The sequence below is a fragment of the Bos indicus genome, chromosome 23, assembly GCF_029378745.1.
Source record: "Bos indicus isolate NIAB-ARS_2022 breed Sahiwal x Tharparkar chromosome 23, NIAB-ARS_B.indTharparkar_mat_pri_1.0, whole genome shotgun sequence".
NCBI lineage: Eukaryota > Metazoa > Chordata > Mammalia > Artiodactyla > Bovidae > Bos > Bos indicus.
Genome location: NC_091782.1, coordinates 52,101,859 through 52,172,486, shown reverse-complemented (window position 1 = coordinate 52,172,486; position 70,628 = coordinate 52,101,859). Strand labels below are relative to the sequence as shown.

General features: G+C 46.3%; 2 protein-coding genes across 30 annotated transcripts; one reads left to right on the top strand and one right to left on the bottom strand.

The window, feature by feature from the left end:
* Window positions 1-24,410: 24,410 nt before the first annotated feature.
* Window positions 24,411-51,679, top strand: PRP4K (pre-mRNA processing factor kinase PRP4K). 29 transcript variants are annotated; one of them, XR_011563544.1, is made up of 19 exons: window positions 24,411-24,599; window positions 31,542-32,738; window positions 34,605-34,781; window positions 35,143-35,298; window positions 35,679-35,760; window positions 37,008-37,218; window positions 38,126-38,199; window positions 39,191-39,281; window positions 39,823-39,970; window positions 41,193-41,330; window positions 41,954-42,107; window positions 44,641-44,755; window positions 45,329-45,480; window positions 46,538-46,624; window positions 47,901-48,034; window positions 48,540-48,585; window positions 49,102-49,184; window positions 49,952-49,996; window positions 51,502-51,679. XR_011563544.1 is itself a non-coding variant. In XM_070778471.1 (17 exons), the coding sequence occupies exons 1-15, from the start codon at window positions 24,463-24,465 to the stop codon at window positions 48,030-48,032; spliced, it is 3,051 nt and encodes a 1,016-aa protein (XP_070634572.1). In that variant the 5' UTR covers window positions 24,411-24,462; the 3' UTR covers window positions 48,033-48,034; window positions 48,540-48,585; window positions 49,109-51,679. The 29 variants fall into 29 exon arrangements, 5 of the variants coding, with proteins under 5 accessions (XP_070634572.1, XP_070634571.1, XP_070634570.1 ...); XR_011563543.1 differs by having other exon boundaries at window positions 49,109-49,184; window positions 49,952-51,679; XR_011563542.1 differs by having other exon boundaries at window positions 49,109-49,184; window positions 49,441-51,679.
* Window positions 51,680-54,213: 2,534 nt separating this feature from the next.
* On the bottom strand, window positions 54,214-63,343 carry FAM217A (family with sequence similarity 217 member A). Its single transcript, XM_070778472.1, has 6 exons — window positions 62,595-63,343; window positions 59,715-59,799; window positions 59,538-59,551; window positions 58,256-58,330; window positions 58,097-58,164; window positions 54,214-55,864 (listed from the first exon to the last, which is right to left on the bottom strand). The coding sequence occupies exons 1-6, from the start codon at window positions 62,652-62,654 to the stop codon at window positions 54,652-54,654; spliced, it is 1,515 nt and encodes a 504-aa protein (XP_070634573.1). The 5' UTR covers window positions 62,655-63,343; the 3' UTR covers window positions 54,214-54,651.
* Between the last annotated feature and the right edge of the window lie 7,285 nt (window positions 63,344-70,628).

The window sequence follows — 70,628 nt, the reverse complement described above, 5'->3', positions numbered from 1 at the left end:
TACATATATGTATAACTGCAGAACTGAATCATCTGCTGTACACCTGACGCCAACCATATTGTTATAATCAGCTACGTCCCAACATAAAACAGATTATGTTAAGTATTCTGAAAACAACTGAGGTTTTTGGCTATTCCTCCCACAGGGGAACAAACTCATAAAGGGAGGAAGGCAGTGAGGAAAACAGAAAGGAAAACAGTGAGGTGGCTGAAATAACGGGACCAGTTGGAGGCGCTGGGAACCAGGTCTCTGGAGAGAATGACGATTCGGATTCCCAGCTGGGCTTCTTTTTAAAGCAGCATTCATGCCCCTGTAAACCACAACTGGGATGGCAGCGTCCTTAGCACACTTCTAAGATGCTATTTTAGCAAGCACTCAAAAGGAAGTCTGAAGCCAGGCCATTTCCAGAGACAACTGTAGCTTTTCCCCTTGCCTCCGGGCTTCCCTCGGCGAGGGCTGGTGAAGGTGCAGCTGCCGTGGGCACCTGAGGTGCCCCCACCCTGCCCTGTGCTGCGAATCTCTCTGGCTGGCACGTTCAGCAGTCAGCAGGGTCCTGCCCAAGACCCGTGGCTCAGGAAAGCCTTTGAGGGTGCCAACCACCCTATGGAAGAGGGTGATACAGCTGTGCTGTGACCTCACCTGGGACCCTGTGCTCCCTCCAGGCGCAAGGGAGACGTTCCGGGCTGTCAGGGGAGCGGGCTGAAGCTTTGTAAGCTGACAGCATGGCTGTAAGAATCGATCCGACTCGCCTAGGTCCCCGCCTCTCTGGGCTGGTTTGTGATGTACAGGTGTGTGGCAAACACAGCGCCCATCTGTCCTCACGGAAATCTACATGCACTTCTGTGAACTCGTCCTCCCACTCACAAAGCAGCCTGTGTGCAGACGGGAAGCGACCCTGAGATGTGGAGATATACGCTGGGCCCAGCCCAGGGGAAGGCAGGGGGACCCAGGGACCCTTCGAGGCTGAAAGCAGAGCTGTGTCTGCAGTGCTCAGGTTCTTGTATGTATCTTTGTTTTCTGGTGTTTCCTGCACCAGCCCTGTCGCCTGAGGCTTGGGGAGAAAGCTGAGACTCTGTTTCCTGTTTTCAGGGAAAGAAAAAAAAACCCATCAAGCAAAAGATTCTAGGTTCAATTCCAACTGCAGGATGGGACTCTATGTGCAGCCTCGGGCCTGGGCCTGAGCCTCCTGGGCTACTTATCAACTGAATAGTCTTGTAAATAATAGCCTGGCAGCCAGTCTCTGACACCTGCCACGTCCTGCCGGCTTTGAAAACTGCTTCCAGACACATCAGACTTTGTCTTTTCAGTGTCGTTACAAACCGAGGGTGAGCTGTGTGAGATTGCTGATTGCCAGCACACGTCACACGGAACAGCCACAGGGAGGGGACGCCTTGCTTCACACGTGGCCAGAAGGGGTCCCCTCTGGCCCTCCTCAGCCTGTCACGCGTTCCTGGCTCAAACCACGGTAAAGCAAGCCTCTGCGCCTGCAAGGCTGTCTCTGGTTTGGAGCCTGTGGCCTCTCCGGGCAGCGATGCCTCAGATGGACCAGCAGAAGAGAGCCTGTGACGTCGGGCAGGTGCACTTGCCCAGCGTTCTCATCTGTGCCCAGGAACAGCCCCACTGGTTTTTCTGAGGACTGCCCTGCAGGGAAACAGTGCTTCTTGCTTCTTAATAGCTAAGCAGCTGGAGAAAAACCAGCGATTTCTGCCTTTGCAGCAGTGTGCTTCTCTGGGAAACACAGAGAAACAGAGACATTCTTGCCAACTGTCCCGGAAACCCAATCCTCTGCTGTGCCCTGGTGTCATGCAGATACAGACCCGACTTCCCAAAGTCCAGCTGCCTGGCTCAGATCGCATCTTCCCACCACCACGGGCGACTGGAAGCTGAAAAGTCAACATCTCGATCATTTTTGCAGCAGTGACAGCTGTTTGGAATACCCACGTTTAGCCCACACGAGTTTTACATGTTTCCACAGGACAGCAGGCTCCTCCCTCCTTCCCAGTGTGTTGATGACACATGAGCAGGAAACGCAGAGTCGGAGGCCCTGGCTCCCAGCCTGCCCTCGCCACAGACTCGCTGCAGAGTCTCCTGAGCCATTGCTTCCACGTCTGCAAATTAGGGGTGCAAAGAATATCTCCTTCAGAGAAGTCCAGGAATTTTAAATGAAAAATTTTAAATGAAATTTTATATGAAAAAAAAAATATATGGGAAAGTTCCGGAGAAACTCTGAGACCAAAATATTCTATTATCGAGCTAGGAAACAGGGCCAGTGTAACTTGTCCTCACGATGAAGCGAATAAAACAACTGCGGTGCACTTTACACCCCGAGAATACAGTCTCCGTGAATAATAACTGCTAGCAGGAACGGATGCAGTAGGGATTCAGAACTGCTGATGGACGGGACAGAGAACTGGGGAAAGGAAGAGGTGAATTTTTGTTAACTTATAAAAAAAAGGAAAACATGAAGATATATGAGCTTTAAGACACACGTAAGAGCGTGACAAAAAGAATAAGCACAGCTAGGGTCAGGAGAAGGAGTGAGCAGTGAAGGGCAGAAGGACGTCGCTTCCTGCGTCCTGTCCGGCCTGGAGACCGGGGCCGGTCGCCTGGGCCCACTTTTCCTCTCCGGCTGGACTGCAGGTGCTGGAGGGCAGGAGCTGTCAGGGCGGGGCCCGGGGCCCACGTCCACGGCCGGCGGAGCGGTGACTGCTCTGCAGACGAGCTTGGAGCTTCGGTCCAAGGTCACCCTGCAGGGCAAAGAGGGAAAGCCGGGCAGCCGCCGAGCACGTCCGCAAGGTCCGGTCCACCGAGCTGGGCCGCGGCCGCTAGAGAGAAGGCGCCTCCGGCTCGGCCGACCAGCGGGAAGGCCCGCGCCCCCGCCGCAGCTCTCTCCCCTCCCTCCTCCGCACGCCCCGGGGTCTGCCCCGCCCCTGGGTCCAGCAGGGGGTCTCCCTCGCACAGGAGCCGCGGGAGGAGGAGCACGGCGTGTTTGCCCGCTGCCCTGATGCCTCCTCTGGGTTTCATCACCGCAAACCTCCTCCCGCTCCGGACGCAGGCAGGGAGGAGAGAGCCAGGCCTGCCTTTGCCCCTTAAACATCCCCAGCAACTGCAGCGTCAGACTGCCCTGCTGGCGAGTCACCTGGGGAGGAAGGCGCCCCCTCTCCTGTCCACAGAATCCTGAAACACAGACGCTGCCAAATTCCCCTCTCCCCAGGGCCCAATGCCAGGGAAAAACAGGCTCTATTTTCACTGAGAGGTCTTTAAAAATAGGGAAGGAGAGGGAGGAGGGTGGATTAAGTGACCTCTGGAACTCCAGGCCAGGCGCAGGAAATCCTGACAAACTCAGAAACATAGGTTTAAGGGACCAGCGGGCTTCACACAATGAGGCCCTGTTGAGCATTTAGCTGCTGCAGGCTGGTGAGCTGAATTAATCACTGTTCTTCGCAATCAACTAAGGAAAATGGACTTTCCTTCAAAAAGAAAGAAAGAAACAGCTGTGAGTAATGACTATAAATCGGTTCATTTTATGTGGAAAGATGCCCTGTGACAGTCAGTAAAATGAAGGCTTACTTCGATGTGACTGGAAACAGAATGTTGGAAGTGACAATCTATGAGTGAAAAAAGACGGGGTAACAAACAGCAGGGTCTCAGTCACACTAAAGCAGCATAAAGACGTGCAAGGGGTGAATTTTGGAGCTGACGAGTAAAAACGATAATCCTAACAATGATGCCTAATATTTATTGAATGCTTGTTATATCCTTGGCATTTATTTGCCTTATCTCACCCACCGTTAAAATTAATATATCCAAGCAGGTCTGTTTGCTATTGAGACTTGCCAAGACTTCCTCAAAATCACAGGCCCACATCATGGTCTAAACACACCATAAAAACACAGATTATCAAAGTGGATCAAACTGTATGTTGTCCAGAAGAAACCCACTTTAAAGTCACATACAGATTAAAAGCAAATAGATGGGACTTCCCTGGTGCTCCAGGGGTGAAGAATCTGCCTGCCAGTGCAGAGGACACGGGCTCGATCCCTGGTCCACTAGGCCTGTGCTCCACAAATACCAGTGAAGCCCAAAGCTCTAGAGCCCACGCTCTGCAACAAGAGAAGCCACTGCAGTGAGAAGCCGGCTCCACAAGGAAGAGTTGTCCTCGATTCCCGCGACCAGAGATGGCCCGTGCACAGCAACGAAGACCCAGCACAGCCAAAAATAAATACATTTTTTAAAAAAGAATAAATATACATGTGAAAGGATGAAGAGATAGATAGGGTAGTAGCCATAAAAATGGACAGGACTGGAAAGTCCAGGATTAAATTTGGAGACAAAAGCAACTGGTGAATGTAGAAAGCTACAAGGTGCAGAGCCCCCTGAGCCTGGCGCCCAGCAGGGGGAGGGGCCCCTGGAAACAGGCGTCTCAGTGGGGCTGCCTTCTGGAAGCAGAGACGATGAGTTCGGTTTTGGACATTTTGAGTTAAGTGAGGGGGAGAGCTGTGGCAGAGAACGAGGCTCTCTACAGACAACATCCGTATGAAGAGGTCTCCGAGGAGCACTTATCATCTCCAACTAAAGAACATTCTCTAGTGACTTTTAATGGATAAAACTTTCCTCCGAGCAAATGTAACCTATTAACACGGATCAGGCTGTACCAAACAGGAGAGAGACCATTAACATAACAAGTGAAGCAGCCTTGGTGTCTGTGTGCTCGTCTCCCTTTCCCCAAAGTCAAATGGAAATAAAGCGAATAGAATCAACGCCCAGTGCAACGTCTGGGCGCGCTCTGACTCTGTGCGACCGCAGGGACTGTAGCCCCTCAGGCGCCTCTGTCCGTGGGATTCTCCAGGCAAGAGGACTGGACTGGGTTGCCATTTCCTCCTCCAGGGATCTTCCCGACCCAGGGATTGGAGCCCTGTCTACTGCATCTCCTGAGTCTCCGGCCTTGGCAGGCAGATTCTTCATCACTGAGCCCCCAGGGAAGCCCCAGGTTAATCCTTAGTGGTTATTACACGAAGTGGGCTTTGGTAGGGCTGACTGACTCCTTTGTAATATTTGTGACACTCTCCCCACTCTGCCCCATTAAATAAGGTTGGTGGTGCTTCTTTACGGAGTTTCTGAAGTTAGCCTATAATTCAGGGGAGGAAAAACACTCTCGTTTAACAAATGGCCGTACTAAATCCCAAAGAGGTGAAAGAAAGAGGCCTTAAATCACACAGCCATTAATATTTAGGGGCACAGGCAGGGCTGGATCCTGTCTAACGCCCTGCATTTGCACTCCATGTTCCTCCTAGAAGGTGTTCCCACGTAAATTACCCTGTAAAACATAGGGTTTCGAGCCAGAGAATCTAGGTTCTTAGCCCAGTTTTAACACTTATGCTGTATGATCTTGAGCAAGACCGTTTACCTCCATGAAAATGAGCACTCTTCTTGTTAAATGATTTTAATGATAATGCCTATTTTATTGTTTTTTTAAAAAGATATGACAAATACTATATAGAATAAAGGGCTTCCCGGGTGGAGTTAGTGGCAAAGAACCTGCCTGCCAATGCAGGAGACGTAAGAGATGAGGGTTCAATCACTGGATAGGGAAGATCCTCTGGAGAAGGACATGGCAACCCACTCCAGGATTCTCGCCTGGAGAATCCCATGGACAGAGGAGCCTGGCGGGCTACAGTCCATGGGGTCACACGGAGTCGGACACGACTGAAGTGTAGAATAAAAGCATTGAACAGATTTTTAAAAGATAAACGTTATCAGAAAGGTAATTTGGGACATTTTCCTTTTACATTATTTAAAGATGATTCTCTCTATATAATTTGACTAAAATATAAGAATTTTAAAATTTGCTTATATTTACATCTTTAGCATCCCGCTATTCTAATGTTCAGGGTCATATTACTTGAAATTTACATAATTTAATTTAGAATTAGCACTACTGGGTGAAAGACAATATTCCTAAGTAAATGCTACTACTGATAATAAAATAATAATAAAATATTGTATTTTCTACACAGTATCGACAAAAGGGGCCAGTAAGGTAAAGAAATTTTCAAAAAATTTATAAACACACACCGCAGCAGAGCATGGTACATGAATGTTCAATAGTCTTTATGACGATAATGCTTCTATGTAAAGTAACTTGATGGAGCAGATTACAAGTGAATTTATCCACCACAAACCAAAATCTAGTCACTTATAGCTGCATCTTAAAAATAAAAATTTTTTAAATAAAAGTCTGGGGACTTCCCTGGTGGCGCAGTGGTTTTCCACTTCAGGGGGCATGGGTTCCCTGTTGTGGAAAGAAGAGCCTGCATGCCTCACCTTGCAGCCAAAAAATTATTAAAAATTTATTTTATTTTATTTTTTTTTTTTAAGGTTTCAATATTTTATTCAAGTTTTATTTTAAGTGATGTTAATTACAGCATTTGAAGGGGAGAATCTAATTCCACACAAAATGGAACTCTAAAATGTACCCATTAAACTGCTAAAAAATAAACTTTAGTGGCGAGAATACAACAGAAGTCCAATTTAGATTCTGAAAAAAAAAAAAAAAAATTTATTTTAAAAAATAAAATAAAAATTTGGCATTGCTTAAGCTCTGCATTATACATTCAGAGTTTACTCCGAATGATTATTGGCAATGATCGAATCCAGGATTAGTGGATTAAGATCTATTACCACTGGTGTTTCTTAAGAATCTGCTTAAAGTTCTGAAGGGAATTCTTAAAAAATACCACTACATGTTTCAGAAACTTCGGAATTGTTTTTTTTTTTTAAGTTAATTTTCAGTCGGCATATTTTGAGTACTCATGTGTTGGCCAACGTCTTCCTGAAGCAAAAGGCTCAATCCAGGTGTACAAATGTTACCACATTCATTAAACTTTGGAGCGATAGTTTTAGAAAATGTGACTACAAGTAGATTTAAAGGGCATATGCCTCTCCTCTTTCGGTTCTAAAGCGAAGCCAGCCTGAGGATAGAGGAAGAAGGAAATCGGCCGGGAGTGGCCGAGGCATGCAGGTCAGCAGGATTGCTGGCCTCTGTGCGGCCCAAGTGCGGCCAGGGAGGAAAGCACAGAACGGTTAATCCAGCCGGTTCTCTTTTACAAACTTCCCCTTGATTTTCTGCCAGAGCCGCTGCTGCCATGCTTTGTTGGGTTAAGCCCTGCATAGAGATTCTTTCCTGCCCGTAAAAGAAGTCAGCTATACGAGAACAAAATAACAGGACAGAGGAACTGGAGAAGAGGAAGCAGGAACACAAAAGAAGGGCTTTGTCATTCCCACCAGATGACATCCATGGATGGAGAAGTTAGTTGTGGAGCAAGCTTGTTTCAGCTACATCCAGCTTAGAAGCCTACATTATTTAATAATTTCATCAAGGGATTATTACACACTAGCTTGAACCTGAACACATAAAAATTGGAACATATTCTATAACAGTCATGTTTTCTAAGGTCCCAATAATCTAACTTGGAGGCTGTCTACAAGTGAGAAGCTGAGTGATACATTCCTTTAGCCAATAAATGTATCACTGGTGTCTTTAAAAAAGAAGTGTGTTTTCTTTGCTGATGTGATTCAGATGCAGTGAAACATGTTCTTTGAAGAAATGTCTGTTTAGTTCCTCTGCCCAACTTTTAATCAAATGTTTGTTGTTATTGTTAGCACGTAGGTTGAATTCCCTCTGGAGTTCTCTGAACCCTCTCAAGTGTCCCCATGCCAATGCATGCCTTGATTTTTCCCAACTCTGTGTTCTAACTGTTACTAACATGAATGGTGACTTTAACTGATAGAGTAACTCAGCGACCCTAAATTTCAAATTTTGAGTTGAATTTTCAGCTGCTTCACCCTTAGGGTTAAAATATAGAAGAGGTGGGGTTTGGTTTTTTTTTTTTTTTGGCTTTGTGTGTTTTCATATTTATTTACTTTGCGTGTGTTTTTAAGTTTAAAAAAAAAATTAAAAATGAGCAACCATGACTTGAAGGGTCTAAGTACATAAGAAAGATAAATTGAATGAAAAGGATTGAAGATAATCTTCATTAAGGAATCTTTTTTTAGAGATATAGATCTCTAAAAAATAGAGAATCTTTTAATTAGAGAATTAAGAAGATAATCTTAGAGAATGGTGTGATCATTTTGACAGAAAATCACAATCAACAGACACGATGTTAGAAATAGTAAGAGATTTTATTTTACTTTATTCATTTATTGGCTGCATTGGGTCTTAGTTGAGGCACTCAGAATCTTTCAGTAAGAGATTTTAATGAGGTAGACAAGTATAAGGTTTTTATACAAAGTCAACTGCATTTCTTTATACAAGAAGAGAGAGTACGGACATAGACTCAAATATATAGACCGTTTTGTATATTATAAAACTGAAACCTCAGATCATGAGGGGGAGATTTTTCAACAAAGGTGTTGAGAAAGAGAAAGACAAATACCATTTGATATCACTTACACGTGGCAAATAGATGGGGAAACAATGGAAACAGTGACAGACTTTATTTTCTTGGGCTCCAAAATCACTGTAGATGGTGACTGCAACATGAAATTAAAAGACACTTGCTCCTTGGAAGAAAAGCTATGACCAACCTAGACAGCATGTTAAAAAGCAGAGACGTTACTTTGCCAATAAGGGTCCGTCTAGTCAAAGCTATGGTTTTTGCAGTAGTCATGTATGGATGTGAGAGTTGGACTATAAAGAAAGCTGAGCGCAAAAGAATTGATGCTTTTGAACTGTGGTGCTGGAGAAGACTCTTGAGAGTCCCTTGGACTGCAAGGAGATCAAACCAGTCCCTCCTAAAGGAAATCAGTCCTGAATATTCAGTGGAAGGACTGATGCTGAAGCTGAAGCTGCAATACTTTGGCCACCTGATGCGAAGAACTGACTCGTTGGAAAAGACTCTGACGCTGGAAAGATTGAAGGCAGGAGGAGAAGGGGATGACAGAAGATGAGATGGTTGGATAGCATCACCGACTTGATGAACACGAGTTTGAGCAATCTCTGGGAGTTGGTGAAGAACAGGGAAGCCTGGCGTGCTGCAGTCCATGGGGTCGCAAAGTCAGACACGACTGAGCGGCTGAACTGATATGTGGAATCTTAAATGTTGCTGTGCTTTAGTCTCTGAGTCATGTCCAACTCTTTTGCGATCCCATGGACTGTAGCCCACCAGGCTCCTCGGTCCATGGGATTTCCCAGGCAAGAATACTGAATCATGTTGCCATTTCCTTCTCCAGGGGGTCTTCCTGACCCCGGGATCAAACCCATGTCTCCTGCATTGGCAGGTGGATCTTTACCACTGAGCCACCAGGGAAGCCCAGAATCTAAAATACAACACAAATAAACATATCTAAGAAACAGAAGCAGACTCAGAGACATAGAGAACAGGCTTGTGGTTGCCAAGGGGTAGGGGGTGGGGGAGAGAAGCATTGGGGTTTAGGATTGGCAGACGCTAACTGTTATGTAGGTCCTATATCATACAGCATAGGGGACTGTATTCAGTGTCCTAGGGTAAGCCATAATGAGAAAGAAATGCATATATATGTATAACGGAGAATATATATATAATATACATACGTGTAACTAAGTCACTTTACAACAGAAATTAACACAACATTGTAAACAAACTATACTTCAATAAAATAGAAATTTTAAAGATGTAGGAGTAAAAATCTGCCATTTTTAAAGTCCTTCAGCTTAAAATATTCAACGTGCTAAGATGCCATACACCGGGGGCGTGTCCTGAACCATCAGCTCATATCAGACCGGCAAGTATTTCCTTTAAAAGGATAATGTCCTAAGCCAGTAAGAATGTAGGGAAAAAAATGTCACCATCTTACATTTTATTTGGAGTATAAATTGGTGTACTCTTTAAGGTGATTTCCTGGTGTTTCTTAAATTTAAATCTTTCCACTCATTTGCCCTCACAGCTCCACTTCCGGGAGTTTATCTACTGAAACACTTAAGGAATGTTCATTGGAAGGACTGATGTTGAAGCTGAAGCTCCAATACTTTGGCCACCTGCGAAACACTGACTCACTGGAAAAGACCCTGATGCTGGGAATGATTGAAGGCAGGAGGAGAAGGGGACAACAGAGGATGAGATGGTTGGATGGCATCGCTGACTCAATGGAAATGAGTTTGAGTAAGCTCCAGGAGTTTGGTGATGGACAAGGGAGGCCTGGCGTGCTGCAGTCCATGGGGTTGCAAAGAGTTGAACATGACTGAGTGACTGAACTGAACTGACCCGATAATTGAATTAGGTCAGGGGAGGAGAGAGATATCAAAGTAAAAGAGGAGGTCTCTAAGAACTCCCTGGTGGTCCAGTGGTGAGGAATCTGCCTTGCAATGCAGGGGACCCAGGTTTGACCCCTGGTTGGGGAACTAAGATCCCATATTTTGTGGGAGCAACTGAGCCTGTGTCATAGCAAAGGATCCTACAACTAAGACCCACTGCAGCCAAATAAGTTTAAAAAAAAAAAGGAGGAGGTCTCTCGGGAGAAAAAGACAGACTCTAAGGCTCAGGCAAACTGGGGCGATACCAGGTGGTGAAAGTCACTAAATGCTTGACGGTAACCACCAGCCAGACTGTCTGCACATGAACAGTTAAGATTCGAATTAAAATTCCCAGCCCCTCCCTGAATAACACAGTATAAGCTATTACTTCAGCTTAAAAAAAAAGCTGCACCACTTTTCCAGAATTTAGACTTTGCATTAACGGTGAGGTCTCTTGCTTGCTCCCTCATCTCAGCTGAAATTATCTCATGAGTGTGAATTCAGATGCATCTGTGCAAATGCTTTGCGATGCTCCCCAAGTGCTGGAGTGTGTGTGTCTGGCCCAGGGGAGTCGCAACATGCATGCAGACTGTCTGAGGAAAGATGAGTTTCACGGCTCCGCCTCAGTAAAAGCGCAGACGATCGTTCTAATATTTTGACATGAAATTTTATACTTAAAAAACAGTATGCTATTTCTGAACACAGTCTTTGTAAATGCACTATTGATTCTTTACACACGTGTGTGATTACTGCCTGATGCTGCTCTTCAGGTTTGCCTCTGAAACAATCTCTCCCTTCATACACTTACCTCTAAATTCATCTCACATTGAATTTAGACCATTAACATAACATAGGCCATCCCTGTTTAATTTGCCAATCCAAGTCATTTATTCCTAATCTTGAAACATGCTTCATTTAAGAAAAGCATTCAAGGGAATAAATGCACGGAAATGGAAGTTGCCCAAGAAGTTTCATATGTAGGCAGATACAAAAGACATCTGTGTAGAAATCCAGGAATCGGATCACTCTACTTGTCATCATGTTTCTACCCCCCCCCCCAAAGGATGGTAAAGAAGTGGGTGTAACCATGGAAATGTTTCATCCTAAAACACAAATCTTAAACAAAACCTCAAAGCCGAGGAACATCAAGGAAACCAAAAACCCTAGCCCTCCAACAGAGAATTCACAACAGAGAATTACCATGACACAGAGCAGCTAAAAAACTGCTTTCTACAACAGAAAGGAAAGCCCACAAAGACAGGGCCCTGTGCTTTTAGCCCAGGCGAGATGCCTTTTATTTGTAAAATAAAACACTTGTCAGCAACTACAGAAATAAAGTACGTGTCTAAAATTTTCCTAAGAAGGACTATTATTCAGGAGCTAGATTCAGCCACTTTCTATAGACGATTGGGACTTGCGTGACAACTGCATGGGCTTGCTCAGTCGTGTCCGACTCTTTGGAACCCCGGAGACTATAGCCTGCCAGGTTCCTCTGTCCATGGAATCTCCCAGGAAAGAATACTGGAGTGGGTTGCCATTTCCTACTCTAGGGGATCTTCCTGACCCAGGGATCAAACCCGCATCTCCTGCATCTCCTGCAGATTCTTTACTGCTGAGCCGCTGGGGAAGCATGCAAAGTAGGAGGGACAATTGTACACAGTCTTGAGTCATGAGGCGGAAATAAAACAGGGCAACAGGGGAAGGTGACTGGTGAGTTAGGGGTGACAGGCTCCTTGAGACTCAGAGGCATTGAAGATGGACCTTCCAGCCAAGACTTGAAAGCCAGGACAAGTGAACACTCGAGATGAAAGGAAGAGAAGTCCTGGCAGAGGAAGAACACCCAGAAGGATTTTAAGACTAGAAGAAGCTTAGAGATTGAAATAGAGGAAAAGAGGGTGTGTCTGGAGCTTAAAGAGCTCAAGAGAAAATTCAGGGAGGACCGAACATATAAGGGCTTCTGAATCACAATAAGCAGTTTGGGTTTTATTTGATGTACAAGGAGAAAATGCTGAGGGATCTTTGCTTTGATTGATGTTTTAAACATCACTCTGCTGCTTTAGGAGTAAAGAAACAAAAGCAGAGAGACATTCTGGTGGCTTAGATGAGGATGGAAGAAATGGAGATGAAGACAGGCAAAATCGTGCAGCACACTTTACAGTAAAGTCAGCAGGCAGGCACGTGCCTTCCCCTCAACTAGACTAATCAGCAATCATTGCAGGAGCAGGTGGGGGCTGACCTCAAACCCTGATGGCAACAGGTGTCATCATCTGAGAATTAAAGAAAACCTCTCCTCCTGGGGCCAAAAAGAGACAACTTGGAAATTTTCAATTAAACTCACAGCCAGGACTTCCCTGGCTGGCCAGTGATTAAGATTTCCTGCTTCCACTGCAGGGGTTGCTGGTTTGATCCCCGGTCGGGGAACGAAGATCCCACAAGCAACGTGGTATGGCTAAACAACAGCAAAACTCATCGCCATTTCATAACACAAACAAAACAATCAAAGATACACTCTGAAGATTTGGATATGTAAAAATTTGCAAGTTTTTTTCTTTTTTAAATACAAGCCTGATAACAAAGCTGTCTGTTTAAAATAGATAAAAGCTGGTAAGTAATATGAGGACAAATGCAGATATTATATTATAAAAAAATTAACCAAATGATATGAGATATGATATTCTAGTCAAGACTGGAAAAATATAAAAGATACCTGAAAACATGTTTATGGGTGTGTTAGGAATGGATAAATGAGGAAAGAACAGATGAGAACAGTATTGAGAGATGCTGAAGTGTAATATCCTATTACAGTAAAAACTCATACTCAAAAGAGAAATGCATTGAATGTCTGAATTTAAAGTTACACAAAAACAATGAATTCCACCCAGATGTCATGGTTTCTGCTCCATCAAGAAGGAAAGAAAGTCAGGTACACTCTGTGTTTAAATTGGATTTTTATATGCCCAAATCACTTTTCCAATCAGTTATGTATCATTACATTAATTGTGGTGATAATTTGAGAGGCCAATTACCCACGAAAACGTATGGATTTCTGATACAAATGAACTTACCTACAAAACAGAAAAAGGCTCACAGACTTAGAGAACGAACTTACAGTCACCTGGAGGGAAGCATGAGGGGAGGGGTTAGGGAGTTGGGGATGGACGTGTACAGAATGCAGTATTTAAAATGGGTCACCAGCAAGGACCTGCCGTACAGCACAGCTAACTCTGCTCAGGGTTACGTGGCGGCCTGGATGGGAGGGGAGTTTGGGGGAGAATGGATACATTCTGTTTATGTATGGTTGAGCCCCTTAGCTGTCCCCTAAAACTATCACAACATTGTTAATTGGCTATACCCCAATACAAAATAAAAAGTTTTTTTAAAGAAAACCTATTGACTTCTCAAGATATCATAACATTTCAATGAAATCTGTCAAGAAGACTTTAAAATACGTATTTAAGAGAAAAACACTTTCTTAAAAACAGATTAAATATTACCAACAAAGTGCGACATCACATTACATTCAAGAACGATAGCCAAGACCACTGAAGTGGGCACTGACACTGGCTGGCCAAGCACCGAGCAGGACCCAGGAGTCCCCCGCTGGGCCAGCCACCCGCCCTGAGGCTGCCGGCGAGGTTCCGCGGGCCCTGAGGACTCAGGCAGCGCCACTGCCCCAGCAGTGAGGAGGTCTTCTCATAGTTTAAGGGCCAGTGTGGCTGTCCCTGCAGGGTGGGAGGGGTGAGGAGAGCATCATTCCCGGCAGTCTACAGCACACGACCTCTGCAGCCACGACACGCATCGACACAGCCTATCGAGAGCCATGCCATCATACATTATTACATGAAGAAGGTGGTCACACACAGCGGGCATGTTCTGACCCTTCATGAGTGTGGGCCCGTGTGTGGGGTGGCACACAGGGCAGACAGGACCGAGAAGATACACAGCCTCTAGCAGGATGGTGGGTGCTTTTCTTCTTAATGTTTATACTTTGTAAATCCCTACAACAAACATACAAACAAGTTAAAATATTAGGCTTTGGATACACAATTATACTGCTTTGAAAACTATAATAACTGATAAAGAAAAATGGAAAGGGGAGTAGGTATGAGTGAAGAAGCTCCAGCCAGAGGAAAGCTTCGATCCAGTTGTTCTCCCAATTTCTTCCTTTTTCTATGACCGAGAATGACACTGTCTTATACATAAAACAGAAGAACAACAAGGACCTATTGTATAGTACATGGAATGATATCCAACATCTTGTAATAACCTATGATGGAAAAGAATCTGAAAAAGAACATATGTGGATGAATCACTTTGCTGTACACTGAAACGAGAGAGTAGCCCCTGCTCACCACAACTAGAGAAAACCCGGGTGCAGCAGCAAAGACCCGGCGGGGCCAAAAATTAATTTAAAAAATATATATATCTATACATATATGTAGCTACCTCTGTAATGGGCTATGCCTTCCTTTTCAGAGCCTTAGCAGGATTTCCTCCGGGTGAGCAGTGCCATCACATTAGTCTTTTCCAGCTCTACCTTTCAGTGTTCTCAGCCTCTCCTGGACGTGAAAATTCCCTTGTGTTTATTGAAACCATGTGAAGGAGGCTTTGCTTTTCCATTCACGCCCCAGCTTTTTTTGTTTTTTTTACTAAATGGGGAAACAGCCTCAGAAAGTTTAAGTAGCCTTTCCAGGTTACACAGCTGGTAGGCCATGCTTCCAGCACTCAAACCCCCACAGCTGACCCCACAGCCAGCTTGCAGTCACAAGGCTCTTTCTGAAACCGCTGTCTGGTGTGATACACCCCGCAGTACAAAGACCACGTTAGACCACGAGGAAGACAGCATGGAGACCAAGTGAAGCCATAACCGTGCCCTCTGTTTTCCTCACTGTTTGAAGACGCCTGATGTTTGCTCGCAACGTGAGCTAGTCTCTAGTGGAAGACCGCATAAGAAGGAAATCAGGATGGTCCTTTGCTGCCCTCTCGTGGAAGATGTCCAGAGAGAGAGAGAGAGAGAGAGAGAGAGACACACACACACACACACACACACACACACACACCACACACACACACACACCACACACACACACACACACACACACACCACACACACACCACACACACACACACACACACACACACACACACACACCACACACACACACACACACACCACACACACACACACCACACACACACACACACACACACACACACACACCACACACACACCACACACACACACACACACACACACACACACCACACACACACACCACACACACACACACACACACACAAAATCCCCAGCCAATAAAGGCAGGATCACTTTGTCCTAACTGAATTATTTCAGATGTACTCATTGGAAAAGCCCCTGAGCCTGGGAAAGATTGAGGGCAGGAGGACAAGGGGACAACAGAGGATGGCATCACTGACTCTATGGACATGAGCTGGAGCAAGCTCCAGGATAGCAGTGAAGGGCAGGGAAACCTGCTGGGCTGCAGTCCGTGGGGTCACAAAGAGCCGGACACGACTGAGCGGCGGAGCCACCACCACCTAGACTTAAGTGACAGGTGAGTTTCTAAAACAATGTAGCTGGTACATGAGAGGGACTCGATGAATATTCATAGAACTAAACGGAAAGTTTTATCGATTGACTCTCTGATATGTACCAGGAGTTTGCTTTCTTCAGAATCTTATGATAAATTATTTCGTTAAATGACTAAACACCTTTCAGTTTAATCTTTATGGTATACAGATTGGCATATATTGTGTTTAACATTATAAAATTGCATTATGTAGCCAATTTATTTGCAATAAAGTCATAAAATTCACAAATAAAAATCATAATCTAAAAATTTCACTTTAATCACTTGTTCAAGCACCTTTGCTTCCTTTCCTAAAATAGTTGACGTACAATACTGCTTTAGTTTCCATTGTGAATCACCGTGATTCAATATTTTTATAGACTGTATCACCAGTTAAAGTTGTCATAAAACCATGGTTATATTCCCTGTTCTGCATATTTAGATGCTCTTTAATCTTCAAAATGATCATGAAGACCAATCAGAAATACTCATTTTAATTCTATGAATTATAATTAGTATAGATACAATGTAAGTCTGTACACATATTTACAGATGAATACATATTGATTGTATCAAAACTAAGTCCTGATGAAAAAAGCACAAGAACAAACTCACAGTTTATAAAAAGGAGCAACATTGAAGAGGGTCTGAAGGTGAAACTCACCTTGCAGACTCCTATCGCCCCCTGTGTGTGTCTTAGGTAGCCTTTTTCTGGTGAGGGTTTGACCCTTGCTCAGTTGTCTTCCTCTTTACTAACTTTCAGTAATATCTGTACACACCTTAACAAAGTCCTTTTCACATAAATTGTGTAATTAGGGCAACCATTCATATTATCCAAATAGGACAAACAAGGCAGAATGTTTCAGATTGTCTATAGATGGTTCTTGTTGCAGAAATGTAACCTGACATCTGTAACTTTTGTCCCTGGAAAGATGAATGAACTCGTGTGTACTTAAAAGTTGCAAACTGTCTCACTGGCACCTCTCCAGTGGATGCCATTTCAGGGTTTACAAGCCATTCTTATACATTAGGAATTTAATCTAAAACATGATGCTGTTGCTGGGAGAGATTGAGGGCAAGAGGAGAAGGGGGCAACAGAGGATGAGATGGTTGCATGGCATCACTGACTCAATGGACATGAGTTTGAGCAAACTCCAGGGGACAGTGAAGGACAGGGAAGCCTGGCGTGCTGCAGTCCATGGGGTCACAAAGAGTCTGACACGACTGAGCAGCTGAACAACAACAATCTAAAACAATTCAAATTCTGCCCAAAACTCTACCTGCGGCTGTTGCTGCTGCTAAGTCGCCTCAGTCATGTCCGACTCTGTGCGACCCCAGAGACGGCAGCCCACCAGGCTCCCCGTCCCTGGGATTCTCCAGGCAAGAACAGTGGAGTGGGTTGCCATTTCCTTCTCCAATGCATGAAAGTGAAAAGTGAAAGTGAAGTTGCTCAGTCGTGTCAGACTCTCGGCGACCCCATGGACTGCAGCCTACCAGGCTCCTCCGTCCATGGGATTTTCCAGGCAAGAGTACTGGGGTGGGGTGCCATTGCCTTCTCCAAAACTCTACCTAGGACTTGTGTATTACAGGATTCCCTGATGGTTCAGAGGTTAAGAATCCACCCACACTTAAGGTGGCCACTTGAGGCAGTGCCCACCACTCAGAGGAAACAGATGCCTTCCTGCTAGCACCTGCTGCTGCTAGCAGGGCACACCAAAGCTGCCCTCGAGAGAGGCGAGAACGTGCCTCCACTGAAGTGAGCAGGAGGACTCCAATAGCCATGATCTCTTTCAAGAAGGACAGAAACACAGGGCTACTTCCCATGTAGGAACAGGTGAGAAATCACCCAGTTCTGTAGCAGATGTCCCTGCCTCACATTCTCTGCTGATAAGCCTCTGTACAGCAAGAAGTCGGTTCTCAGTTTAATAAGCACCCGGAGTAGACAGGATCCAGCATTATTTATTCCAAACAGTCTGTGAAAATGGCAAGAGGCTCTAAGAAGGCAGAGAAGAAGAGGAGAAGGTAATGACAGAAACAGACCACATGCCTCCCCAGATATGAAGACCAGACGAGTCCTGAAGTCCGAGTTTTATTCCTTTGTCCCCCTTGAAGGCGTTTGTAATGCACAGTCGTGGCAGTGTAGCCGCTCGGTCATGTCCGACTCTTGCGACCCCATGGACTGCACTCGCCAGGCTCCTCTGTCCTGGGATTTCCCAGGCAATACTGGAGTGGGTTCCCCTTTCCTTTTCCAGGAGATCTTCCTGACCGAGGGCTTGAACCGCAGTCTCCTGAGCCTCCTGCACTGCAGGTGGATTCTTAACCCCTGAACCATCAGGGAAGCCTGTACTACACAGCCATCTGGCACTTACTTCCTACTTTGGATTCACTGCTATTTGGTTATAAGTTTTAAATGATGCCTATTTCCTCCAGTATTAATTTTTAAAAGCAAACCTCTATATGATATGATTAAGCATTATAATAATTTTGAACGAGAAAGCATTACAGAATACATTAAGGCAAAATAATTTGACAAAAAAAAAAAAAGGAAGGAAAGCAACTGTTAATAGATGAGGTTAGACAAAGAGTAGCAGTAGGTCAGGCTGTCGTGGAGCGGCTCACACACTCCTGTTGAGAAGGTCCTCCTGTCCACGGTCCCTCCGCCCACTCGGCCACACACGGAACCAGCCTTGGCCCTGGACGCTTCCTCGCCGAGGCAAAGAAGCCACACAGCCTGGTCCTTAACTGCCTCGTGCGGGCATGGATGTCCCTGCTTCGGGCTCACCGGGTGCTCCTTTGCTCTACTCCAGTGGGTGTCTGATGGCCTGGACGGGCTCCCAGCTTTCAGTAGCTCACACCTCAGGGGCCGGGCGTGTCCTTCCGCCGCAGCACAGCGCGTGCGGGCCGTGTGCGGGCCATTTGTCCGGCGTCCGCAGGGTGGGACCTGCTGGAGGGGGGGCCCAACACACTCTAAGTATTGGAGCTGGTCTCCCCCGTCTCCTCTCTGTGCTGTTCCATCCAGCGCTAGACCATGGCGGGCTGACCTCTGCTGCCTTCCACCAGCAAGAGCCCTCCCCTGGCATTGAGAACCCGAGCGCGGTGCAGTCCCTCAGTATTCCGTCTTCTTGACTAGGTTTTCTAACGACCGTCTCGGTTCTCCAAGAGTGGTCCATGAATCGTTAGGGGCTCCCAGAAGCCTTTCATGGGGTCTACAGTGTCAAAACTACTTTATAACAACACTGAGATGCTGCCTGCCATTTTGGCTGCATCGTCATCTTGCTGATGGTGCAAAATCAAAGGTTGTAAAAGTGCCGCCACCTCAGTACCCATCAAGGCAGCAGCATCACGCTCCCAATGCAGGAGCCCAGGTTCAATCCCTGGTCAGGGAACTGGAGCCCACTTGCGGCACCCAAGAATTTGCACGCTGCAGCTGGAAGATTCTGCTTGCTACAGCTAAGACCCGGCACAGGCAAACAAATAAATTATGGGCATATTTTCAAACAAACATTAAAAGGAGACAATATAACGCATATGCTAGAAAATCATTTTCTATCCCCACACACTTTGATTATACTGAATTATATCAAACTGCCCCAAATTATGCAGGTTACAAAAGGCTAACGGAAACCAGCTGTACCATGAAACACAGGTGCTGTGACTGTTCACATCCAAAGTACAGTTTGCTGAATTTCATTTAAAATGACTGAATAAGAACAGCAGCAACAAAAAAGAAATGCTCTAAACTTTCCAGTAAAATTGTCAGCTATCATAATGAGAAGTCAGTTGTCATGAGAACTCCCTTGAGATTTCTTATGTGTTCAGCGTCAAGGAAAGCCACTTTGGATAATTTTTTAAAACACCATGATGACCGACTCCTTTCCTAGATGACCGGTTCCCATGTTTTTCCCAATGATTTTGTGTCAGGAAAACTTTTTCTCTATCAAGCACTGACAGTTAATTTTACTAGCATGTGAAAAATGGTGTCTTCTTGTTAAACTACTTAGCTCTCAATTACAATAGAAGCTTGCAATTCCAAAAGGTCTCTTTTGACATACACAATATAATTTAGTACAACTGCAGTCTAAAGTAGGCTACACAAGGACTTCCCTGGTGGTCCGGTGGTTAAGAATCCGCCATGCTATGCAGGGAACGTTGGTTCCATCCCTGGTTGGGGAATGATCCCACATGCAGTGGAAGCGGGTAAGTTCCCTACCCACAACTACTGAGCTGGCACGATGCAACTAGAGAGTCTGTGAGCTGCACAGAAAGATCCGGTCTGGCCCAACTCAGACCCAATGCAGCCAAGTAAATAAATATTAAAAAAAAAAATAGGCTACATGGAAGGCTTCTTTCATTACATTTTAAGAGGTGAACTCGATTGTCATTTCTTCCTCCTTTTCTTTTATCAGTTCTCATTTTGAAACTACTTTGGACACTGAATTCTCCCATGGTTCTGAGGTTGTACAGGAGAAATTAAGCATAGAACAGTTAGGGAGGGTTCTTCTGGGTCTCTGTCTATCCTGCCTGCTTTTAGCACAGAGGACATGAGCCACAGGAGAGAAAGGCCAGTTCACAGGCACCATCCGGCTTCTTTAGTGTGCTCATCTCTCCCTCCTTGAGGAGCGTTGCTGTGGCCCCTGGGGCTGGGGGCTGGGGGTGCTTGGCACACTTGCATCGTTTCCAAATTTCCTTTGGTTTCTGATCTACATTCTAAAACTCGGAAGTTTTCATCTGAGTGGGTTTTCATTTCTGGTTCAAAACTGTAATACCACCTGTCATTCAACAGGAAATTAAAATGCGGTTCCTGAGGCTGTTCTTTGTGCTGCTGGTGATTTGGTTAAAGATTGTACCCACTTATCTCTAAGGAAAGTATCTCTCCCAAGGGTGCAATTTGAGTTTCAAAGTCTTCCCCAAGGAAAGAAGGATTGAAGTTATGTTTTCCTCTGCTAAATGTCAGGATCACAGGATATGTACTGGAATTTACATTCGAATTCATTAGTTTAACAGTGCATACCTACAAACAGAAAAAAAGAGAAAGAAATGCATAAAAAGGCATTTTTAAAAGCTGGCGTTAAATTTGTTTTTTTCCAATTTTATTGAGGTGATTGACATACAATTGGGTGTTAAATTTTCACTGCAAGGCACACAATTTTACAAACAATGTATTATAAATGTGGTGGGAAAACGTTGCTGAAATGACATTAGTTATCTGTGATTCCACTCAGTTTACAAAAACAATCCCCTCATATACTCACAACATAGAGGTCTACCTCACAAGAGATGCTGCTGCTAAGTCGCTTCAGTCGTGTCCGACTCTGTGCGACCCCATAGACGGCAGCCCACCACGCCCCGCCGTCCCTGGGATTCTCCAGGCAAGAACACTGGAGTGGGTTGCCATTTCCTTCTCCAATGCATGAACGTGAAAAGTGAAAGTGAAGTCGCTCAGTCATGTCCGACTCTTCGGGATCTCATGGACTGCAGCCTACCAGGCTCCTCCGTCCATGGGGTTTTCCAGGCAAGAGCTGAGCTTTTTAAAAAACAGACTTTAGGAACCTCCCTGGTGGCGCCGTGGACAGGAATCCGCCTGCCAATGCAGGAGACAGGGGTTCAATCACTGGTCGGGGAAGATCCCACACCTCTCGGAGCAACCAAGCCGTTGCCTCGCTACCGAGGTCCCGCCCCGCCGCCGAGGCCCCGCCCTCCACGGTGGCCACGCCTCCATGGACTTCCAGTAGGCGGGGCCAGCCCTTCCTAGCGGCTCTGCCCCGGCAGCTTTCCGGTGCAAAGGTTTCCGAACGCAAGAAAAAAAGAGCAGCGCGGTTGCAACGATGGGCTTCGGGTTTGAAAATGAAAAGTCGGGCTTAAGTCTGTTGCTTTGGAAACGTCTGCTGAATGATTAAAGAAATAAGCGGACGTTTGCTTTAACTCCGCCTTCAGAGAGCACCGCTTCTTCCAAAACTACAAACAGCTTGGAGTGAGTCTTTGACAAATCCTGTCCCAGTGCACTCTCCGAAAGTAGCACCGTGCGAGCGAATTTGGTGAGACATTTTTAAAGCAGGTGTTTGCCAGCATCATTTTCTAAAGCTTGACTTTCACTATGCTCTCTTTTAAAACTTGAATGATTTGTCCAAGTCTCAACTTGAGCCAGCCATAATCAGGCTTCAAACCTGAACCTTAGTTCCTCTGTTGCCCACCTATCCTTCCCCACACTCGGGATGCTTCATTTAATCTCCACGTTAAAGATGCTGCAAAGAAATGGAGAGTGGGGCGGGGGCCAGGGAGACCACATTAAGGCTGAGGAAACAGACTCATGTATAAGCGCTCCACTCATCAACAAGAAAGAGACTCCAGTTTCTGGACCTAGAGAAAATAAGGAATTTCTGGTGCCAATCTAGTACTCTTTCCATCGCATGCATGTTAGCCATGTCCAACTCTTGTGACCCTATGGACTGTCGTCTGTCAGGCTACTGTTTATGGGATTCTCCAGGCAAGAATACTAGAGTGGGTTGCCATGCCCTCCTCACTCTTTCCATTACTTATATTCAAAAAGAATTAAAACCAAAGAACTGTGTGGATGGGTGCATTATGGAGAGATGCTAAACAAACAACTTTTCTGTGGGAAACAGCACAAGAAGAAGGAAGCGTGCAGCCTGGAGAAGCTTCAGTTCAGACCACGGCTCCGCACCTCAGGACTGAGGCATCACAGTCCAGTCCCCTTACCTCTGAGTGTGTTTACTAGGCTTCTTTTGCCTTAACGTGTATTACTCTACTTTATATCCAAGATGAGCTCTCTTACAGGCTTGGACTCACTTCCAAGGAGAGGTCTGTAATAGGTCTGTACTACATACACCACGTTTATTTTCACTTTAAAATTACTTATTTAAAAATAATGTACTAGTGTTATTTTAATAACATATCTGAGCTATTCTTACAGTGACACATGGCCTTGCCTTCATGGGACAGAGAATATAATAAACTGTAAATACAAGATTGCTGTATTGCTGTATACATAATACCTTTAAAAAAGATATATCTGGATGAGAATCTAGAGATAGGAACAATTAGCATAATTCTGAAATTCCAACCTACACACTACTAGTACATCATTAAATATATGGGTGAAAATATACACCATTTTCTGAAAACTATTTCCTTTGAAAGAAGCCTTCTAAGTTATTATACCTGAATTTGATAATTAAGGAGAAACAAAGAAAGAAAGTGAAGTTGCTCAGTCGTGTCAGACTCTGCAATTCCATGGGCTGTAGCTTACCAGGCTCCTCCGTCCATGGAATTTTCCATGAAAGAAACCCTTCATGAAGAAAACAGTTAAGGACCATTCAAAGAAATGCAGCAATGGGTGTGGGGTGAGGATGGGAGAACCCACAGAAGTCAATAAACATCCAAGGATTTAGTATTCCGTATTAATAAAGTCCATGAGGGGAAAATGCTTAACTAAATATTTTAACACATTTGGGATTCAGCCAACTAGAGACTTATTTTATAAGAATATTTGTAACTCTTCCCCTCTGACAATCAAGAGACATATAAGAAACTCAGCTATTCTGAACTCAGATTTCTAAATCAAACCCAAACTCAGTTGATTATAAGAATAAAAGTGATCATCACCTTGCTTTCAGGCTCAAGTATGAAGAAAGATACTCTTCAGAGAAACAAAGAGAATGTAAAAACCTACATGCTATTGAAAGCTCTCCAAGAGACGGTTCATTTCAGTTCAGTCCCTCAGTCCTGTCCGACTCTTTGCGACCCCATGGACTGCAGCTCGCCAGGCCTCCCTGTCCATCACCAACTCCCGGAGTTTACTCAAACTCATGTCCATGAGTTGGTGATGCCATCCAACCATCTCATCCTCTGTCGTCCCCTTCTTCTCCCGCTTTCAATCTTTCCCAGCATCAGGGGCTTCTCAAATGAGTCAGCTAGAGACAGTAACTTTTAACCAAGAGACAGTAACTTTTCACATACGGTATTTCATTTCATCTCATTACTGTAGATTCCATTATTATAGAAAAACAAAATCACAAAGTTATTTGGACCAGAAATGTTACTTAAAAATTCAGTTTACAGGTCCTGAGAACCTGGACAGGAGTAACGGACTCCTGACCTGTGGACTCAGCCAAACCTGAAACAAAGTTCCAAAAGTTTCAAACGAACGTGCCAATACTAGTAGTTCCCTACGTTCCAGGTTCGGCCCTAGCTTGCAGTATTCTCAAAATGCCTGTCTACAAACTTTCTCTTAATACCGCTTCACATTGAGTTATCTAAGGGATAAGAAGGCATTTAAAAAGCAAAATCGTCTTGTTTTCCCAGCTTGAAAATTTTCACCCGAGTCTGGTACCACAATGAGATCAGTTCTCGGAACTGCGCCCAGGACGCAGACACCTCTGCCTTCCACCCCCTCTCCAGGTTCCTAGATCTTGACGACGGTTTTTACCCAATGAGCGCGCACCTTTAAAGCCCCGACCGGGGCCGCCGCGGTCCCGCCCCCCCCGGAAGTGCGTCATGTCGTGCGCTCTGTCCCCGGATGCACTTGTATATCCGGATTCTTCGAGCGACGCTGAGCTCCACGGGTCCCGACGCTATCGGCACATGCGCGACGGCCCTGTTCTCTCTTCCTCCGCCTCCCCTGGCTTCCGCCGTCCGCGGAGCCGCCGCCACCGCTGCCGAGGAGTCAGGAAGTTCAACATGGCCGCCGCGGAGGCGCCGTCGCTGCGGGAACAGCCGGAGTAAGTAATACGGGGCGCGGAGGGCCTGCGCTGGGGGCCGGCCGAGAGGGGACGGGCCGAGCGCCGCCCGGGCGGGCGAGCGGGCGGGAAAGTTCGCGGCCCAGCGGTCGCGGCCAAACTTTGCCTCCCGCGCGGCACCTTGGGGGCGCGGGAGGGCGGCCTCGGCGCTCCGCCCGCCCGGAGGCCCTTGCTGTCGGGTCGACGGCGGCCGGGGCCCGCGGCGGCGTTGCCCCGGGAGGCGAGGGCGCGAGCGGCCTCTACGGGTCCCGAGCGCGAGGCCGCGGCGCGGGCGCGCCTGCCCGCCTCTGAGGCGACGAGCGGGTCTTCCGGAGCAGCCCGGGCGGCGCGGCCCGCGCGGCGGCGATCCCCGAGCGCTCTTTTCCGCAGGCGGCTCCCGCGCCGCCGCCGGTGTCAGCCTTCGGGGCTGGGGGCCGGGAGCAGAGGGGCGCCGGGCGCGCCCTCCTTCACCGCCCGGCGCCGCGGTTGGCGGCCGGCGGGCGCTCCCTCCTTCCCGCCCGGTGCTCTCGGCCCCAGCGTCCCCTCGGTGTTTTCTCCTCCTCTGCCTAGCGCAGCTGGTGTGCCAGCTCGCAAACTCGAGGCAAAGTAAGACCAAGTTCTCGGTTCTGAGACCTAGGGTTTTTGGCCCGAGTTTACAGCGCTTCTCTGGGAGCCCCAGTGGAATAAAGAGTGGGAACGGTCAGCTCCTTGCAAACCCGAGCGGTTCGTGTCTGTAGTCAAGCTAACGTAAGCATCGATGCGGCCGAGTGGACGCATCCTCGCGTACTCTGCTAGGGTAACCCTTCCCTTACTGAGAGCAGTGTGTTGTGTTTTCCGTGTGTTTGCTGGGAAAGCTCAGGAACCTAGAACAGAAAATGGATTTTAAGACAGTATTCTTGTAGCGCCTTTTTTTTTTTTTTGCTTGCATCCTCATTATCTGATTTGTTTCCAGCTGTTTTGAGAAGAAGGTAGAGATAGTCTCCCGGCAACTTTGGACTGACCAGAGGAGAAATCTTTGCACCTCCCCGGCCGGCTCATCGCTTCAGCGCTGTGCATCCAGTGCCGGACTGCGTGGGGATTTGCTTTGCTAGGCAGAGAGTTACCGGGAGATTTCGTTTAGGGCCTCTGAAAGCTGCTCTGTTATCTCCACAGCTTGACTTAAAAGAGGGCACGTGGGTTCTGAAGTACACCTGCCTCTCTGTTTTTCAGAGTTCACAGTGAGGCCTTGTTCCGGGCTTCATGAGAAGATCCTATGAAAATCTTAGGCTATGCAGCTGATTTTTCTAGTAACCTGTTTAAATTTCTGTAGTATTATGTCCATTACTTTGATTTCAGGGACGGTTTAGATTCCTTGTCAAGAAGGATGCAGCCATGTTTATACTCAAATAACACTAGCTTTCATCGTATTTATTTCGGCTCCTGCAATGTGAGTGGCAGTGAGGTGGTCTTTATTGTGCCTCCGCTCACACACATGCACACACGCACACACACTTGGTGCGCAGAGTATTCTGTCTATATGTGTCCCACCTTCACTTATTTGAAACGTTTTAGTGTAGAAAATGACAGTTTAGTAGGAAAGCAAGTACCATGTTGGCTGCCCACATTGAATGCTGAAATGTAATGTCTGAGTAGGTTATTTTTGAAGACACAGCAAGGAGTTCACAGTTACGTGGAATCTCCTCCAAGTGGAATATTTTGAAAAAGTAAAGCTCCCTGAATGCTTTTCAGTGGCTTTTAAGTTTGTCGATGTCTTTAGCTCAGTCTTTTTTCATAGTTTCAAGCATTTAAATTTTTATATGCATTGACTTACTTGAACTTACCCAGACCAGGTACTGAGCAAATCCGACCTCATTCAGTCTTTATGACAACCCTGTGGAGGCGGTCCTGACACTCCCCACATTGTACAATTGAGAAACTGGAAGTATAGAGAAATTGAGTTAGCTTGCCCAGGGTCACACTAACCCTGTAGGGTTTATACCCGGGCAGCCCCGCTGTGAAGCCCTGCTCTGTGCTCTGGTCTCTCACTCTATGTTGTGGTTCCTTTTGTTTAAAATATTACTAGCCTTTAACATTTGAAATAATTTTTATTTCCAGTATCCCAGAAAGGTTCATTTTTATGATATGACAGTTCCAACTCTTTGGAATTTAATAGCCCATTTGGAAAGAGTGAGGGTGGAATGGTTCCTTTTGAGACTGGTTGGTCTTTTGAATCCATCCTTATTTTTGCATCTGCATTAATTCTGTATTAAAGGAGTCTCACTTGTCAGAGAAACAGGCTTAGTTGTAATTATTTTCCTTGTCGAAAGCAGTGGCATTCACTTAGCTCCCCATTGCCCCCAGCTCCAAAGCATGAATTGAATGCCTCCCATATAAGATGTTATTAGGAATATTCTTATATATATATATATATATATATATATATATATATATGTGAAGAGGGAAGTTAAAATAATACTAGTGGTTGGTAATTGGTCGCTTTATTTTAAAGTTGTTCCATGGCTATTTTTATTGTGCCAGATGCCCCAAGACTCTGGGTTGTTTGAAGGATGAAATAAGCTAACCTATGAGTAAATACTGTTTGACACTACCATGCTGTCTGCACTCCGAATGCAGCTTTCCTTCCAAATGAGATTTGGAGGATGTTACTCAGCTCTCAGTAAGTACTGGTTATGACAAACCTGTTGTAGACCAGTTTGGTATAGAAATATACCTACTAAATGTGTAGTGTTAGATTGCAAAATGTAAATCGTCCAAGAAGGTGATCAGGTTCCTTTACAAGAAACCTTTTCCTAAAGTTTTAGAAGAAAGTTGTTAATGAGCCTAAATTAAGTGACCTAGCACAAGTGTGCTCATTATATGCGACATGGGTGCCATTGAAGGGCTGAGTTCAAGTTTTCCTCGTGTGCCTAGTCAGACTTCAGTTATTTTCTTTGAAATTTGCTTTAAGAGATCAACAGAAGAGGCTGGAGGTCTGTTCTCTGCCTAACCCCAATGTAAGAGAACTCTGGAGTTAAGGTTAAGCTAGCTGGCCCTAAGGCACTCAGGTGGCATTTTATTAGTAACCTAGTCATTTCTTGAGTTAACATTCATTAAGTTACAGTGAAAACTGGGATTGCTTCTGGGAATGCCCAAAAGCATTGGGCACCGTGATGTTGATCCTGATTCTCAGAAACATTAGATGCTAGGTTTTCTTTTGAAGGAAATTCCTCTGAAGGTAAACCCTTCAGTATTTGGATTTGAAATGCCTTGGGAAACTTGTAAATTATAAGTAGCATTGGAAAAGGGTTAGAAGAGCAGATTTTTCTGTGGGGAGATGATTAAATTTAAATCATTTGAGGGTATTGTGGTCAAGAAATAGGCGTATGCGCTGGAGTGTAAGTGAGCCAAAAACAAAGTGTTCCCCTTCAAGAGCTGAGCGTGTGCACAGACGGCATAGACCAACGTGGCCAGCAATGCTGCTGCATACATTGTTGTTGAGTTGCTCAGTCGTGTCCGACTCTTCTGTGACCCCGTGGCCCGCCAGGCTCCTCTGTCCATGAGATTCTCCAGGCAAGAAGACTGGAGCAGGTTGCCATGCCCTCCTCCAGGGGATCGTCCCAGCCCAGGGATTGAGCCCACATCTCTTGCATCTCCTGCATTGGCAGATGATTCTTTAGCACTGAGCCACCTGTTGTTACTCTGCGAACCATTCCCTTGACACAGAAGTACTTACTGAGTACCCGCTCAGGGTTAAATCATCTCTGGGCCTCGGGGATGGAGCAGTGAGCTAAACAGATTAAGATCCTGCTCCACAGGGCTTATGTTATAATAGGAGGAACAAACAGGAGTTGTGCTAGGTGGAGGACAGTACAGGGGAGAAAGGGAATGTGTTTGTAGTAGGGTGGGGGTTGTAGTTAAGTGAGCTGGTCAGGGAAACTTGACTGAGAAAGTGGAACTTGAGCCAAGACCTGAGGTAGATGAGGGGCCGGGCAGTGTATACTTCCCGGGGGAGCGCCCAGGCCCTCACGTGCTGGGGAGGAGGGCCGTGGGGTTGGGGGGAGCAGGCTCCGCTGAAGGGAGGCTGGGCTGATGCTACAGGTTTTGTGGAGGGTTCAGGTTTTCACTCTGAACGAGGCAGGAAGCAGTAATCAGCTTTCTCTCGGGGTTGACAGTGACCTGGTGTTTTAAAAGCATCTTCAAGCAGAAGCGAGAGCTCTGACGTCCACTGTAGCACCAGCCTTCCCACCAGCTGGGTGTGCCCATGCCCTCGGATGAGTCCTGTCTGCCTCCTTGAGTGTGATGTCACCTCTGTCGTGGGGACACAGGCAGAGACAGCGCTTCTTGAGCACTTGAGTGACTGCTTTTATGTGTATGAACTCGTTGCAGTGACATACCTGTGGTTGGTCAGAAGTGTTACTTGCCCAGCTTTTACAGTGGGGAACACTGGAGTGGCTTGTCTGAGGGCACACTGGGGGTATCTGTTGCACGCGGCGTTGGAGCAAGGAGGTTTGATCAGGACCCTTGCTCTTTAAAGTCACGTTCTGAGTGTCCGTGGGCAGCTCCCCAGCACCACGGGGAGTAAATTTGCCCAGTGTCTGAACAGTAAGCACGACTGACTTTGGGCATGAGATTTGTGCTGGGCCTTACGAGCTGTGCATGTTAACTGTGTGGTCCTCGCCGTGTGCTCGGAGGTAGGTACTGTTCTTTCTCACAAGCTCACGCTCAGTAAGGCCACGCAGCTAGTCAGTAGTGGGACCGGGACTTGAACCTCTGGAGACTTCACCACCCAGCTGTCCGTTTTCTGGGGCGTTCTTAGAGGGTCTTTAGATTGAGTTCTAGCTTACTGAGTAGAATTTTGTACTTTGGGCACTTAGATTTTTATATTCCTGAAAATCATTCTCAACCTTCATAAAGGTCCTCCCTGCCTATCTCTCTATCTTGATTTAGCCTAGTTCTATTTATCCCACACTTTCCCCCTGTAAGTCAAGGTTCAGGAAAATGGACTTATACCCCACCTTCTGGATTGTGGGATGGGAGAGTCTAGGAAAGGGAGACGGTTACCTGTATGAGGTTGTAGCCTATACAACGAACACAGTTGAAATGCCTTTGTATCTTCACCTTAAATCTGTGATGTCCCCCCGCCTCCTTGATAGAGCCATGTTGTTGGGTATTTTTTAATATACAAAGATACTACGCTGTCTTTTTCCAAGTCTTTGCAAATTTTAATGATCCCAGAACACTATTTATCCTGTGTCCTCTTATACTCCGTTAGAGAGGAGTCAGGCCAGACTGAGACCTGACTCAGCTGAACACACAGCTTGCTCTGCAGCTCGATAGTACTTTCTCCTTCCCCATAGTCCACAGTGCCAGAAAAGGGCGTTGGCAGTGTGACACCCCAAACCCCCAGTTCCTGCCGTGTGGTGGCTGTGTGTTCTCCACGCCCCTCACCACTGTGAGCCAGGATCTTTTCCGGTGTCCTCCACTGTGTCGTGCCCCTGCCCCTCCAAGTTTACTGAAGACTGAGACCAGGCTGGGGGACCGTCCGTCAAGCAGCCCGACCTTGCGGTTCCTGAGCCTCCCCACTGTCTCAGCTGTGTGCTCCCAGAATCCTCTGCTGTATTTTTCCATCTCCTGGAATCGGTCCACCTGAGAGCTTAGCTTCCATTAGACCAGTCTCTTCCCCAAGTTTGACACCCTGGCAACATTGATCTTTTTTCCTTCTTCTAAAATACCCCTTAACCTTTCTGGTAAATGTCATACTCATTCTTCAGGTCAATGTTACTCAGCCTGTTTTTTAATCCAAATAAATACCTTGTTGATAAACTTCTCTCCCCCAAAGTCCCTGCTGAACAAATCGCTTGGGTTTTTCTGTGATCCACAAGATACCTTCCTTGAGCGTTTCAGAATGTTTTAAAGTGATCCGTCAGCGTTCCCATAATGCCCTTACTCAGGTCTTATCGTTGCAGTTCTCCAGTGAGGCATGTGATTCTTTTCCACTGGAAGTTTTCCTTAAGCAAGAAATTTTATTTTCTGCTGCCTGACTTAATGCCTACGTTGTGTGTAGGTGATTTTCTTTTAAATGTTAAAAGAGATTGAATAGACCCATTAATTCTTGACTTGCAGGAGCTCTTTGTAGTATATGGTGCAAACATTAAACTTACTATTAAAACATTAAACTTATTAAAAGTATAGGAGTATATAATTTGGAGGACTTGAGCAAATTAATCCATATTGTTCCAACCGGATGTCAGGAGGAGGATCACCTGCTTCTGGTGACCCTCGAGCCTCAGCCTTGAGGATGCGGCTGGTCAGGGTCAGGAGCAGACGGTGTCCGTGGTGGGAGCCCAGGGCGGGATGGCACGGCGATCTCATCACGCTGCCCAGAGAGAGGAGGGCACACGGTGGCTAAGATGCCACTTACAGGCCCAATATTGGCTCTAGAGATTTAAGTGTGTGTGTGTGTGTGTGTGTGTGTGTGTGAGAGAGAGATATGTGTGTGTGTGATATATGCGTGTGTGTGTGTTTCCGAATTTCAGGTGGGGAAAGTGATTAGTGTCCCGATGGATGTTATTACTAATATTTTATGGAAAAAGAATGGGCAGGTTCCTTTAGTGTGGAGTGGTATGGGAAATGCTGGTTTAAAAACCACGTTTCTGAGTGACTTTAAGAAAGTCAGTGTTAACTTACTGCAAAAACTACTGGTTTGAATTTCCTTTTTTACAAAGTATAATTATGTTAACCTCCCCTATTATGTATTTCCTTTAATACTTTCAGTATGTGAGTTCAACCATTAGAAACAGAGTTAAATCCCTGTTCAGCTCAGTTCTTGCCCTATACCTTTGAAATAAAATATTTCAGTGGCTAACTTCATGTATCACATCGAGATATATTTTATCATTGCTATTTTTTTACGACTGAATGCTCCATAAGTAACGTGTCTTTTAAATGTGTTTGATACGTTTATAGGATGGAAGATGCTAATTCTGAAAAGAGTGTTAATGAAGAAAACGGAGAAGTCTCGGAAGACCAGTCTCAAAATAAGCACAGTCGTCACAAGAAAAAGAAGCATAAACACAGAAGCAAACACAAGAAGCACAAGCACTCCTCGGAAGAAGACAAGGACAGAAAGCATAAGCATAAGCACAAACATAAGAAACACAAAAGGAAGGAGGTCGCCGACGCTTCTGACAAGGAAGGTATGTCTCCAGCAAAAAGAACTAAACTTGATGATTTAGCTCTGCTGGAAGACTTGGAGAAGCAGAGAGCCTTGATTAAAGCTGAACTCGATAACGAGTTAATGGAAGGAAAGGTCCAGTCTGGGATGGGGCTCATATTACAAGGTTATGAGTCCGGCTCTGAAGAAGAGGGGGAGATTCATGAAAAGGCAAGAAATGGAAATAGGTCTAGTACTAGATCTTCAAGTACGAAGGGCAAACTTGAACTTGTGGACAATAAAAATAGTACAAAAAAGCGAAGCAAAAGCAGATCCAAAGAACGGACTAGACACAGGTCTGATAAAAAGAAGAGTAAGGGAGGTGTTGAAATAGTTAAAGAGAAGGCAACAAGGAGCAAGTCAAAGGAGAGGAAAAAGTCAAAAAGCCCCTCCAAAAGAAGTAAGTCCCAAGATGAAGCCAGAAAGTCGAAGTCGCCCACCCTCAGACGGCGCTCTCAAGAGAAAGTTGGGAAGGCCAGATCTCCTGTCGACGACAAGGCTAAAGTCGAAGACAAAAGTAAGGCAAAGGACAGGAAGAAATCCCCTGTTATAAACGAAAGTAGAAGTCGTGATCGAGGCAAGAAATCTAGATCCCCAGTCGACTTGAGAGGCAAATCCAAAGACAGACGGTCACGGTCCAAAGAGAGGAAATCGAAACGGCCTGAAGCCGACAAAGAGAAGAAGCCGGTCAAGTCTCCCTCTAAAGACGCTTCCTCTGGGAAGGAAAACAGGTCACCCAGCAGAAGACCTGGTCGCAGTCCCAAAAGAAGAAGTCTGTCTCCGAAACAGCGGGACAAGTCCAGAAGAAGTCGATCCCCACTCGTGAATGACAGGAGGTCTAAACAGAGCAAGTCACCTTCTCGAACCCTGTCGCCTGGCAGGAGAGCCAAGAGCCGGTCCTTGGAAAGAAAACGCAGGGAGCCCGAAAGGAGACGCCTCTCTTCTCCAAGGTAACTTGATTTCAGAGTCGTAGTGGTTCCTACCATTGCAGCAGATTTCAGTGGAGAAGCTAAAGCTTGTGGACAATAAAAACAGAGGTGATAGGAGTTTTTAGTGTTCGATACAATCCTGTCCTGTCTGCTGACGGTGTCACTGTTTGCTTCTGTCAGTGTCTTGACTGTAGGTGGCTTTTAAATGTTGAACTTACTTTTTTTTTTAAAGTTCTTAATTTAGTATCTCGTGCAGAATCGCACCTTTAAATCCAAGAAATTTGGTTGATAAGTCTGAGTCTATGCATTTTATGGGAAAGGTGTTAGTTTCTAGAGCAGGGATTGTTTTTTGAATAGTGTGGGCTGGAACTTTTAAAAATGGAGGTATCAGTTTAAGGGTTGTGACCTGTCCATTCTTTTGAATTGGTGTGATTTTGAATCATAACAATATATTTGGAACTACAGTTGGTTTTCTTGGTCCCCAAAATACAATTGAAAATGGGAAATTTTTTTGTTATTAACTCATATACCTGTAGTCTTATTGTAAAATGATTTTTTTTAATCAGTCGTAATAAAAATAATTCATATTTACATAATACATTTGATCCACCAATTCTTGGCTCATAATTTCATGAATTCCTAGCCATCTACTGTGTATAGGTATAAATATGAATTGATGTTGAAGTTTAAATTATCCTGTGTGTTGAGAAGCTTCAAGAATGCAATTCTCATTAAGAGCTCCTGTTGATTCTTTACTTCTAAGTGATGGAATGGTCCCCTGCCTGTAGCTCTGCATGGAGACAGTGTTAGTATCTTAACATCTTTTCTTAAGGATCCTATTCTCTTTCAGTTGCTTTCAGTTTGAAAAGGAGACTCTTACGAGTTCTTTAAGGGACTAGAGTTGAATATTTGAAACGAGTTTTTAGTGTTAGTTTACAGAAGAAATGCATGAAATTAAAGAGACGTTTAAATCCTGCAGGAAACCTGTAAACTCACTCTTCCCATCCCTCGTCTGCTGCCACTCCTGAGACAGCAGTCTCTCTTCAGCCCCTTCTCTATGCACATGCTACTTCTTAAAAATAGGGTTCATACCATTCATGTTAGCCGTGGTTTTCTTTTCTCATCAAATACTGAGTGGCAGTATATAAGGGGTGTTTGTTACGTAAGAGCAACATGATACTTCACTTTGTGGATGTATCATAATGTATTCAACTTCCTTTGTTGAGACTGATGAAAATTGAGGTTGGTTCCAGTTTTTCACAGTTGTGTGCAGAGATATCCATTGAGTCTGTGTAAAGCTTCTTTTAGGGTAGTTTCATAGAAGTGGAATTACACAGTCTGAGATTACGTATATTTACATTTCAGAAAGACACTGCCATATTTCCTTCCAGATAAGTTATACCAGTATTTACTTCCATGACACGGTGGACTGGCATTTTCTCTTAACTCTTACCTAAAGTTCCGCTCTTCTAAGGTTAATGTTGATTGTAAAGGGATTTTATTCTTAATTGATTCATTAAAAATAAGGCTCTTGATTGCAAAAAGAAGTGTCGACAATTTAGAAAGAAATCAGTGCTCAAACCAAGGGAATGGAATATTATTCCTTATATGGGCAAGTTTTATCTGAAATGAGAAAAAGATAAACAATATAAATAATCTTTACTAATTCTTCAAATTGTGAGACCAGAGGAAATAGACTTTCTCTTGTGTGTCGACAATTACACCAAAACGTTATTGTTGTCACCTAATTTTTGTTACAAAACATTATTCTGTGTTTGCAATCTTTAGGTTACTGTGCCCTTTCTTAAAGTGCCTTTACATGTAGGAGAAATTCGCTTATTCTGATTTGATCTATTCTTCTCTGAACCTGTGTCTGGTCCCCTTAAGAACACGACCTCGAGATGACATCCTCAGCAGGCGGGAAAGGTCCAAGGACGCCAGCCCGATCAGCAGGTGGTCTCCAGCTCGCAGACGGGCCAGCAGATCTCCTGTTAGGAGGAGGTCTCGTTCCCCTCTCAGACGGAGCCGGTCTCCCAGAAGAAGAAGCAGGTCTCCTCGGAGAAGGTAAAGCCTCCCCTTTGGTCCATCAGACCGGAGCTTTTGAAGCTCAGTGGGTGGCTTTCCTTAACAGCCGTTTTCTCTGAGAAACTAGCTGTGGTGCCATGCAGTCTTCTGTCCCCAGCGTGCAATATTTCACACACAAAGATTGTTGAGTTTGCTTTAAACTTAAATCTGTTCATTAAAACATTTCCGCTGGCCCCTTAAAGACTTTATTTTTAGAACAGTTTTGGATTTATAACAAAATCGAGCTTTTGAAAAGTACGGAGAGTTCCTGTAACATCCGTGCCCCAGCACACTCAGAGCTCCCTAACTTCAATTGACCTTTTCTATATATTATATATATCTCTCTGTTCTCCTCAAACAGGGACAGAGGTCGGAGGAGCAGATCGCGCCTGAGAAGGCGGTCTCGATCACGGGGTGGTCGTAGACGGAGGAGCAGAAGCAAAGTAAAGGAAGACAAATTTAAAGGAAGTCTTTCTGAAGGAATGAAGGTCGAGCAGGAATCTTCATCTGATGACAAGTAAGAATGGAACTTTCCTATAACTTCCTTTTTGCAAATTAGACAAACATGGTGTGACTTGAAAGTCTTTAATTTCCATCTATAATTTTGATCACAGCTAGTGATGACTTTTAAGCTTAAGGATCTGTCTTTTGTTTCCAGTCTTTGTGCAGTGAGATAGGTGAGGAGAAAAAGGAGACGTTGAAGGTTAAGTTTACTTGCTGGGATTCCAAACCAGGACAGGTTAAAAGCAAGGACAGAGTGAGATGGCTTAAGGTTCTGTTCACTTACTGATGACCCACATTTTCCAGCTTTTATTTGTTTAAATGTATGCAAGTTAACAGTTTTGGACTCTATAAGGATGTCTGGAATTAACATGTATGGATGTAACTTTTCCTAAGCCTTGAAGACTTCGATGTTGAGGAGGAAGATGAAGAAGCCTTGATAGAACAGAGAAGAATACAAAGACAGGCCATCGTTCAGGTATTGATTTTAGTAACATTTTGATCAACAGTCCTTAAATAACCACTATTTAAACAAAATGAAGGATTTTTACTTTAACAATTAAGTGTTGGTAGAGCACTTGAATAGGTCATGAAAAAAAGATAGTTTCTTAATAAAATTGAAATAGTTATCTTTTTTGTATACATAGGATTCCCATATAAAGCCCTGTTGTAAGACAAAATTTGGAGTGTGCTTTCTTGGAAGAATTTCCTTTAGCATAAAAATTATATATATTATAGCCTGTTATATGTGAGAAAGATTTTTCTTTAACGCCTAGTAAAAATGGTAGATTTTCTAATACAGATGTGCATGTTTAAATGTAACGTCTCAATAAATTTAAGACTCCTGGAAAGACGAGTGATGCAGGAGTTGGGCGGGAAAGGGTGTCACGTAGGCCTCAAGACGGTGAGCTGTGCAGAAGGCTGCCGGCTCTCCTTGGCTGTCCTGAGAGAGGAGGCCTGCCACGCGGCCCTGCGAGCATGGCTGTCCTCATAAAGTGCCTTCTCTCACCATCATGTGATGGGAGGTGAGGGTGGAGTTGAGAGAACAATTCTGGAAGACACGAAAGATGCTTGGGTGCTGTAAGGAGGAAGCAGACAGGGAAAGGGTAGGTGTAGCAGCCTGTGTGAACTTGCAGCAACCCCAGCATCTCAGAGCAAAGGGCAGAACTGGAATTCCAGAGTACTTGGGGCGTAACTGGAATTCCAGAGGCGACTTTCCTCCCTGGGGCATTGCGGAAACTGGTACTGAGCAGTTACTGGGCACCCCTGAAGACTTGGTTGAATCTTTTTCTGTTCTTACCCAGGTCCACAATCCCTTATCTCCAACCTTTTGGGCCAGATGTGCTTCAGAACTGAGAAATATGTGAGTTTTAGAAGGTAATGTGGTGCATACATGTATCTTACTTAGCCCCTGAGTGGGGGCGAGCACAGCACCCCATTATCAGACACTGGGAGCGTTCTGCTGTGAGACACCTTGTGTTCACACTGGGAACACTCAGAGAGTCCCGTCTTGAGGTCAGATTCTGCCACCTAATGAACGTGCACCAAACGTAGAAAGCCTCCCACGGTTCTGTGGGTCTGGAATCACACATAAGGGATTGTGGATCTGATTCAGCTGAGGCATCAGTACCTTTATTTATTTTTTTTTTTAGCATTATTTGACACTCAGGTTTTCAGTGCAGCTCCCCCGATTGGTGACGATGATGCTCTGTGTTGTCGCTACAGAAATACAAGTACCTTGCTGACGACAGCAACCTGTCGGTGCCGTCCGAGCCCAGCAGCCCACAGAGCAGCACCCGCTCCCGCTCCCCGTCTCCTGATGACATCCTGGAGCGCGTGGCTGCCGATGTCAAGGAGTATGAGCGCGAGAACGTCGACACGTTTGAGGCCTCCGTCAAAGCCAAGCATAATCTGATGGCCGTTGAACAGAACAACGGTGAGTGAGTGAGATCTCTGTGGCTGTGCTCTTCTCCCCCGGGGTGTTGGCTCCGTCACTTCACCCAGAGGCTGTTTGCAGCAGGGAGAGGAAGGGGACGGGGAATGCCGTGTTCAGAACGCCCCAGTGAGTGTCCCCGTAACCGCAGCTGGAGCTCACACTCGGTCCACCACACGTGTTCAGTACCTTTGGTTCTGCTTGCTAGAATATTTGAAAGCAAGGCCATGATTAATTTCACCTGGGAAAAATCCAGTTTGTATCTCTGATAAGGTTTCTAAAAAACACATTACTTACACTTGGTAAAATTGACGATTTTTAAATATCTCATGTCTATAGTTCATTGGTTTGAATCAAAATCCAGATATAGGGTTTAACCTTTTGAGGTATGAATTGGCAATTTAAAGAGGAGCTTTCCTGATGGTATATAATTGTTACTTGTGTGTGCTCAGTCATGTCCAACCCTTTGCAACCCCGTGGACTGTAGCCCATCAGGCTCTTCTGTTCATGGGATTCTGCAGGCAAGAATACTGGAGCGAGTGGTCCATTCCTCCTCCAGGGGATCCTCCAAACCCAGAGATCGAATTCCAGTCTCCTGCATTGGCAGGTGGTTTCTTTAACCCCTGAGCCACCTGGCAAGCCCAGTTGTTGCTTAGTTATTAGCATAGTTCAATGTTAGTGAAAGTATCAATATTAGGTTTTTTAATTTTCTGAAATGCATTCTCAGTAAAAAGTAGATAGCTTTATTTTATCTTGGGTTATGAAGTGATATTAAGTTGGGTTTTAATGAAAAACTGATATACAAGAGGAAAAAGTTTGAATTGCTGTTAGTGATTTTCCATTGGTGTATTATTTGTGTTTCAGTTTGTATCTCTCCATTTTCCAAATACTAATGCTAATTTCCATTCAGGTTCATCTCAGAAGAAGCTGTTGGCACCTGATATGTTTACAGAATCTGATGATATGTTTGCTGCCTATTTTGATGTGAGTATTTTTAGTCATAAGAACAACTGTTAAAATCAGTACATACAGCAAATACATATTTGGGTGGTATGCACATACCTAGCGAGAAAAGAAGAATCAGGGCTTCGTAAAAGTTAAATACAGAATGACTTAAATGTGTAGTTATTTTCTTTTTAAACAGCTCCTTTCTTGGATTTACAGACGTCTGTGTGTGTTGTGGTTAGTGGGGGACCAGGTGACATGAGTAATTTTCAGGCCTTCCACTCAGGGCTTCTGTATTGGGAACCTGGGATTTGGAGCTTAATGGAATTCATTGAAGAACCGGGAATGTTATAAGGACTGGGTTAAGAAATTTTTTCTTTTAAACATTTTATCAGTTTTTTTCCTTGAGAAATGGTCTCAAAAGTAGCAGACCATTTCCATCATAAATTAGGGGACATGAGAAACATGGAAGCTTTGGTGACGGGAAGTGGGGGTGCACGCGTGCAGAGAGCACACAGCAGGGGCGTTAAAAGTGGACGGGGGACCAGCAGTGTCCGGGACCCTGCAGACACCACGACCGGCTTCGGCAGCAAGTCGCGTCTCCAGTGTGAGCCACGCGCACGGGAGACGGGTTAGGAGAGGATGACGTGATTCTGAGGCAGCTTCCCTTGCCTGGGTGTGAAGGGTTTTCCGGGTGTCCTGCGAGTGATGAGTAAGGAAAACGTCTTCAGAAGCACCGGGCGCTCCTGTAGTGCAGCCAGTGACGCTCCTTGTGGAGCTGGGGAGAGACCAGGGTGTCACATGAACAGGGGCAGTAGGAGAAATGTGAAGATAACGTGAATTTTTTCCCTGAGCAGTACTGTGATACAGGAGACTCAGGAATCGTGTTTCTGTTACGTTGCATTTACGTGAGTCATAGTAAGAGTTTATTTAACTTGGCATGAAATTTTCTTGTCAGAGTTTAAAGGAAGTGCTTTAAATGTCTGCCTAAATTGGGGGTAAATAGCTCATGTTACTCCCTTAATTTCAGAGTGCGCGTCTGCGGGCTGCTGGCATTGGGAAAGATTTCAAAGAGAATCCCAACCTCAGGGATAACTGGACTGATGCAGAAGGCTATTACCGTAAGTTCACAGTCCTTCCTCATTTCAGAGTTTATCATAGTGCTTTGTAAAATCGTGTGGCTCGAGGCTTCCCACGTGGGGGGACTCTGGAGGTCACATCCCAGTGCCGTCACTTGCGAGTGTGGCACCGCCGGCAGCTGCGTGTGCCCGAGCCGCCGCCCAGAAGCCTCGCAGACTGGAGTGCAGCGCGACCCGACGTGCACCTTAAGTCTGTTCAGTTACTTTCAGGCCCCAGGTAATCCTCCCGGGGGGGTTGGCGGTGCCAGTCACGCCAGACTGCAGCGACCACGGCACTGCCTCCTCGGGGTTGGGGGCGTCAGCAGTTCCCGGGTGCTCCCTGAAACTTCTGTAGCGCTTGGAGGCCTGCAGCTTCTGGCGTGCAGTGTGGAGGCAGGGCCTTGGGACTCTGGTGTCCAGGAAGCCACGCACACCGGAGCGATTGGGCGCGTTCCTAACACGCTGTGTTTCCTGCCTTCTGATTTCTGATGTGTCCATTAATGTATCACGGTCAGAATTCTGATGTTTTAGTTTACCTTTTTAGGTGTGAACATAGGTGAAGTCTTGGATAAGCGTTACAACGTGTACGGCTACACGGGTCAAGGTGTGTTCAGTAACGTGGTCCGAGCCAGGGATAACGCGAGGGCCAACCAGGAGGTGGCCGTGAAGATCATCAGGAACAACGAGCTCATGTGAGTTCAGGGAGCTGCGGAACCAGCCCAACACAGGCGTTCACACACAAGCGTGTTTTAAACAGTGACAGCACTCTGTGTAGGACAGCTTGGGGCTTATGAAACGGCAGAGCAGCTCTTTGTGGGTATTTAATTTACAGTCACGTGTTGTTACATGTGACACCTTGGAACTGTCAACTGATTGTATTCAGTTCGTTTCAGTACCTACAGTGTGAACTGTCCGCTTAGACCCCCTCCTCTCTGCCCTTGTCTTTTGGCTGATCTTGACTGTGACTGTCATAACCCCGAGACCAGAGGTGCAAATTCGAAGGGTCGTGTTGCTTGGCTGTCACCGAGCATATGGCCTGCAAAAGATGACAACTCAGGTCTAGGAATCCTTCGTGTCTTTTATCTGTTGCCTTTTCTCTCTACGAACAATGAGGTCATTGCCATACTGCTTTAACACAATCTATGCCACACTCTGGAGAAGGCAGTGGCACCCCACTCCAGTACTCTTGCCTGGAAAATCCCGTGGATGGAGGAACCTCGTAGGCTCTGTCCATGGGGTCGCTAAGAGTCCGACACGAGTGAGCGACTTCACTTTCACTTTTCACTTTCATGCATTGGAGAAGGAAATGTAAACCCACTCCAGTGTTCTTGCCGGGAGAATCCCAGGGACAGGGGAGCCTGGTGGGCTGCTGTCGATGGGGTTGCACAGAGTCGGACACGACTGAAGCGACTTAGCAGCAACAGCATTCCACACACTGAACTGCATTAAACTCAACTTAGCGTTGGTTTAGAAGCACTAGAAGTGTCTAGATTTATGCTGAGGTCCTGGGCTGCCCTGGGCTTAGAAGGTTAGTTCGATGGAAATCCAGACACTAGCTTTAAAATATGGCTTATTGTCAAACTGTAACTAGAATTTTGGAGGATGATATTTGCATCGAAGCATCTTGAGATAAAATGTGCCAGGTTGATTTCCCTCCAAGCAAGGTGGGTCTGTTGCTCGGTGTTTCTGTTTTGTTCACTGATTATTTTGGAAATTAGCTCCATGAAAACAGTATTTGGCCAAGTGGGAAGTATTGCGTGAATGACGCAGAGACTTGTCCTTCCTCAACAGATTGTTTATTAGTACCTTAAAAAAAACTTAACACATCGCTAAATAAATATATAAAATAAATACACATTATTTACTTTTCCTAAATTCTTGGTGTATCCAGTTTTGACCTAATTTTCTTTTCAGGCAAAAAACTGGCTTAAAAGAATTAGAATTCTTGAAAAAACTTAATGACGCTGATCCTGATGACAAGTTTCATTGTTTGCGACTCTTCAGACATTTTTATCACAAACAGCATCTGTGCCTGGTGTTTGAGCCTCTAAGGTACGACGCCTGAACCTGGACATCATGACCCTGGAAACTCGGCTTCCCCGTCTTGCATCCTCAGTTCAGATAAATGCTGTGACCAGTTTTCTGGGTGTTTGATGTGTTTTTCCAGTTGGCTCTGGCTTTTGTCTTTTAACTGTTGGTGAAAAGGTAGCTTCTTGGCGGTTGTTACCGTGTAGACGGTAGTTGGCTGTGTGCTGTGTGCCACGCGCCCACCTTGTGTGGCCTTGAGCTCAGCTGAGAGTTCCCTGAAAGTTAAATACTACAATGAAAGATTAAGCCAGGATGAACAGGAACGGGAGTCATGGAGTAGGAATATGATTTCAGCCTTCAAATCCATGTCTTCGTGTTCCTGCCCATTCTAGGTCAGTGGGAATTTTACCCCTGCGTATCTTCCCTTCTCTTCATTTTGAAAACTGTTGTGTACACACGGTTCATACGCTCTCGTTTCAGTGTGGCATAATTTATCAGAGATTTGGGCGGTGGGCGGGAGGGTTCCTCAACAGTGTTTTCACTGTATTTCATACTCTGAATTGATTTTACTTCATGCTTGAAAGTGTTTTTGCTTTTTTAAATTTTCATTTTTACCTCTGATTTTGTTTTTTTTTCTTTCCTACAAGTATGAATTTACGAGAGGTGCTAAAAAAATACGGTAAGGATGTTGGCCTTCACATTAAGGCTGTCCGATCCTACAGTCAGCAGCTGTTCTTGGCTCTGAAACTCCTTAAAAGATGCAATATCCTCCATGCAGATATCAAGCCAGACAATATCCTGGTAAGTCAGTGATCAGACGGCCTTGTTCATCCGTACAGCTCCTTCTGTAACGTGATTACCACTGTCTTGTAGAAATTACATCTTCCAAGAGTCATTCCGTGTATTAATTACCCATTACAAATGACTTCACCAGTTTTTCACTCTTTGGAAATTGGGCCATGAAGTGTTATAGTGAAATATATGAAGAGAGAGGAAGTAGGCTGCTGTCCCGGCCTCCTCCGGTTGATGGATGGGTTTCGAGCCCACCAGACCCTGAGAGTCCTTGGGTGCGCGATGACGGGCTTCCTCTCTGTCTGAGCAGCAGTGCTGCAGGTTGGGCCTGCTGTGTAAGGCGTGCTCACCAAAGTGAGGCAGTCCTTTGTTCTCTAGCTTCATGGCGTGAGGGACGTTTAAGGGAGTCACCCCCTCTGAAGTGGACGCGTGGAGTTGAGTTTAGGGTGCCCAGGAATGATCTTCGTCCTTTGTTCTTTACCGGGGAAGCCCAGGCGTGGTTGGGCCTGGTGTGGAAGGCGTGCCTCTCCCAGCACGTGGCTGCTGCTGTGGAGGTCCGGTTTCCCGGTGTGTGTGTTTCTGAAGCCTCATCCCAGTGGGGTGCTTGGTCTGCACACACCCCTTGCGTCCCCAGCCTTTCCTCAGCCCTGGTCATGCTGGCAAGAGCCGAGGGCGTGTTCACGGGTGGGGAATCTGCCCGTAGCACGTCCCACGTGTTTAAAGAAAGATCCCTTTAAAGTGTGTTTCAAACTCCTTATCACTTAACACTTGGTTCAGATTTCCGTTGTTCTTTTTAAATATCTTAGACCATTTCCTTCCAGACTCCCACATTATCGAGGCTTTCCATTTTGTTAAGTTTGGTCTGAGTTTATAAGGTACTGCATTTCTAAGGTAACTTGGGGTTTGAGGCGATGAGTGTTCTCAGTGAAATGGTAGGCACAGTATGAGTTGTAGTCTTGCCTGATCAACTTCATAATTGACTTTTACCCCAGTTTTCTTCTCTTTTTTTGAATTACAAAATACACCATCCATACCAGAGAACGTATCAACTACGTGCCGGTCAGAAGTAATCACACAGTGAACAGCATCTCTGTAACCACTTTGAGGTTAAATAATGACATTTGCCATTGTCTCAGAACCACTTGTCTTTAAACCTTCATTCATCTTTGAGTTAGTGCTTAACTAGTATAGGTTTTCACGTGGATTTCAGACAGTTTGGCATTCTTCCTAAGAAAGGAGGAAATAAATATCAGAGACCAAGTGGAGCTGCTTATTAACGAAAACCCCAAGCTTTTAGCCCAGCATTTCAACTGTCAGTCTGACAGAGTAGTGTGCTAGGCTCCCTGAGGGCCAGCGGATGAGGGCTGCCCGGGTGTAGGTCCCCAGCTGCTGGTAAAGACCCTCCATCCACCCAGCATCCCCTGAAAGTGGCCCTGGGGTTTTTGTCTGTGATTGTTGAAACTGCATCCCTAAGTAGCTGAGTGCAGTTTATGTGTGGGACGTTGAAGCACTTAAGTAGCTGAGTGCAGTTCATGTGTGGAACGTTGAAGCGCTTTGCGTTTGGAGATCTCGTTTTTCCCGATTTCTCCAGGTGCAGCCTGGTGCTTGACCGTTGCTGTTGCTCTCTTAGCTCTGTGGACGTCGCCTGTAGTGGCCAGTCCACCATAGCCTGGGAATGGCCCGGGGGTGTTTGTTTAAAGTGCTGGGTTTCTGTGGGGTGGGAACAAGAGGCCAAGTTCAAGTCCCAACTCGGAATTTGTGTGTGTCTCTTTTGAAGGGGGGAAGGGACTCTGGAATGTGACTTATCTCCACTTGTTAACCCCGAGCATGCTTCTGACTCACGATGGCAGCAGGCATGGGAGCACCTCCAGCCTTTCTCAGCAGATGTCACTGTTACTGTGTATGTGGAAGTATTTGCAAAGGGAAGGAAACCGATGACTAATAGAGTGCTCATGTTTATCAGTTTTGCCAGATATATTTAACATTTTCTTGACTAATACTTTCTTTATACTTAAGGGATTTAATTTTTTTCAAGACATAAGTGCTAAGTTTGGGATGGTCTAACAGCTTCAGATGAAGAATGTTTCTATTCTGTTTTTGTCCAATTTAATCTGAATCCTTCTGCTTTCATTGCCATCATAATTTTCTGGCAAACGAAAGTTAAGTCCGATCTCTTTTCAATGACCGTCTTCATGTTCCTTTAAGTAATAACTTGACTGTGTTCGGGTTTTCTGGGGGGTTTTAGAAGATCCTTGGCTTCAGTGCTTTCTCTCACTACTCCAACCTTTTCTAAATAGCATTGGTTAGAATCAAATTCACTTGGTATTATCCCTTATTTCCTCGTTAAAGAAAGTTCTTTAATTAGAATATTATAGCTCTTAATTATTCATAATTAAGAAATTGAATTATAATTAGGAAAGGAATTTTTAAATGAGTGACTTTTGTTCTCAGTATTGGAAATAACTTCTCAAAGCCAATTATTTTTATGATTATGTCTTTATTCCTGGCCTGAGTCAAACTTCCCCGATAAAATGTTTTGCAGGTTAATGAATCAAAAACTATATTAAAGCTCTGCGACTTTGGGTCAGCCTCACATGTTGCAGATAACGACATAACGCCTTACCTTGTCAGTAGGTTTTACCGCGCTCCTGAGATCAGTAAGTTTCCTCCAGAGCTCCTTGACCTGGGCCGTCATGGGCGGGGGGAGCCCCCGGTTCACTGGGCACCGTTTCCTGCTGCACTTGAGCAGCCGCTCGAGTCATTGCCAAGGAAGGCAGCCCTGCGTCCTCCTCAGGTGGGGTGATGGTAGTTAGCTGTGGCAGAAGTCACAAACGGGCACGGAAGGCCTCAGATTTAGAAGACTGCCGCATTACTCCGGCCTGGTCGTCACGTCCAGTTCACGGCTTGTCTGGGACCTGTGCGGTTTTCTCCTCTTTCGCTTTGGCGGAGGCCAGTCAGCCCCTCCACAAAAGGGGAAATGAAGAGAGAGAAGAGACACCTGCGTCTCTTGCCTCTTCAATTCCTCCCCAGGGCCTCGTTTGTTAAGGTTTTTAAGAGTCCCTGTTAAGAATTGGTGGGAAGGCACATGAGACTCATGCTGAAGTGTGAATATTGAGGTAATGGTTATATCGTCCCAGTTAAATTAATGCCCCTCTTGATGGAAGTAAATGGAAATAAATAGTAGTTGGTTGATAGTATCCTTGTGTATTAAAACTATATTATGTTTTCAGTTATAGGTAAAAGCTATGATTATGGTATAGACATGTGGTCTGTAGGTTGCACCTTATATGAACTCTATACTGGAAAAATTTTATTTCCTGGCAAAACCAATAACCATATGTTGAAGCTCGCCATGGATCTCAAAGGAAAGATGCCAAATAAGGTAGGATGTTTGGGTGAGCTTGTTTTTACGGTTTTAGCCCTATCATCCTGTAGATTTGTGGGTGGCTGACGCTCACCCTGGTGAGTGTACACCAGTTTCTGAGAGGCAGGTAGCTGGCTACCCTGATTCCTGAGCTCTTTTCAGTTAGTGGGGCTAAGCAGCCAAGAGCTCCCATTTCAGAATGGGAGAATCCCATCTTCCTTTTCCTATCTGAAGGCTGTCCTTGTGCGTTTCTTTCCCCTCCTGAATTAAGCAGCAGGGTGTGTAGGGTGGGGCTGCGTTGCAGGGGGAGAGGGCGTGGCTGTTCCCACTTACCCATAGCCTTCCCTTGTCCTGCTGACTGCCCCTGGGTGACACACACCCACCCTGGTGACTGTGCGGCAAGACCCAGATGCTGGTAGGTTAGACGGAGTCAGAGGAAGGACCTGGTCATCGGAGAACCACAGGGGCTATAGGAAGCGGGACTTGAGGGCACTCGGCTTATTAAAGGTTGGACGCTGCTGGGCAAAGGAAAAGGTGCCAAGAAAAGCCACATGAAATGACATCTTTTTAGGTTCTATTCAGATTCTCTTCTGTTGAACTTGTTTAGACCAAGACAGAGATTAGTTTTGTTGGTTTTTGCTTTAATGAGGTCTGACCTGGTGTCATTTCAGGGCTGTTACTAGAACATAATGTTTTAAATGTCCTGAGGTTTCTTAACCTGCCAGGAGACAAGGCCCCGCTTGTGTAATGTTTTCCTGTCTAAGGACAGCTGGTTTAAGTCTTTGTTTAGTCTTCAGTTTTGAATGATGAAAGTACAACTTGATATTGTAATGGGTTTATTTAACTCACTGCCTGGGAAAATTAATTTCATGTTATTAAGTAGTTTTAGGTACAACATTTATATTTTTTCCAAATATGTTACTTTCTCAAGAGCAAGGAATCTGAGATCATTTTCAAATAAGTAAGCAAACCCAGAGAGACTAAATAGTAATATTTGTGTGACTTATATATTAGGTTATCGGTAGATCAGACTGTTTTGTAAGAGCTCAAAATCCAACTTTTGTTTTATTGCCAGATGATTCGGAAAGGCGTATTTAAAGACCAACATTTTGATCAAAACCTCAACTTCATGTACATAGAAGTTGATAAAGTGACCGAGAGGGTAAGTGTCCTCTAGGTGTGCTACATTAAATGATTGTCTTACAGCTCATGGATGGATTGAGTGTTGGATGGTCTAGGAGCTGTGAATATTTTAAAACACATCTATTCCTGTTCCTGTTGGCCAGTTTCTGAAATAAGACACATCAGGTGATGAAAAGATGTAAAAAAGTTTGCCTAGCATGAGTTTATTTTATCATATTTAGGCCTTTTTCTCTTTCCTTGGATCACTGTCTTGGTCTGGCTTCTCATTCAGCTTCCCTGCTGCCTCCAGATCTAAAAACAAATCTGATCGTGTTAGTCTCCCTGATCAAAAATTCTTCCCTGGCGCCTCTTACCTATAAAATACTGTACTTAATTCCTCAGAGAGCCTGCTGTCCCCCGTGGGGGACGTCCCCCTTCTTGCGACTCCGTGGACCAGCCGCTCCGCGCCTGGCGGTAGGCCAGTGGGCGTGCGCTGTTGCAGACCCCATGCCTGTGTTCACGCACCAGCTGTGATTTTGAATTCTCATAGAATTCCTGTCTGTTCTTACTCTGATCTTTTTATAAAATTACAGAACCATGTTTAAAAAAGCCATCATGGCTAACTTGGGGTTGACCTTTTTTCATTTACGTTTTTAGGTTATATGTGTCTAGTAATTTATTTAGAGATACACATTTAAAAAATTATTTGTAGGAGAAAGTTACTGTCATGAGCACCATTAATCCAACTAAGGACCTGTTGGCTGACTTGATTGGGTGCCAGCGACTTCCTGAAGACCAGCGTAAAAAAGTACACCAGCTGAAGGACTTGTTGGACCAGATCCTAATGTTGGACCCCGCTAAACGGATTAGCATCAACCAGGCCCTGCAGCATGCCTTCATCCAGGAGAAGATTTAAATGAGACGAAGAAGCTCCAAGGGTTTGAGTAATTAAATACAAAGACTGAAGAAATTTCACAGCAGTTTATTAATGTATATAAACTTATAAATATTTCTCCAGCAAATTTGAGGAAGCATGATATATTTGAATTAACACCAAGGGTGATATTTCTTTTAGAAATGGTAGTTAATCTGTTTTGTGTCTTATGTGAAATCTCACTGTAGAACTGTTTTAATCGCCAAGACTGCACAGAATTACAGTGCTAATGTAAATGGTTGCAGTTCACATAAAAGACAAAAGCATCTGTTAAAAAATGAGTAGGAATATGGGTGGTTGATTTATTTTAGCAAACTTGGCTTCATTGTGGTCTTCAGATCAATGGCCAGCGTAAATGCTGTTTATATTCACGTTTTCCTAGGTGTGTGTGTGCAGGCCACAGCAGCATGCCCTGGGCGTAGTCAGTGCCGAAGGGGCCTGTTCCTTCTTGAGCCTGCCTGCAGGGACGGTCTCCTCTTTTAAAGCAGGTTGTGTACAGCATTCAGTACACTGAAGGTAAGCTGAACCATCAACATCACCGGTGTGTAAGATGTTATTTTACTGGAAGAGTTGACAAATGAGGGGCGTTAGCGTTGTGGCAGGATTCCCCGCATGTGTGAGAGCTGATCTTGTTTCTTTTCTGGCATCACAGCTGTGGGTAGGCACAGTTTCTGTTCTGTTCATCACATTGCGATTGGAAGAGAACGCGCTTGATGGGTAGAGCGCCTTCAGTGTACTGTTTCTTAGTAACTTTCGTTTTTTTAAATCAACTTGCTATAGACTTTATACACATTTTGTTAAATACAGTTCCTAGTGACAGAAACAGTGCGTAGTTTCCTTTACTGATAACACATGCTGAGGCCTAATTCTGGAAGTCCTCATATTTAAAAGTTAGATAGACAACGTAATGAAATTTTTAACTATTTGTATGTCATTTTGAAAGTGTATGCTTTATGGTAAAAAGTGTTTTTCATTTGTTCATTGTTTTCATTATTTGTGATCATGTTGTCTTTCAATACAGGCATAAACCTTCCACTCTTGAACAAAGCAGCTGCTTTTTAAAAGCGGTAATTGCTTCTTTACCTTTTATTTCTTTTGTAAAATGAAGCTTTTCTTTAAGGATGTGACTTTAAAGTGTTGTCTACTGCATAAAACAGTTGACCCTCACTTACTGTAAAGTGAAGATTGTTCTGCTGCATGTGGCGTGGACCATGCAGATTTCTGTATGTTCTCAGTATGCATCACTAGATAATAAAGTCTTTTGTGAACAAGGCATTGGTAGCCATTTTTAAAAGTTTCTGTCTGCAGTGCTGGTAAGTCAGGTAAACCACGTAGAATGAAAAGCAACCTTGCGTTTCTTCCTTTGATTCTTTAACTGAAAGAATTACTCGTTAAAGGTGTAAGCTAACCAGAAATGTGTAATTTTATTAATAATTAGGATCCTAATTATTTCATCAAAAAATTCTACCAGTATTGTCAGCTTTCAGTGTAGTGAGGTAGTTCCTGTAGGTCGTGGGGTAGAGTCCAGGATTTAACTAATGTTTCTGCTGTTTTCTCACTTTTCCTTCTGATGGTGCGGAAAGAGAACAGGAGACGGGGCACAGGCCACTCACCGCCTTCTCCAGGGTCTGATTTGCTGAGACACCAGCTGCACCTTCTTAACAAGGTTATTTCTGACAGCATGTGTAGATAAACATTTAGCAACAGTTTAAATCAAAATCATGTCAATCAGTTTGGTTTTGCAACACAAAGGAATTAGTAATTTTTTTTAACATGGTAGCAGAGAATTTCAGAAATGTAATCTTTTCTGTTTGGGTGGTAAAATTAATGCTTGTCTCCCTGAGGAGTGTGGAAAGTAATCACATTTTTAGAGGTTAACATAATATTTTTAAATTGTAAATGGGATTTTTTTATTCACCCAGGCACCTAATTACAACAAGCATGCACATTTTGGTGCATTCAAGAATGGAAAATCAGAGTAGCAGCATCCTTCTGGTGGGTTTTGCTCCATTTAAAGGCATGAAATGACCTGCAGCCAGGAAGGTGCAGATGCTATCCTAGGCCAGCTCTGACTCTGCCCCCCTCTCCTTGTGGTGCAGCCGTGAACCACGTGAACGCCAGGCGTGCTCGTCCTCGGGCGGTGAGGCCTTGTAAGCAAGGCCCACAGGTGCAGCTCTCCTGCCTGAACTAAGCGTAGCAATTTCCCACCAGGCAGCTCTGGCGGTCATACACGTGCTGCACAGTGGGGTGTGTCCTACTGATTGCCACTCAGAATAGTTACATTGGTGTGTTTCTGGTGATTTTTCACGGCTTCGTTTTGTACACTTATTTAAGTAAGTTAACTCCCGCTAGAAAGTTCGTCTTTTGCCTTCACGACTGTTGCGCGTTCTGTAAACAAACAAAGTCGCTTGTTGCCTGTTCTTTGTGTTGTAGGTGCGGCTCAGTGGAAGATGATGGCTCCAGAAGACATGAGCTAAGGTTCTGTCCCATAAAAGAGTTGAGAACAAAGAGCCCTCCGTTTAATTTCTGTCTGGTGGTTCAGTTTTCAGCATGATGATTTAGGGTGCATTGCCCTTTGGTACTGAGAGTAGTGCTCCCGTGCTCATTGTAAAGTGCTCACTCATCACGCTTCCTGCCCCTGCCCCTTCCCTCCCCCGGAGTGAAAAGAGGCGTCAGACCTAGCAGTGTTAGTGGTGTGGACTCGGAGATCCCGCCTAGCACATGGCTGTCAGAATCGGACCAAGAACATCCATCCAGAGGCAGTCTTCCGCCGCAGGGGGTCGTGTCTTCTTGGCGGATCGATGCCCAGGGATAGGAACAAGCCCTCAGCGCTGCTCAGCTCCCGGGGCGCCCACCTCTGCGGCTCACCCGTGGGGTCTGCCTAGCCAGTGCTGTCGAGGTCTTAGAATAGGCCACATACCCAGAGCACAGCCGTGGTCCTCCTCGAGGGGAGCGCGAGGGGTGTTCCCTAGGTCTCTGGTGTTCTGGGCTCAACACTCTCTTTGCCTCCATGAGCAGTCTTGATCTTCGCACACGGGGTGGTATTGGATCCCGTGGTCTCTGAGGCAGAGACCCAGAGCTCTGTGAGCCTGCAGGGTGGGGCAGGTGGTGCACAGTCCCCAGCAGGCGGGCGAGCCCGTGTCGGCCGCTCTGCCATTTCTCTCAGGAAGGTTTTGCTTTATTTCACTTTGTGGCAAAAATGGTATCAAGTGATTGTGAGACTTGAGGGTCTGTAAGTCCTAGAACGTGACCCACAGAGCATAGTTTTCTCTGTAGCTGGGGGAGTGGTTGAGCCTACACATCTTAGGATCATTCTTCAGGTAGACCTGTTGTCCTCCAAGGTTAAATAAACCTTAAGACCTTCCCAGCATGAGTTCACCCTCAGTTCTTATTAATAGCATCCTTCTCCTTTATTCCCCAATGCCTGTTGCGTTCCACTCTTTCTCGCAGAGTAATTTTTCTGTTTAAAAAGAAAGCCACTTTTTTTAATCACCGTAATTACCACTTTCTTTCCCTAAGACGTACCCGGGACATGTCTTTGGTGTGTGGTGGAGGCAGTGAGACGTGCCTTGTCCTTGGGTGCACGCCGCCTCCTCTCCACCTGTAGTTGATCGTGGTTTCATAGTGGAACTCTAGCTAGCTGGGGAGAAAGAGAATCTCTGCAGCAGGAATCCCGTGTCTTCAGATGCAGGTCAAACCGTTAAGGAATTCCCGGAATTCCCATCTAAATACTGAGAGGAAAGAAGCCAGATGGCTAACGTACAGTCACTTTGTTCGTTAGGGCAGCGTTAGAAATCGAGCTTCCTGAAGTGTTTTCTTCTTCGTAGCGTCCTAGTTCAGACGTGAATTTTTATAGCAGTGTTCATTACAAATTCATTTGTTTTTTATGTCCGTTAATGTGCACCAATTTGACTTTTAAAATGCTTTCCAGTTACTTTGATAGATTTCATCATCGTGGCATCTTTTTCTCCTTCCACGTGTAGGGTAAGGGACTGTTCTGAAGAATCTTTCCGTTTAGTGATCAAGATACGGAAGCTGACCTCTGAAAATATTCAATATGTATCCTAATTTTCCCAGTGTCCTTTGAGTTGTAACTTGCATTTCAGCAGCAATGTTCCTAATTGACCTACTAGGAAAATGTAATAAACACGCCTCTTGTTACCCTGCTGCCTCCTGATGTCTCCTTGCCTGCGTTTCGTGTCTGACATGTAAAGTGAGGACCACCGTTTCTAACCTCCTGTCTCCCACTGATCTTCAGAGACGGGCTTGTCACAGAGCCCGGCAGACGTTCCTGTCCCCCTCGCCCAACTCCCTCTCCTTGTCTTCCCGAAAGACGGGCTTCACGTTGTCAGTGCACACCACACCCCCAGTGCCTGTGCCTCTGAGAAGCGGGAATGCGGATGGTCTATTGTGAACTTAGCCCAGGGCACCCTCTCTACCCTCCGTCTCCCTCCTGCTCTCCTTGATCCATTTCCTGGATTTGCAGGCTCTTGATTATATGAGAGAAAAGGTTTCCTACTCACTCCGCAGATTAGGTAAGGGAAGAACAGAGAGGTCAAGGAACCTGCCTGAGGAGTCAGAACTGTTAGCAGAGCCTGGGTCCCCATGCAGACGGCTGGCAGTGGGGCCAGTGCTCGCAGCTGCCGCGGGAACCTCACGAGCCTGTGTGGAGGCTGAACTCCACGTCTTACTTAGCCGGAGACCTTAAAGGGTGTCTGCGACGTGCCAGGCAACGACCAGGACACAGCATTGAACGGGGCGCACGCTCCCCCAGAAGGGTTTACGAATGAAAATGAGACCTCTCAGTTCTGAAGGTGAGGGCCTGCCTGGGGTGCCGACAGGTGAAGGTAGAAGTGGGATGGATAGCGGGTTGGTGTGTAGGTTCAGGACTCAGAACTGTAGGAAACAAGGACGCGCTGGTGGGGAAATGGGTCAGGATTGAGTTAAAGCACAATCCCATTTCTGTGAAAATCTGTGGAGAGGCTGTTACACCATTTGGCTAATGAGCCTAATTGTGTGGGATTCAAGTGTCTATTATAAGGGATCCTGAACAATTTATTTTTTTTTATTGCTGCTGTAAGGTTCCACAACTTTCTTTGAAATTAACCTAAAAACTAAGCATACCCTGGCCCCTGCCTCTTAAGTACGATTTGAATCGTGTTCTTTTCCTAGTGATACCATGGAGGAAACAAGCGACAACTGCCTCTTCAGCATTGATTGGAGTCACCCTTTAATCTCCACTCCAACTTGCCACCTTACTGGGGAGATGATACGCAAAAACTTAATAGAGACTGCCTCTGTGGGAGGGGGATGGGGGTAGGAAGAAGGCTTTTCTGTTTTTCCTCAGGTGGTGCTTGAAGTGTTAAATTCACCAGCCACCCACTAAAACCAAAGCCCACTGCCCCTTGGAACACCCAGACTCCGGTCCAGGCTGGCTGCTTCAGGCTCCCCACTCTGTATAGCGTTTTCCGGGCGTGTTCCAAGAGCCACCTGCATCAAACTCACCTGGGATACTGTGTTCAGAGTGGAGCCCTGGGCCCCTCCCAAAGACTGTTTCCTAAGGCTCCAAGAGAAACCAGGACCGTCGTCTTTGCCTGATTCTCCAGTGCAGAAAAGGATGTCGGTTACGCATGTGTGCAAAGTCGCTTCAGTCGGGTCAGACTCTGCGACCCTACAGACCGTAGCCCGCCAGGCTCCTGTGTCCTTGGAACTCTCCAGGCGAGAATATTGACTGGAGTGGGTTGCCATTTCCTTCTCCAAGGGATCTGCCCCACCCTTGGATCAAACATGGATCAAACCCGTGTTTCTTAGTCTCCTGCGTTGGCAGGCAGGTTCTTTACCTCTTGCACCACCTGGCTAATTACAGTTTTTTGCCTTGTTCGCCAGTTGATGAGTTTCAGCTGTTTGAGTTTCAACTAACCCAGGGTTAAGACTCCAGCAATAGGGAGTCTTGGGGACAATTCAATGAATGAGACATTTGGGCTATTCTGTGATGAGTGACCTTTCCCCGTTCCCCTTGAACATCCTAAAGCTATCCAGTCTGAGGGAAGAGGGTTGTTTCAAGCCTGTATCTGTAGCTGGGCCTCAGAGAGAACTGACCTTGCTGTCACGCCTGTGACCAAGGGCCTGGGGAAGGGTAAGTTACTGAGGCTTCAAGGAAGGACCCAGAGGGTCTTGTATGTTAATTTAATAAAATAGCAACTTCCTTAGCTTTTAAAGGCAAAGCCAATGCCCAAAGATTAGGTCAAAGTGACAGACAGAGGAGATTTGTGGAGATGAGAAGGGTAAAGGGTACCAGTGAGGGGGAAAAAAATCACCAAGAAGGACAGATAGCATATGATGTCCCTTATATGGTGGAATCTAAAAAAATGCACATGAACTTCTTCACAAAACAGACAGACCTACAGATAGAAAACAAACACGGTTACCAGTGGGAAAGACGGAGGGATGTATGTGGAGTTTGGAATTAATAGATAACACTGCTATATGTAAAACATGACCAACAAGGACCTACTGTATAGCACAGGGAAGCTGCATTCAATACTTTGTAGTAGTCTACAATAAAATCTGAAAGTATATATATATAAAACTAGATCATTCTGCTGTACACCTGAAACAGCACTAAATCAACTATAACAAAAAACTATTTTATGACTGATAGAATAAAAAAATACTCGTACCAGTGGTAAGTCTGTTATACCATTTATTGATGATGGAATTACACTGGAAAATAATCATAAAGAACCACCTTGAGTAGAATGGTTTTCTGAGAGACATTCCTTAGAACATGTAAGAGACTCAAGTGCGTCAGCAGGGAAGCCCTTGGTTTACTGTGTAGCCATCTCAGCTGGGGCTCTCACAAGCCCCACTCCACAGCACACTCGGGGATTCTGTGCGCGCGCGCGCGTGTGTGTGTGTACATGCACATAAGCGTGTGTGTGCACGTACGTGTGTGTGTGTGTACACACGAGCGCAAGTGTGCACGTGTGTGTACACGCACATGAGAGAGTGAATGAGTGAGTGAGTGTGTGTGTGTGCCTGTAATACCTGTATCTCGGAATGAGGAACCATATTTCAGCTGGGCTTCTTGGAATAGATTTGCTCATGCTGAGATGCAGGAAAGAAGAGTCACGTTATTTTTGGTCAGTGGGTGAGCGCTTGTCCTTAGCTATCACTGAAGGTGATAAACAACAGTTCAGCTTCTGAATACAGAACGGTCTGCTCAGCACCACGTCTTTTCGGTAAAGTTTCTTTCTGGTCCTTGGTGCCTGAGTCTCTTCCCTGTGACTGTCAGGAAGAGACAGAGGTATGGGTGAAATTGGGGTAGGAGACTTTGGTGGCGGACATCTGGCTGAGATCGTTTTAACTAGCAGCTGAGTCATCTGGACAGGAGTGGGCTTGATTGTGAGTTCTTGGCATGGGTTTAAAATGGAGATTTTGGGATTCTTAAAGTCATCGTGAACTACAGTGACCTGTTTTGGGGTGGCTGGGGTTTTCAGAGCTGGTCTGGAACTCCACTTGTATTTGCCAGCACAGTTCCAGTTCCACTTGGGAGCACCGTGTTCAGGCTTGTAAGAACCAGAACTGTTTTTAATTTTCTCATGACTTTTCTCTACACAAGCCATTTGAAGCCCCACAGGGTCAGGAGGTTTGGGCTGTCTCATTTTGGAGACAGCTTTGGAGGAAGGGGGTCGTTCGGTGGCGACTGGGGCACAGAAGGAGGTCTGGAGTCTGGGCCTTTCTCTCTGAATGGTCAGGTGCTGAAGTCTCTCCATGTCCAGCAAACGAGCCATCAGTGGCTCCAGCGAGCTGTCTGGCGTCTCCACTGTCATTTTCCAACTGTCAGATTTTGAGAGGGCTAATTTGTGCAAGTCCAAAGTACTGAAAGGAGGGGGAAGAAAATCAGGATATGGAAATACTTCATTCAGTTCCTCTGTGAAAGGTTCTTCAACATTTTCTACTGTTTCTGGCTTTAAGTGCAGGTCCATCTTTTTAAAATAGCTGAGTAAAGTATCGTTTGCTTTTTCATTTTCTGATAAATCGCTTTCATCTGTTAAATTTTCCTCCACACTGCTATTTCCATACTTCAGATTCCAGTTTGGAGCAGTTAAAAGTTCTCCACTGTTGTTTTCTAGAGTTGAGCATAAATTAATATGAGGCTCACTCCTGTCCTTGAAAGAGTCTCCATCAGCATATGGACGGCAGAGACTTGGTGGTGCCTGCAGTGCAGGGTGGGAGCCAACTTGCGTGTCCACTGACGCACCTGTCACTGGGTTCACACCGAAGAGCCTCATGGGATTATTGGTCACCTTACAGCCAGTTTCCAGTGGAGATATTTTGAAATCCCTTAAAAAATGATTTATATAATGAATGGTTGGTTGCCTAGAATTAAAACGCTATTAAAATAATAAGAAAGCTTTATCAAAGACTAATGTTTAGCCCCCAATGGCATGTATATCTATCTGTAACAGAACATGTTAATTTTCAAATACGCTCTAACTATATACAACTATCTATGTTTTTAAAAGTATAGATTAAAATAATAACTGGGCAGTCCTTTGTACATGCATAGGTGACTAGACCATTCTACCTAGAAATGGCTGACTGACTCCGAATGACCACGAGGCTACGTGTGGCTGATCATAGCCACTCGCCTATGAATATACCACATGTGTAACTACAATGTCTGAGAAGGAGGCTCTCCACCTCAAACTGAAATTACACTGAAACGTTTATTGACCCAGAATTAGACAAAAGGAAACTCAAAGAGTGTAGTCAGGTTACTTAAGAAAGGCTTCTACTTGGGCCACTGTGGTTTTTAAAAATTAGTCTAACCAAAAAAGGAAGCAAAACAATGTCTAGCTATAAACAAAAATTATCCCAGATACAGTCTACAGCAATTTCCATCTGATGGTACACTTTCATTTTAGGGGTAATACTTCTAGGTATTATATTCAAATGAAAACTGCAAAAAAGCCAGGCCATAGAATACTGAATTCACAGTTAGTATGTTTTATACACTTACTAGAAATACTGCCATGGAAAGATTTGATGCATTAATTGACATATATACAGTTCCAGTATCTTCTTGCTTCTTTTAAAGCCAACTTACACTAAAGTCAACAAGGTAGTCTTGAGGGGTTTACAAAAATACAGAAAATGGTAAAAATCTATTCATTTAGCTAAGCATTACGTTTAATGACTTGCCTCTGAAAAATCACAGGAAAATCACCTTAAATCTATACCTGATAGCATAATCCATGTAGCAAAAAAAAAAAAAAGAGAGAGAGCATGGAATCTCAATATGGAAGACTGTGGCTGGACCCGTTTGCCACCAGCGAACAAAGTGGAAATTATCCACCCTGGAGGTGGTCTGAGAGGTGAGACAATTACACCAACGCACTCTGCAAACCAAACACGTAAGCTGTCATGGCTTTTACTCTCTTTGTTGACACTGAGGAGAAACATCTCATTAGCATAATGTTTCCCTGCCCCCAAGCTTCCAACTCTGCACCATCGCCAGGCCTCGCCAGCACCCGCCGTGAACACCCATCAACTCTGTAGTCCTCCCAACAGCCCACGAGATCGGCGGTTTCATTTTCTCCCTTGGACGGATCAGGGATCCCAGGGCCAGGCAGGCTGAGGTCACACATCCCGGAAGCAGAGGAGCTGGGGTTAAGCCGGGGCGGAGGGTCCGCGCCCGTGGCCCCAGCCACTGCCCTCTCCTGACTCCATCCGCGTCCTCCTGCTTCACCTGACCTCATCCTGCGAGCTCCTGCCCGTAAAAGCAGCCTTCCCCCACCCCCCATCAGCACCATCCGCCCGGACACGAATCAGTACAACCGCCTTCACGCCTCCGATCTGCCCTCAGCTTCAGCACGAGGAGGGCCGCGCCCCGAGCGCACAGAGAACCTCCGCGGGGGGCACGGCGGCTGCTGGGGAAACGCCCGACGGTCAGAACGGGGAGCAGAGAGCAGCCCAGCTCAGCAACCTCCGCAGACGACGCAGGACGGACAGTGACCAACGGCGGCGCTGCGTCCACGGAAGCGTCCCCGGCACTTTGACCTGCGATGTGGAGGCGCCTTCCAGCTGGGTCTCACGCACACCGAAGAACCAAAAAGGAAGAATTCGGACCCCAGAGAGGGTCTGAAGCGAGGAACGGGGTCTGCGAGCGCGAGCCGAGCTCTCACATCCGGCTCAGCCTTCCACTGCTGGTCTCCTGCCCCCTGTCCTCACCTATGAAACAGACACGATGCCAGCAGACCTCCCAACGGGACTGTCGTGCGGCTTCAGAGCGAACACAGGGACGAGATGCAAACCGTCGCTGGCACGTGAATTACTCCTTTCCCGTCGGGGCTCCTTTTCCTTTGGACGAGACGTCCAGCCCCTCCGCGGCGAGGCCTCGTCACGGCTTCCCCACACGCTCGGCCACTCCCTTTCTCAGGGCTTCCCCAGGATTTGCACACAGTCCTTTTTGCTTCTGGTTGTTTTTTGGCCTCCTACTTCAACTGAGGAGCTAATTCATCCGTAGCTATCTTTATCTCACCGAGTTAGGGGTTGACAGTCACACTTGCTCACCTGAGCTCTGTGGTGCTTGCTTCGCTCAGAGGGTAACTCCACAGCTGGAAGAGCCCTTGTTTACTATTCTAAGAAGAGAAAAACCACGGACGTTTTAGTAATGGCATGCCTTTTTAAAAATAATAAAATATTTTCAGAGTGTGATGGATAGAACCCCACCTGTGTTCTCTGGGGCACGAACTCTGAGAAAGTGAGCTCCAGCAGCAGCTGCTCCGCTGGAATTTCCAGGTGGTTCTATAAAGGGGCAGAAGACATTTAAACACCCAGCATCTCTACTCCCGACTCTCGTTCTAAGAATGTACAGTTCTTGTTCTAACCAAGCAATATATGCTAGAATCTGACAGTTCGCCCTCATATACATTTTGGTCTGTACTGACCTCAGTAGGAATAGTATAATCAATTTATAAAAATCAACTAAACAATGTTAACTAGTAAGACTTGACTGTCATTAAAATTGTCTTCATTAACAGCTCATGGTTCTACAGTGTAGTGATTAGCACATCCGCTTTACATGCAGAAGGTCCTGGGTCCGATCCCCAGTGGAACCAGCTGAGAAGACCTGTATCTTTAGACCTCCCTGGTGACTCAGACGGTAAAGCATCTGTCTACAATGTGGGAGGCCCAGGTTCGATCCCTGGGATGGGAAGATCCCCTGGAGAAGGAAATGGCAATCCACTCCAGTACTATTGCCTGGAAAATCCCATGGACAGAGGAGCCTGGTAGGCTACAGTCCATGGGGTCGCAAAAAGTCGGACAAGACTGAGCAACTTCACTTTCACTTTAGTTTATTAACAGTTAACTGTTTTACATTTTGATCAATAAAAGCAAATGAAAGACTAACTCTTTCACGACTTCAAAATACAACCGTTTCAACTGACTTAATGCATCTCAAGAGCGAGACCACCTCCCTTTTGGCAGGCACCCCACTCCAGTACTCTTGCCTGGAAAATCCCATGGGAGGAGGAGCCTGGTAGGCTGCAGTCCATGGGGTCGCTAAGAGTCAGACACGACTGAGTGACTTCACTTTCACTTTCCACTTTCATGCACTGGAGAAGGAAATGGCAACCCACTCCAGTGTTCTTGCCTGGAGAATCCCAGGGACGGGGCAGCCTGGTGGGCTGCCATCTCTGGGGTCACACAGAGTCAGACATGACTGAAGTGACTTAGCAGCAGCAGCAGCAGAACATATTATATTTATTACAACGTTAATTTCCATGTATAATATTGTTATATTGAAAAAAGCAATATAATAAGGTATTCACTTAATGACCTATTTGGAGCTTTGTAAAACAGTAAGCAAAAGCACTGACTTGACTTATTTGAAGAACTCCATAGAAATAAAATTTAAAGTTTAACTTAGAGGAAAGAAACTTTCTTTAAGGAACATACAGTGTCATGTTAATGTGCTGTGAATTATTTAAAACCAAATATTTATCCTTACCTTGTTAATTTTGCCTGAAAGAATGTGTACAGAAAAAAAATGACAATTAATAGTTACATAAAACCGGTGATACTCAAAACAAGCCCCCTTTAACATGAGTGGTTGTTCCTGTTACAGATCGGGGTGTAAGTTTCTGTACATTTATAAATATAAGCGGACACATCAGGGGTCTCTTACCACCTGTGGCGCTGTCCCTCCCAGGTGGGGGGCTTTTATTTTCAGGAGCAGGCACTTCTGCATCCAAATTCCAGTGAGACAAGTTCTAAAACAATATTTATTTCAGGATAAACTTAATGTAAGAAAATGTTACAAGCCCAAGTACATGATTTCATAGGTCCTTTGGGTAAAATATGACAAAAGGCACCAAGTTCTATGACCCCCCATCTCCACCCCATACGGACACTCAGCATTTCTGAGGAGCAGGAAACGTTCACCTTAAACTGTTATCAGCTGGATAAGACCTCAGGAAATGGAAAGGCTTTTACAAGAATTGATGGCTTCATTTCGAAACTGATTTAAAAAATATGATAAAGTGTCCAGTTCAGTGTGTCCTGGGCACACGAGGGCTCATCCACTAGATTTTATGTATCTGAGTACCGGATCTGAGAGTCTATGAAAGTCTTTCCATCAACAGAACAAAATTCTCTGACCCTCACATACTCAACACTGACTAGCCCACATCTCATTCCAGACTCCAGATGTTGAAAAACATGCAGGAAATTTTTTTTTTTTTTTTAAGGCAAGACACGAATAAGGAAAGGTACAATATCTCCTGAGGACCCACGTTCCAGACACTGCTGAGCGCTGCGGGGAAAGCATGGGTGTGTGCAGGGGAGGGTTGCAGTAATTCATCCTAGAAAAGAGAAAGTGAAGAGGTGGACAGTTTACTTTTAAAAAAACTGATATTTGAGGGCTTCCCTGATGGCTCAGTGGTGAAGAATCTGCCCGCTAATGCAGGAGACATGGGTTCAATCCCTGATACTGGACGATCCCACATGGAGCAGCTAAGCCCACGCAGCTCAATTGCTGAACCTGTGCTCCGGAGCCTGTAAACTGGAACCACTGCAGCTGCGCGTCCAGAGCCCGGCTCTGCGACAGGGGGCCACAGCCCTGCGAGGAGAGCAGCGCCACTCGCCCCAGCTAGACAAAGCCTGCAGGCAGCGGCAGAGACCGAGGACAGCCAAACCAAGTAAATAAATAAAAATTTTAAAAGTAATATTTGAGGGATGAACTCAGCAGCTTTGTTACCTCAAATGAGAAAACCCTTTATAAACTAATCTTTAAACAACATTCACACCAATGAAATGTTAGGTAGTATTAGGTCATCATCACTGCACTAAGGAGAAAGAGGGACACACCAGCTTAAATACAGGATTAAATACAGGATGAGAATTTAACTGATCCACAAGGAAGTTACCTCCTGGCAGGAAGGAGAGCTGGCCTTTGGAATGTGGGCCTTGGTTTATCTTTTCCTAGAGGCTTTTGTTTACAAAAAAAAGTTAATAAAATTCTTTGTTCTTTGAGAGAACGTGCTTTGGATCTAGTCTCCTCATGAGAATCTCCAGGGGTGCTCTTTAAAAATAACAGTTGAGGGCTTCCCTGGTGGTCTAGTGGTTAAGAATCTGCCTGCCAAGGCAGGGGGCACCAGTTTGGTCCTCAGCTGGGGAAAGTTCCACAGGCTGCGGAGCAACTAAGCCAGAGCGTCGCAGCTGAGCCCGAGCCGTAGAGCCCACAAGCTGCAACTCCCACAGCTAGGCCCGGGGCTCCGCAAGCAGAGAAGCCACCACGGTGAGACGCCCGCACACCGCAACCAGAGCAAGCCCCGCAGCCAGAGCAAGCCCGCGTCCGGCAAGGAAGACCCAGCACGGCCGGGGAAAAAAAAAAAACAACTGTAAATACATGCAATTAAAAAAAAACAAAAAAGTTGAAAAACACAGATGCTGATTAAGCAGGATGAGGCCAGACACTTGTATTTTTAGAGCCTCCTGACAGATTCTCAGGCTTCTCTCTGCTCTGTAATCCTGGTTCCCTAAGGTGCAAAACAACCCGTGAGAGGAACAGCCCTACAGTAACAAGATAAAGGGCATCGGATGAAAACTGCGCCGCCGAGATCACAACACGAGAGGAAGTGAAGCCACCCACTGAGATCACAGCATGAGGAAGCGAAGTCACCAGGTAAGGAAGGCCGTCGCCCACGCCACGTGGGCCATCGCCCACGACATCTGCCACATTGTAAACTCCCTACAGGGGGGAACTGGGCCCTCCTACTTGATATCCACCTGCCTTGCCAATGTTTTTCACAGAAAACGTGTAAGGATATTAAACAGGTGAGCACGGTCGATGAATCAAGGGTCGATGAATCATGTTTCATGAAATCCCATTGCAATCAGAAATGTTTGGAGATTTGCAGAGAAGCTGGTTAATTTGTCCTTTGTTAAAGGACATAAAAATGTTCAGGACAGTCTACTCAGTACTCTGTAATAAGATAAACGGGAAAAGAAGTTGAAAAAAGCGTGGATATCTGTATGACTGAACCTCCCTAGGAGAAGGCACTGGCACCCCACTCCAGTACTCTTGCCTGGAAAATCCCATGGACGGAGGAGCCTGGTAGGCTGCAGTCCATGGAATCCCGAAGAGTCGGACACGACTGAGCTACTTCACTTTGACTTTTCACTTTCATGCACTGGAGGAGGAAATGGCAACCCACTCCAGTGTTCTTGCCTGGAGAATCCCAGGGACGGGGAGCCTGGTGGGCTGCCGTCTATGGGGTCGCACAGAGTCGGACACGACTGAAGCGACTTAGCAGCAGCAGCAGAACCTCCCTGAGCTGTGCACCTCAAACTAAGACAACATTGCCGACCACCTAAACTCCAATATAAAATTTAAAAACTTTTTAAAGAGAACTTGTTCCGTCTGGTCTTGCAAATGCACCGAGAGGCGGAGTGCAAACTGCTCCCAGAGACCAGCAGGGCCCGCGGGGGCACCTTGCAGAGGCGCTGACCGCAGCGGGTGGGTGGGGAGGGGATGCTGCGCCCCCGCCCGGTCCGCTGCACCTACCTCCCAGGGGACGGCCGCGGCCGGGCCGGGGCCACGGCTCTCACCGGTTTTTCTGCCCATCTTGCTCCTCGGTTTCCTGGGAATCCTGCACAGGTGTGGGACAGCACACGGAGGGTGAGGCCCGCGGTTGAGGCAGAGAGAGCGTCCAGAGGTTAAGAAAACGCTTTAGAAGAGGAGAAGCTGGCCTGAGGGCAGGCCGGCTCACAAGAGGGGGGTTAACTGGGAACCCAGGCCAGCCAGCCAAAGGGAGGGGGGCCACAGAAAAGAGAAAACGGGAAGACCTAAGTGACAGAAGACGGGCGCGAAGGTCTGAAGCGAGAAGGGAGCCACTATCAGATCGGAAGGTTAAAACACAAACTAGACATCTGGTGAATCGTCTGGAATTAAGACACAGGGTCGTGCAGTCTGCTTTTCAGCATTTAAGCCAGGGGCCCCGCTGGAAAGCAGGATCCACCTTCCGCACCGGCAGGGCAGATCCCCCGCGCCCCACCCCGCCAAGGGCCTCAGATCCGCCGAAAGGCCTGTTTGCCACCCCAAACGACCCTGGTCCCGGGCCACCGCCGCTCGAGGCAGAGCCTGCGGGCGCAGCAAGCGTCACGACTTTGCCGAAGCAGATTAAGGCGCGAGTTCGGACCCGCTGCAAAAACGCAGACAGACGGCAGCTACCGCGGAGAGCAGGGCGCTCGCCGGGCGGCTCCGGGAGGGACGCCGCTCGGGGACGCTCGGCGCCCGGGGAGCCGCCAGGCGGGGGCGACGGGGCGGACCGGGGGAGGCGCGCCGGGACGGGGGGGCCCGGCCTCCTAACGGGGGCGGGAGGGGAGAGAAGAGGGGGCGTCCGGCTGGCCCAGCCGCCTCTTACCGCTCGGCGCCGCTGGTCCCCGGCTCGTCCCCGGCCGCGTCTCCGCGCGCGCTGCCGCCCGGGCGCCCCAGCCGCTCCGCGCGCCCGGCCTCCGGCTCGGCGGGCCTGCAGGGAGGACAGAGCGCAGCGCCCCGTTGCCCGCCGACCTCCGCCCCGACCTTGACCGCGGCCCCGCCCCTGACCTTGACCCTGACCCCGGCCCCGCTCCGACCTCACCTTCGCGCCGGACCGCGCCCCCTGACCCCTGCCCCCGACCTTGACCCCGGCCCCGCCCCGGCCTCCCGCCGGACCCTGCAGCTGGTCCAGGCTCCATCCTTGACCTTCAGCCCGGCCCCGCCCCCTGACCGCAGATCCGCAGCGTGACCGCGCCCCCAACCCAGGACCCTGGCCCTGCGTCCCACCCCGCCCGCGACTCTGCCCCGCCCCGCCAGCCCGCTCCCTCCTTCGAGACCCCATTTGGGTTTGTAGTAGGATTTGCTTTTAATTCGTTGCTCACCTGTTGCATCAGAGTTATTCATTTAAATTTCTCACTCACTACCTTTTAAACACCTTGAAGATGAGACCTGGCCTTTCTCTGACTGGCAGAGTGCCTGGCATAACAGACAGTCCGTACGTGTTTGGGTTAAATTATCCCCCAAATGACGTTTTTCTGTATGGTGTGGTTACTGTGTTCGGGCATCCTGCCAAACATTTCATAGAGATTAACCAGCGTAATACTCAACAGCCCAGTGAGGGCGGTACTTCTAGAGATTCTTGTTTTATAAATGAGTAACCTGGCCTTAAATATTACATTTCCCAACTTATAATTTCTTGAAAAATAGTGACTTGGGTACATGTGGGCGTCCACATATTCCTAGCTAACACTGACCAGTGTGTCTAAGTGGGAAGGGTTTTCTGTTCTCCGGCTGGAAGACAGAAATGGTGTGTGTATGTGGACACGCGTGTGTGTTTCACATGTGAGTGCATGTCACGTGTGTAGCTTATGCAGCCCCCATCCTTGCTTTCTGTTTCTGCTTTTCCTTTAGCTTCAGAACTTGACCTGGTTCCTAATCCCCTCAGGTCCTTCTGGGCTATGGCACCCAGGAATAAGCACATCCTCTAAGATCCTCTCTTTTCCTTGATGGAACATATTCTTAAAAACTCTCCTGTTCTCTCTGTTTGATGATTCTTCCTGTCTCTGGAGACTTTTTGAAGGCTTTGCATCAGCATCAAAACCCTGCCTCCCTTCCTCCAAATTGATAAGGTTTTTAGCATCACATGTTCAACACGGCAGTGACCGCACAGCCCCCGAAGGGTGTTCTGGGAAAGCGAGGGGCCAGGCCTCCTGAGGGGCGGAAGGGCCAAGCCGTGGATGTGGAGGATGCCGGGCAGCAGCCGGGGAGCCCAAGCAGAGCCGGGCTGCAGGCTGGTCTGCCCCCAGTCCAGCCCTGAGAGTCAAGGTGCGGGTTGGACGTGGCTGTTTTCCAGAGCAGCTCAGGTCCTGGGCCAGCCTTCTCAACCAGCCCCAGGCCTCTGCGGGATTCGGTTCTGCCGGTAGCCTTACTTCCAACCCATTCCTCCTATTAACCCATGAAGCAGGGCCAGGTTGCCTCTGTCTCTTGGCACTGGATAAGCTCTTCGTCAGTCGGGACGGAGCTAGTCTGGGTGGGCAGAAGGGGAGCTCCTCAGGCCACACACCCTGTGGGCCAGGGGCCTTCTCCCCACCTCGGGTTCTCTTGCTGTGGGAAGGTGACACGGACCCTTGACAACTATCTTGGCGAGCGCTCTGACATACATTCCTTCTCGTTGTCCAGGCTTATGGACAAGGTCAGGAACAACAGGGCTTAACTTCTAGTTCTCTGAAGGGAACAGTTCTCTGCATCCGCCTCCCTCTGCTGACACCCTCCGTGGCTCCACACACTCCCTGCCTGCTCCCTTGATTCTCCCAGGTATTGCCAAGCTCGGGCGGGGCGTGTTCCGCTGAAGGATCTTGTGCAGTGTAACTATGGACTTGCTTTCAGAAAGTCAGGACCATCTTTTCTAATTCCTAATATGCATTTCTTTGGCCGCAGTGCGTGGCATGCAGGATTTTAGGTCCCTGACCAGGGACTGGACCCATACCCCTGGGAGCGGAAGCCTGGCGCCCTAACCATTGGACCACCAGAGAAGTCCCAATAACATGCATTTTTGCTCTCCACTAAGACTCTATAACAGTGGGAAAGACTCCAACTCAATTACGGGCAGCTTGCCTTTAGTGTATCCAGGTAACTCGTCTTCCCCTACCCCACCCCCCACCTACCTCCCCGTTTTCCAGCTTCTGGTTTGTCTTTCAGTCAGGGCCAATTATATTTACCTCCAATTTAGGACTCCATTTCTCTGAGATTTACCTTAGATAGCCTAACTTCCTTGTTTTTGTATAATTCTGCTCTAAGAAATATTCATGGAGTTACTTTCAGTTAGAAGTTGTGTTTTTGTTTTAAAAATTAAGCTGTAACACTTTCCTTCCTTATTTGGGAGGCCCCAGTTTTGTTGTAAGAAATCTTGTTTAAAATCTGTTCCTGGAAGGTGTGTGATAGACACGTGCACGAATATCTTTCCAAACGTAAGATAAGCACGGACATCAGTACGTTCCACACCTGCCTCTGTTGATCCAGTTCTCAATCATATTTCCACCTTTATTTCGATTTTTCTGCAAGATTTGATTTCTGCTACTTGAGTTGCTTTATATGTCTCCCTATCCTCCAGATGCCTGTTCTCCGTAGCTGGGTTTCCTTAGCTTTATATCCCCCACTCACTTTGGATTTTGGTTTGGGGTTGGGGATCAGAACTTACTCTCTGGGTGGCACCGGCACTGAAGAACCTGCCTGCCAGTGCAGGAGACCTAAGAGATACGGGTTCAGTCCCTGGGTCGGGAAGATCCCCTGGAGGAGGAAATGGCAGCCCATGCCAGTATTCTTGCCTGGAGAAACCCATGGACGGAAGAGTCTGGCAGGCTACAGTCCATGGAGTCGCAAACAGTCGGACACACTCAGCAACTTAGCACAGCACTTACACTCTGCTGGCAGGAGAGGTGTGGCGTGGACCCTCCTCCTGGGAGCTGGGGCCTTCCCACCTCAGCTGCTTGGAGCGGAACACTCTCTTCAGCACGCTCTCCTTCAGGAACCTGGAGATGATCCTCTCTCTCTGGACATTACTGAACACCTTGCCCTCGGGAAGCCAGCTGAGCTTGTCACACCCACCATGGAAGAGGGGGAGCGGGAGGAGCTCGGGAGACACAGCAGTCCTCTGTGGGAACAACGACAAAGAAAGGAATTGCCGGTTACCTGGAAGTCAAGAATGGGAGACCAGCCTACCCAAAAGACCAGCGCCCAGTCCTGCAGCAGCTCTGCTGTGGGAGCAATCGCGCTGATAACACCTGCCCCCCGCCGAGGGCTGCCAGCCCTTCAGGGCAACTCAGGGCATCACAGTGACCAGAGGAGCAGGGGCAGGCCGAGCGGAAGTCTTCCTGATCCTTTCTTGGGAGAAGATAATACTCGACCCCAGGTTCGGTTTTGAGAGGTAAATGTACCAGTCACCACAGAGCAGAATTGTAAGTAAGAGGGGTTCAGAACAAGGCTCACAGGGGAGGGGTTTGTGTCCTCAACATCAGCACCGCAGGCTGAGAGCGGTTTGGCCACAGTGAAGGTCACGCAGCTACTATACTGAAGGTCACAGCTGGGCTTGGCACCGCGCCTGCCCCGTGAAGACTGTTCACACCCCCCGCCCCCAACAGTGTTCTTGCCACCGCACCATCATCAGAACAAAGGGATGGAATCTGGCTCCTTGAAGAAGATGTACCTGTGGCAGAAAACATTTATTCCTCCAAGAGTTTATTTAAAAATAAAAGGTAATCATCGTGGCCTCCTGATTTCAGCCAAGGTCAGTAAATTTGCTGCAAATATTCCAACAGTTGTTATTTAGAGCAAAGAGTAAGAATATATGGATCAACTTGCAGACTTCGAGAGCCAGCTAATGGTTGCGGGGTCGGGGGCAGTGTGGTGGGGGGATGGATGGGGGAAGGGATAGTTAGGGAGTCTGAGATCGACATGCACACACCACTATATTTAAAATGGACGGACTTCACTCCGGGTCTGCTGGGAGCCAGCATGGGAGTCCCCACCCATGACAAGGTCATGTGGGAGAGTTCTGGTGGGCAAGGCGAGCCAGAACTCGAGGGGTGCCCCTCTGGGCCTGGCTGAGCGTCTACCCCAAAACCAGAGTCTGTCTGTTTTACTGCTTCATGACTTTCACCAACTCCTGTGACAGTCACGGGGGTGGGGTTATCCCCGACACCTTTTCTCTGAAGGAAATCAACTTAGAGCTCTAGCTAATTAGCCTCCTGGGCATAATAGGAGTGTTTCAATCCAAACCCCTCTCTAACTTGGGGTTAGATATAACTTGCCTGACAGGTTTACCTGGACTCCTACAGCTACAAATATGATTGTTTACAGTCTCCCAACCCTGAGAGGCACAGGAAGCTTAAGATATTCAAATAGTATAGAGCCTCTCGGAGAGTCAGAAATTGTCAGAATAGAACTAGTAGAAGATTTCATTGTTGAGCCAATGCTTGCTGCCAATTTTCCACATCCTCTGTATTGTATCCTTGGAAGTGTATTAATTAATATACTTGGTATGTAGAAAAAATAAGTAGTGGCCTTGGTGTTAACAACTTTAGACCCTTAAGGTAATAAATTCTTTCCTTTGTTGTAAACCACTGCACCTCTGCCCTATAGGAATGCAACTTTATCTAACACCTTCAGAGGATGGCACCAAACTTTAAAATAATTACTCTTAGAGAAAATAAGTCTTATGGTTGACAAACCTTTATCAGAGGCATAAAATGTTAACAGGCCTTCTGGCCAGAAGATGATGTAAATTACCTAAACCATTTGTATACGATAAGTTGGCAGAAAAGAAAGCCTGGTCTCAATAAGGATCAAAGAGTGCTGACTTTTCATGATTTCGCACCCCCTATTATCCTCTATGCGCAACTTAGGGTATATAAGCTCCCTTTGAAAATAAAGCTACTGGCCTTGCTCAACAGGCTTGGTCTCCCCGTGTCGTTCTTTCTCGTCTCATTTTCTTTCCTTTTGTCTCTACTCTTTCTTCAGGCCAAAGTAATTGGAGCGTGGGGGTACATTGATTTCCCAAGTAAACCAATTATAATTAGGCCTCTGATTCTCTCCACTGACGCTATCCCTTTAATCGTTTAATCGCCGATGCCGTCCTCCTGAGGGAATCCCTGGATCCTACGGGGCTGGACCCCGGGAGGGGACCAGGGGTTAAGAATCTACCTTGCTGTGCAGGGGATGTGGGCTCAATCCCTGGTCGGGGAACTAAGATCCTGTATGCCACAGGGCACGAAGCTCATGTGCCAGCACTACTGAGCCTGCAGGTCACAACAAAAGAGAGGCCTGTGTGCCGCAACCAAACCCAAAGATCCTATATGCCACAGGGCCACGAAGCTCATGCGCCAGCACTAGTGAGCCTGCGGGCCGCGACAAAAGAGAGGCCTGTGTGCCGAAACCAAACCCAAAGATCCTATATGCCACAGGGCCACGAAGCTCATGTGCCAGCACTACTGAGCCTGCGGGCCACAACAAAAGAGAGGCCTGTGTGCCGAAACCAAACCCAACACAGCCAGAAACAGACACTGCCTTAAAGATACAGTGGGAACCAATAAGGGCCTACTGCACGGCCCGCGGAGCTCTGCTGCATGTGATGCGGCAGCCTGGATGGGGTGAGCTTTGGGGGAGAACAGATAACGTGTGTGTGTAGGGCTGAGTCCCTTTGCTGTCCACCTGAAACCATCACAATAATCTTTGTTAATCAGCTATACCCGGATACTAAATAAAACGTTAAAAAGAATATATGGGTCAAATAAAGAACAGGCTTGTGGTTGCCAAGGGAGAGGGGAGTAAGGGAGGAATGAACTGGAGTTTGGGGTTAGCAGATGTGAGCTGTCATATATAGACAGGGAAACAAAGTCCTCCTATAAAGTGGAGGGGACTATATTCAACATCCTGTGAAAAACCATAATGGAAAAGAACATGAAAAAGAATGTGTGTATATGTATAACTGAGTCACTGTACAGCAGAAATTAGCACATTATAAATCAACTATACTTCGATAAAAATTTAAAAAGAACATATAGGTCAATTTATGTGAACTGGAAAAAATCAATTTTAATAGATCCCTTCCTTGGCCTTTGAATGGCTTAAAACATGGTTTGTTCTTCCCTATTTATGTGAAAGAGGATTTAGAGTAACCCAGTCACATCTGCTTGGAAGAGAGAAACTTCTGGCTTCCAGAATATTCTACCCTCCCCCTTCACCAATTCCTTTCTCTCTCCAAAAGCACCCATGAAATTATGAGACTCACACCCAATCCCAGGGATTCTGGTTACTTCTATACCTATTCAAAAAGTATTTGTATTTAAAGTGCATCTTTCTCTTTACTTTTTAAAGTTGTATTTTTTAAATTTGCAAGTTGAAAATTCAGAAGTGGAATTTTGTGTCTCCTGTGCTGGGGACCATGATACCATCATGATTTTCTTATAGTCCCGGCCAAGGGTTTTGAAGTTTGATAAAAAGCTGGCACTCAGGGACTCCCCCTAGCAGTCCAGTGGTTAAAATGCTGCACTTTCAATGCAGGAGGCACGGTTCTACACCTGTTTGGGGAACAAAGATCCCCCATGCTGCACAGCGCCACCAAAAAATTAGGGGAAAAAAAAACAAACAAAAACTCACAAACACTCCTAGCTTTCACCACCTGAAGTTGAAGTGAAGTTGCTGAGTTGTGTCCAACTCTTTTCAATCCCATGGACTGCAGCCTACCAGGCTCCTCCATCCGTGGAATGTTCCAGGCAAGAGTACTGGAGTGGGCTGCCATTTCCTCCTCCAGGGGATCTTCCTGACCCGGGGATCAAACCCAGGTCTCCCGCATTGTGGGCAGATGCTTTACCCTCAAAGCCACATGGGAAGCCCAGTTTTTACCCTGGCTTTCCCTGTTTCTGACCATTTGGCAGTGTCATTGTCCAGCCAGTTCATGGAATAGACCAACTATGGTGAGCCTGGCTCAGTTGGAGCCTGGCCAGGACTACCTATAATAGATTTCATTATTTGCATTTTTGCCCAATTTCTGGGAGTAGTTCTTGG

Bases quoted from the DNA above. Each gene is read 5' to 3' on its own strand.
- PRP4K (XM_019985758.2), top strand. From the start codon at position 24,463: ATGCGCGACGGCCCTGTTCTCTCTTCCTCCGCCTCCCCTGGCTTCCGC. The intron at 24,600-31,541 runs GTAAGTAATACG...ATACGTTTATAG, and splicing joins TCGCTGCGGGAACAGCCGGA to GATGGAAGATGCTAATTCTG. The intron at 45,481-46,537 runs GTAGGATGTTTG...TTTTATTGCCAG, and splicing joins AAGGAAAGATGCCAAATAAG to ATGATTCGGAAAGGCGTATT.
- FAM217A (XM_070778472.1), bottom strand. From the start codon at position 62,654: ATGGGCAGAAAAACCGGTGAGAGCCGTGGCCCCGGCCCGGCCGCGGCC. The intron at 58,165-58,255 runs GTGGGGTTCTAT...TTCTCTTCTTAG, and splicing joins TCGTGCCCCAGAGAACACAG to AATAGTAAACAAGGGCTCTT. The intron at 55,865-58,096 runs GTGAGCAAGTGT...TCATTTTTTAAG, and splicing joins GCAAGCACCACAGAGCTCAG to GGATTTCAAAATATCTCCAC.